This window comes from Phascolarctos cinereus, unplaced genomic scaffold (genome assembly GCF_003287225.1).
Source record: "Phascolarctos cinereus isolate Bilbo 61053 unplaced genomic scaffold, phaCin_HiC Scaffold_4;HRSCAF=312, whole genome shotgun sequence".
NCBI classification, from domain to species: Eukaryota; Metazoa; Chordata; class Mammalia; order Diprotodontia; family Phascolarctidae; genus Phascolarctos; species Phascolarctos cinereus.
In genome coordinates this window covers 154,348,186-154,420,274 of record NW_027555847.1, presented here as the reverse complement: position 1 = coordinate 154,420,274, position 72,089 = coordinate 154,348,186, and the positions used below count along the sequence as shown (strand labels likewise).

Below are 72,089 nucleotides of genomic sequence, written 5' to 3'. Positions count from 1 at the left end.
AGAACTTGTGTATCTATATGTAGTTTGGGCAAGAGATATCGTGAACACATAGATGTGCAATAGATTTCTAATATGCAATTTTTTTGCTCCCAATCTTGACTCTGTACAAAAGAGGATTCAGTGAAATATGCTATGTGGAGAACGAAACCCTCCTCTAAAAAACTCCATATGCTCTAGAAACTTATCACCATCTTTGGAACAGTTCTGTGAGACAGATCAATATTAATATTATAGAGAACAAAGGAAGCATGTCTGACAAAGAGAGACATTGACACAACAGAGAAGCTCAGTAGCTTTAGTTCACACAGCTTGTTGGGAATTGATCCACTGATTCCCAAGCAAAGAGACTGTCTATTACCAAACAAGTGGCTTGCATTGTTTCTATTGTTCTAGTTGATGCTGATAAACTTATCAGAAAGACTGTGATGGGTTTCCAGAAATAAGTCGGTTAGGGGTGATGAGTTCGATCTCCAGAGAATGCAATCTTTCCAAAAGACTTCATGTCGGCTTAGGGAGATCTCAGAGGTCTTAGACACAATATAGAGGCATATCTTGAAGATATTGCAGGTTCATTTCCAGACCACTGCAATAAAGTGAATATCACTATAAAGCAGGTCTCGTGAATGTTCTTGGTTTCCCAGCACATATGTTGTTGTTTGTCCCTCATTTTTGAAGGGGACCAATGACATCCTGGGTGATGTCTTGGCTTGTGTGTGAATTGGATTTAAGTGAGGCAAGGTCGCACAAAGTCATCAGCCTCACTTTCTCTTCCTGAGTCGTTGAAGTCTAGTGGCAGGAAAAAAGTCAAGACGACTGGCAATGGCCCAGGAGGTGGTGGATGACCTTGAGGTCTTTGATGCCTGACCAAGCTCTACGCACTTCATAGAACCAGCTTCAGCCACCTTTGCAGCCACTGAAACAAACTGTTCTCATCTGTCCATTCAACTACCCCATGCCTAGGGTAGACATCACTCTAAGTCACCAACAGGTTTGAGACCTGCTGGTTACCTTCAACCTGGTTCTGCCCATCTGCCTAGATGGTTTATCAGGGTGTGGCCACTGCACTTGTCACAGCTTCTTGGAGCCACAGGTGAGAGAATTTGGGGAAAGGTAGACATTAAATGTGGATGAGCAGCCCTGAAAAGGCTTGGCAAGCCCTCACAACAGAGGTGCTGGTCCTCCCTGAACAACCCATACACTCCAGTGTATCCCAGTGCATATAAAAGTTATGTTTACACTACACTATAGCTATTAAGTGTGCAATAGTATTGTGTCTAAAAAAAAGTACATACCTTAATTTAAAAAACACTTTACTGCTAAAACATGCTAACCATCATCTGAGCCTTCAGTGAGTTATAATTTTTTGCTAGTGGAGGGTCTTACCTCAGTGTTGATGGCTGCTGACTGATCAGTTGCTCAAAGTTGAGATCACTGTGGCAATTTCTTAAGATAAGACAACCATGACATTTGCCACATCAATTGACTCTTGCTTTCACTTGAACACCTACAGGCCATTGTAACGGTTTTAACTGGCATAATTTCGATATTGTTGTGTCTCAGGGAACAGGAAGGCCCAAGGAGAGGGAGAGAGATAGGAGAATGCCTGGTAGGTGGAGCAGTCAAAACACACACAATATGTATTGATTAAGTTTGCTGGGTGCGGTTTGTGGCACCCCAAAACAGTAGCAGTAGAAACATCAAAGATTACTAATTACAGATCATCAATAACAGATATGATAATAATGAGAAAGTTTGAAATATTGTAAGAATTGCCAAAATGTGAAAGAGAGATACAATGTAAACACATACTATTGCAAAAAATAGAGTTGGTAGACTTGCTTGATGCAGGGTTGCCACAAACCTTGAATTTGTAAAAAACGCAATATCTGCAAAGCACAATAAAGCAAAGTGCAATAAAATGAGATATGCCCATAGCCTCTCCATGATCCTCTAAACCAATGGTCTCCAACCTTTTTTGATCGCATACCCCATCAGTAAATATGTTGAGCACACTCCCTCAATGTATGTATATTTATTTATAAATTATACATATGTGCTAGTATACTAATTATACTAATGTATTATATATATTATAAAATATACATAAAACATAAACATAAAGAGATGAGATAAAGAATAAATAAGTACAATTTTAGAAATATGTCCTGGGGATAGGGCATACTTGTGAATAATAACTGACCATAATTAATTTCATGGTAATTACTGACAGTAATATTTATATTAATTTATAGTAATAGTAATTATTTAATAAATTTGATAGTAATAACTGATAGTAGTTAATTTGATAAGTGAAGCAAGCCAAGTAAGTGAATTTCTCTTCTTTAGATTTTTTTTAATTGAAAGGTATATAATACAACAATAAAATAATAGGCATAAGTCAATCACAACAGCTTTTCAGCAGGAATCATGTTTCTCTATTTAGAGATTCACCATACACAATACAAAAGCAGCAAGTTAATTGCCTTTGGTTTCATCTCAGCAGAAAGTTTTCAGTATAAATCTATTCCTCTTTCTTTGCATGGTTCTACTTAATGGACCTTTTGCATGGTTCTACTTAAAGGGTATGACACTTATTACATACTTAATCTCATATTCCTTTTTGGATATTTTAGGTGTGTTTTTATATGAATGCAAGGAACCTCAAGGAGGCCAGTTTGAATGGACCAAAGCATGTAGGCAGGGAAGGGATAAGACTGAAAGGTAGGTTTGGCCCAGGTTGTGAAAAGCTTTCACTGCCAAACAGCAATTTTTATATTTGATCCTAAAAGCAATAAGGAGTCATTGGAACTAATTGATTAGGGGGTGATATGTTTAGACTTGTGCTTGAAGAAAATCACTTTGGGCTGTGTGGAAGATGGATTGTACTAGGGAGAGACTTGAGGCAGGAGAACAATTAGGAGGCTGCTGCCATAGCCATGAGGTAATCTGGGGGATAGAAAGTGGAGGAGCATGGGGTAGAATTTTCCTATTAGCACTTGCTGCTGGGAGTCCCTTGGTGGCAATTAGGATACAATTGCCTTGAAGGTCTGACACCCAGCAGGGAAGAGGAGAGGTCAGGAAGTGACACAGCAGACAGAGGGGAATAGGAGAGTGTTGAAGAATAGCAGGTGAGGGGTCGGTGTGGCTGTGTTGGAGAAAAGCCCCATGATTAGCTATCACAGGGAGGGCAGGATAAAACTCATCTTCTCATCCTCAATTAGTTGATCTGAGATCAGCCCTTGGAGTCTATGCCACCTGAGCATTCCCAGGGGTGAGAGCCCCCCACTTCAGAGACTCAGAAACAGCCTGAGGCAAGTAAGGCTAGATCTGCCCTAATAGGTCCTCTAGAGTAGATTGCTTAAATGATATGATTTCAAGGAGTCTCTTAAAGGCTCAAGACTTCCCCGAAATCCTTCTCCATCCTTTAGCTACTAAGAAAAATTATTCTGAATTTCATCCTATTGAATAAATGTTTTGATTTCCATTAAAATGCAAATACCCCTGGTAATAAATATATTAGGCTATTAGCTGTTATTTACATTTATATCTTATGATGGATTCAGACTCTAATAAGTTTGGATTAGGGAGGAGAAGGAAGGGCAGAGGGAGGAAAGATTAGACTGGACACCCAAGGTGGGTATGGAGGGGAAGAAAAGAAGAGAACATCTGGGAGGTGAAGGAAAAGGTTCAGAAAAAGGAGGCTGCAACTTTGCAAGCTTCACAATTTGCCTAGAGCTATCCTTGTATTAAGATGCTGTGAAGTGGTACGGATAAACATACCCATGTGATTATCTTGATCCAACACAGACAACAGTAGCATTTGCCAGCTATGGTTAAGAGGGACAGTAAAGTTCTATGGAATAGTTTTGAACATATTTCCATTCATCTGTGGCAGTAACATCTGGTTCCTTTTATACTCTTCTAACTACAAGTTTAAGACGACCCAAAGACAAATGTGAAAGCACCCAGGTACAAAGGCTAGCAGCAGCAGCTTTTTAATCTCGGCTAAACTTCTCTTCCATGGATACAAATATGAATTCTGTACAGATGCATCCTTCTTGCCCCACCCCCATAAAAAATTATGAGATATATAAAAATGCATACAAACTAGAATATTATTTAAAGGAGATTATTCCTGCTTCTTTTTCCCACCAATTTTATTGGTGGTCTGATGTGTCAAACATTTCGGAGGTTCCAGTCAAGACTCTGGAGTTCAATACATACACAAATGAATTCGTTATTCTCCAAACCAACTCTTCTTCCAAGCTCCCCTGCAGGGCTGTCAAGGACGCTTTCAACTGTGATGTGTGGTTGTCTTGATATAACTTGCAGGAAGGCAAAAGCAGACATATCTAACATCTATCTCCTCCCCCTTCTCTTCTCCAAGGGAAAATTTAATTCGTGCCAAGAGAGGAAGTAGAAAGTTGGAGCCAAAAGTTGGCCACCCTGCTCTCTTCAGAGAGAGGGGCTACTGGGCTAGAATTATATCTTTCTGCCTTAAATATTATTAGTCTAGGGAATGTGATTTTCAGGTGCAAGCCTGAACCACCTGCTTGGTATTCATTAATGGGGAAGGGGGAGGCCTCAAGTTTTATATTCAAGCCTTGACTCCCTTCCCAACAAATACCAGTCCCACAATGAACATACATAGCAAATAGCAAAGAAATACATTTATTCAAATTTATAGCAAAACAGAAATCAGAGAAAGTATACATATAAGAATACATATGCATAGATATCTATATATGCATGTACCACATATGTATATATGTGTGTACATGTGTTGTGCATATATACATGTGCATATATATGTATATACTCGTGTTTGTCGTGTACATATGCATACATATATGACATATATGTTTATATGACAATACAGATTAAAGAAGCTCTCCCATTGATAGTGAGATATCTCAACTCAACCAAGAGAAAGAATCTCAGGGAAAATATCTAGTATAGGAAGTTGATAGAAATTGCTAGCTCCTCTCCTATTGCCTCCTTCCCAGTGTCTTTCTTTGCCTTCAGTGACCTGAAGAGAGTTTAGCATCTCACATCTCTTTCAAACCTGGAAGCTAGAAGAGCTGAAAGATGTCTCTTCCTCTCTTCCACCAACTCCACCTCACCCTTCAGACAGACATGGGGTATTGATCTCCACCAATGATGAGAGAATCCCATAGCAATGAGTTTTGAGAGACAGAGTTTCTGGGTAGTTAATCATCGATTTATTAGTTAGGCTAGCAAATAATCAAGAAATTGAGGGTCAGTTGTCCCTCTTGGCAACCAAAGACAAAAGACCATGGAGATCATCAAATGCTTCAGTGCCTTTGAAAAAGTGGGCGCCCCTGACAGGGAGAGATCAACTCTGATTGGTGAACAACCTATGATGGGGTGGACCTATTAATGAGGAGGTGGGCCAACAGTCTTCATCTCCTCCTGCTGAGAACTTGACTTGATCATGAGACTCAGACCATTCCAGCATTCTCTCTCAACACTCTCCAAACAAGATAAAGGGATCCATCTCTACTCACACCACTTAATTTGAACAAAGGGGGTGTGTGTGTGTGGCTCTAGCATCATACCCTAACCCTTTAGGGCTGGAATTCACCTAGAATAGATTCTATTTACACTTTATTCAGACATAAGTTCTCCCAGTTGGGTGGAGGTCTTGCCCAAGATTGAGGAAAATATTCCCAGAAGATTAGGCCAATCTCATAGGCTGACTGACCTACAAGGATTGGTCTTTGAATGAGGAAGTAAAAAGAGAAAAAAACCTGGATCCTAATATTAATCACTGGTTATTAATAATCATTTCCCTCAGCATTACAGATACAGTTATATATTTACATGCTATCTCCTCCATTAGAATGGAAGCTTCTTGTGGTTAGAGAGTTTTACTTTTGTCCCTGTTTCCCAGTACTTAGCACAGTGCCTGTCATGTGGTAGGCACTTACTGAATGTCCACTGACTGATGCCCAAATGGAGCAAAGGCTCCAGATACTATTGCATAATTTGTGCTCTACTCCTTGCCTGTCACACTTCCAGGGAGAGAGAATGGCATCTCCAACCTTTTGTTCTCTTGTTCAGCAGTTTTATTCTGCTCCATTTATAAAGTCCTACAAGTGAAGGCCTTTTCCATGAACTCTCAATGCTGCTGAAGATGGCTTCAACTGGATTTCAATTACTGTAGTTATTTTCTAGTGTCGTGTCACTAGATGTCCCTCTGTCAGAGAAACAGGGAATGTAGCATCAGATACAGCTGCAGGAGGAGCTCAATAAAGAGTCAGGGAAAGGGCCCATGATTGGAGAGGGAGGGTGAATTAGATTCTGCTGACCAGGTTTAGTGCAAACTTATGACATCTATTCTCAGCCGGGTTCTCATTGCTTCTTCACTCTCCTTTTATTTATCTCTTATTGATTCTTTATCACATTCCTCACAAGATCTGTTTCAAACTCTCTCTTCTCTCCCTGAGACTCCAACTCCATCCTTTCTACATTCTCAGCTGAAGAGCTCACCTTTCACTTGATTGAGAAAATCAAGGCCATTGGCCATGAACTCACCTAGACCATTGTAATCCCTTTCTAACCACATCTTTAGTCAATCTTGTCTTCTAACCTACCCTCCATACAGTTGCCCAAGTAACATTCCCAACATATTAATGTGGTTCCTTTACTCAAAAAATTTTAGTGGATCCCCACTGCTTACCAAATGAAATATACATTCCTGACTGGAATTCAAGGCCCATCACAATCTGGCTCCAATTTTTGAGCCATATTTCATCCTATTTTCTTTTATATTCTCTACATTTCAGTCAAACTGGACTACTCCTTGCTTCTCTATTCTTGACTTAAGACTTGCCAATCTCCATCAATCAATTAACAAGCATTTATTAAGCACATATTATGTACCAGACATGTGCTAGGCATTGGGAGTAGAAAGACAAAAAAATTAAATGGACTCTGCTCTCAAGAAACCTGCATTTTGTCAAGGGACAACATACATATATTCTAAGTGTACATAGAATAAATACAAAGTCGTTTGATGAGGGGGATCTGGAAATACTTCCTGTAGAATACAGTGCTTAAGTTGAGTCTTAAAGTAAATAATGGATTCTCTGAGGAGGAGGCAAGTACAGAAAGTGATCCAGATATAGGTGACAACCAATACAAAAGGAGGGAGACAGGGGATGGAGTATCACTTATGAAGAAGGACAAGAAAGTTGGTTTGGCTGGATTTAGAAGGTAGAAAGGGGACCAATAGATGAGACTAGAAAGGTAGGTTGGAGCCAGACCACAAAGGGCCTTAAAAGACAAAGAGAGTTGGGGCAGCTAGGTGGTGGATAATGCTCCAGCCTGGAGTCAGGAAGACCTGAGTTTTCAAATCTGGCCTCAGGCACATAACACTTACTAGCTGTGTGACTCTGGGCAAGTCATTTAACCCCAACTGCCTCCCCCCCCAAAAAAAAAGGCAAAGAGAGGCCAGTTTGCATGGAATATAAGATGCATAAGGGAGAATAAAATGAGGTCAGTATGGAAAGATAGGACAGTCAGACTGTGAAGGGTTTTAAATGCTAGATATATGAGTTGTATTTTTTCCTAGAGGTCATAGGAAGCAATGAAACTTCTAGAGCAAGGGGGTGAGATGGTTAAACTTGCTCTAGAGTCAGAGAATCTAGGTTCAAGTACCATCTTTGACACTGTTTATCTATGCAGTCTTGGGCAAATCACTTTACCTCCCTGGGCCTCAGTTTCCCCATCTGGAAAAAAAAGGATTGGAATGGATGGTCTCTGAGGTCCCTTCTCCCTCTAGATTTATGAGCCTATGACCTGTGCTCTAGGAATATCAATGTGTCAGCTTGGTGGAAAGGGAAGAGACTATAGGCAGGGAAGATGAAATTGGAAGCTATTTGAAATACCCTGGGCAAGAGATGATGAGAGCATGAACTAGGGGGCCATATGAGTCAAGAAATGAACCAATGCTTTTGTCAAATCCAATGCTTAGTTTTTCTTGTGTTTTTTTTTTGTTAACCTGTATAAAATAATTAAATTTCAATATGGTTGTTTAAAAAAAAAGTGAACCAATACAAGGGATATTGTAGAGAGAAAAACAAGATTTGGCAACTGATTGGACATTAAGGATAAGGGAGAGTGACAAGCCAAGGATCATTCCAAGGTTACAAGGTAGAGTGACTGGAAGGGTGGTAGTGACTTCCAACAAGTTCATTAAGCATCTGCTCATATAACTGGCTATGCTTGGCACCATTCAGGGTCACAGAATAGGTTTAACAACTACCTTCCGGGGGCAGCTAGGTGGCACAGTGGATAGAGCACCAGCCCCGAGTCAGGAGGACCTGGGTTCAAATCTGGCCTCAGATAACGTAACACTCAGTAGCTGTGTGACCCTGGACAAGTCACTTAATCACATTGCCTAGCAAAAAAAAAATAATAATAATAATTACCCTGCAGGTGTTTGCATTTTAAAACTGAGGCAGCATAGGAGGGACCTCCAACATTCCTGCCTCCCCACCCAACCAAAGACCAGGAGACAGTGTCTCTGTACTATGCAGATGCCTATGAAAAGAGCTCTATTTTCCTCTTCTTGTGGTAGGGAGACCAGTAAGGTTTTGGCTTTGATCTAATTATAGCTCCAGATCTTTTTTTTTTTCTCATGCACCAGCTACTTTTATACCCCTGCCCACATACCTGGTTTCAGCACTGGATGGGGGAAAGAAGTAAAGCACTGTCTCAGTAGACCCTCTGACATAACTCAGGTTAATTCAGCCATACACATAAAACAGTGCAGATTACCCATCTCCAGACGACACATTCATCTATATAGGTATATAGATATAGATAGATAGATAGATATAGATAGATAGATAGATAGATAGATAATATATAATTATATATGTAATATATATTATGTGTGTGTGTGTGTGTGTGTGTGTATGTGTGTGTGTATAGTACAGCAAGGATGCCAGTGCCATTGGATCCGAGAGTACATGGGGGGAGGAGGAAGCATATCAGGTTTAAGGAAACTGGAAAGATCAATGTAGGAGGCAGGTTATGAAGGGCTTTGAATGCCAACTTTAGATTCTTCATTTTATATATATATACACACACGCACACACATACACACACACACATATACATATACATATGTGTGTATATAAATATATATTATATATATATATATGTATATATTTATTTACCCAGTATAGCAAAACTCCACTGTGGCTGCCGCAAGAGGGTTTTCATTTGTAAACGGTGAGAGCTGGAAGGGAAAATTCTTCCATGATAGTGCTGCTGCTCACTCTCCTTCATGTTGGATGCTTTTTATGCTTCAGTGGCTTCCAAAGAGCCTCACAAACCAAATTCAGTGTGTCCTTGGTACACCTGTGGCTCTCTTCTTTACTTCCCTGATGGGATATATGGGACTACGCTGGCTCCTGGCACAGAAAGGGGGGCAGCGAGGATACAACCCATAGAATGAGATATACTCATTTGAAAAGAGACTTACAAGTTCCCAACTTATCTGCCAACCCAGATTCAGTAGGAGTAGACATCCCTTTTTCTTCCCTTCCACAGGTACACCCTATGTGGGAGATGAAGATGTTTCCCTCAGTAAATTCTCACCTACATGTTTTGGGAAGATAGACCACAAGCCCCCAAGCCAGTTAAATCATTCAGGACCGTGCCTGTGCCTGCAAATGTGTGAGTGAAGCAGCCCAGCAGGACACCCCCACTCAGGTATTTCTGCTGAATTACATCTGGTCCAGCCTTTCTCCCCTCCTGCTCACTCCCCTTGCTTTTCATGTGAAACAATAAGAAAACCTCATTAAAATGTTTGCTATAATTTTAAACCTTAATAAAGCCAGCCCTATTTAGAAAACATTTGATTCTTTGTCTTGCATATAATGTCCTGATTCATCTGTATGCAATTCCTCCTTGTTTGTTACCATGTTGTCATGGCAACATTTTCCCTTTCAAGTACCAAGTAAATTGTTGAGGAGTACATCTTATTTTGATTATACAAACAGCATGCTCCTATGGGTAAATACTTTATTATTATCACACAAACATTTAATTTATTTTACCTACACTCCCCTGCCTCAATACAGGCAGCTCCATTAAGACCCAATTTTTGAATTCTTTCCCCACAATGACATGTGGAAGATTTGCTTCTCTAGAAGAGCCCCTTAATCAAATGAGAATTTAGTAGCTTTTCTTTTACATTTTCCTTTATTCCCCATTTCTCTGGTGACATAGTGACATGATAGCAGTATTAAAATCGAGCAGGAGGCTCAATAACAAAAATTCTCTCCCAAGAATTCTTTCCTGGAATCTCTATATTAGTGGCATAGCTCTCTTTTCTCACCCAGACAAAACAGATATTTTGAAGGCATAGAAGGAAATAACAGCAAAGCATGAAAGAAAGATGGCTGCTGGGAGGTTGAGCTAGAAAGAGAGGAACAATCCAGTTGCTGGATTCCAGTTCATCTTACTGAGATTATTTTGAATTTAAATGGAATGAGGCAAAGGAGAGAAGACCAAGTGCCCAGAGATCCTCTTTAACAATGCCTACCACAAAAAAAAAAAAGTTTTCCACAACAGATATGTGCCAAGCCAATAGAAATACATGGAAAATTTATAAACATATATATGCATAAATATATACCAAATACATAGGTATACGTATATATATATATATATATGTGTGTGTGTGCATATATGTATACTTTATACATATATGTGTATACACATATATATTTTATACATATGTGTGTATGTGTGTGTACAAATACATGTTTCCAGGAAATTTAGTTATCACCTTGAAAAGTAAGCCTGATAGAACTAAAGCTCTCCTTCACCAATCAAACCAAACCCAATCTAGCATATCTCCATTAAGTAGAGAATATGGAGCCATTAATGCTAGACTAGAAGAGTATGGACCATGGGATAAGCATTGAAGAATAGTCAATAGCAAATGAACATTTATTAAGGGCCTTCTATATGCCAGGCACCATGCTAAGCACCAGGGATAAAAAGTAAGGCAAAAGACAGACACTGCTCTCAGAGAGCTCACAGTCTAATGGGTGGAGAAAACATGCAAACATTTATGTACAATTAAGCTATGTGAGAAATAAATTAGAAATAATCAACAGAAGGAAGGCACTCAAATTAAGCAGGATAGGGAAAGGCTTCCTATAGCAGGTAGGATTTGTGCTGGGACTTGAAGGAAGCCAGGGAAATCAAGAGGCAAGTAGAGATGAAAAGAGAGCCCTCCAGGATGGGGGACAGCCAATGAAAATGCTCAAGAGCGTGGAAATCCAGTTTCAAGGAAGAACAAGGATGCCAGTGTCATTGGATCCGAGAGTACGTGGGGGGAGGAGGAAGGATGTCAGGTTTAAGGAGACTGGAAAGATCAGTGCAGGAGGTAGGTTATGAAGGGCTTTGAATGCCAACTTAAGATCCTTCAAACCACTGACCCTGTAAAGGTTTTCCATCTGCTCTTGAAACTTAGTGATCATATTAAAAGACAAGTCTAATAAAACTAAAGGTCTCCCTCCCCATCTCACTGCAACCCGGCACGGTCTCCATTAAATGGAGAGTTGTAAAGTATAGTGCCACTAATGGGAGAACTAGGGTGAGCATAGGTGCATCGATATTTCAGATTCCTTATAAACAATAGCCTTGTAAAGGTTCCCATGTGCCTTTTCAAGAGCAATATTCAGTATTCACCACTAAAGTCCTACTCTACACCATCATGGCATGGTGATAAGCCTGGGTTCTCAAAGGCACCTGCTCTGGTAGGCCCTGCCAAGATGTAAAACCTTCAAGAATGAATCTGGAAACAGACTATATGCTCATCATCCAAAGACCAGACTATGGAGAAACTGATTTTCCACAAGATGATGAATTGTTTGGCCACAACAACTCATGGAAATGGTCCACTAAGGCTAGGAATTGGAATCTATGTTAGTATAGGAAATAGCCACACCAAAAATGTCCTAGATCCTTGAAGTATTCAGGTAATACAATATATGGGTTTGTCTTAGTTTGAATTGATATCTTTGGTTTTTATGTCACCTTCATTTCCAAATACACACTTCCTTCCCTGCCCTTCCCAGAGAGACATCCCTGTTGACAAAGATTAAAAAAGAAAAAAGCAGTTCAACAAAACCAACCAACATCTCTACCTTTGGATTTGGGCAAAAACTTTTATTTTTCACTGTTCTTTGCATGGGAGACCCCAAGAGATCCAGAGGATCCCTTGAGGGGGTCAAGTAGGTCTAGATGTTGTCAAAGATCAAATCCTTTTTCATGATCTCCCTAAAGAGAACTGTAACAGAACCCTCATCACTTTACTCCAAGTAGCTCAGGACTTCTAGATAACCTTGTAACTTGTCTATCTTCAAAGGGAGTTGGTACAGTCTCAGAATGAGCTGTTAGGCTAAAGGCCCTGTTTACCTTTCCTATTTATCTTTTTATGCTTCTCCTGAGTCTTGTATTTGAAAATCATATTTTCTATTCAACTCTGTTCTTTTCATCAGGAATGTTTGAAAGTCCTATTTCATTGAATGCCCATTTTCCCCCAAAAGATTATATTCTGTTTTGCTGGGTAGGTGATTCTTGGTTGTAATCCTACCTCTTTTCTCTTCTGCAATACTATATTCCAAGCCTCTGATACTTTAATGTAGAAGCTGCTAAATCTTCTATTATCCTGACTGTGGCTCCACAATATTTGAATTGTTTCTTTCTGGCTGCTTTCAACATTTTCTTGTTGATGTGGGAAGTCTGGGATTTGGTTATAATATTCCTGGGAGTTTTCATTTTGGGATCTCTTTCAGGAGGTGATCAGTGGATTCTTTCCATTTCTATTTTATCTTCTGGTTCTGGAATATCAGGGCAGTTTTCCTTGATAATTTCTTGAAGGGTTATGTCTAGGCTTTTTTTTTTATCATGGCTTTCAGGTAGTCCAATAATTCTTAAATTATTTCTCCTTGATCTATTTTACATGTCAGTTGTTTTTTCAATGAGATATTTCACAATTTCTTCTATTTTTTCATTCCTTTGACTTTGTTTTACTGTTTTTTGTTATCTCATGCCCAATTCTAATTTTTAAGGAATTATTTTCTTCAGTGAACTTTTGTACTTCCTTTTACATTTGGACAATTCTCCTTTTTTAAAGTTCTCTTAAGTAAATTTTTGTATGCCTTTTTTCATTTGGCCAATTCTGCTTCTTAAAAGTTCTATTAAGTGAATTTTTGTACATCTTTTTCCATTTGGCCAATTCTGTTTTTTAAGGTGTTATTTTCTTCAGTATTTTTGGGCCTCCTTTACCAAGCTTTTGACTCTTTTTTCATTATTTTCTTGCATCACTCTCAATTCTTTTCTCAATTGTTCCTCTACCTCTCTTACTTGATTTTTAAAATCCTTTTTGAGCTCTTCTAGGAATTCTTTTGGGCCAGAGACCAATTCACATTTTTCTTTGAGGCTTTGGATGTAGCAGTTTTGACTTAGTTATCTTTTTTCTGAATTTGTGTTTTGATCTTTCCTGTCTCCACAGTAACTTTCTGTAATCAGGTTCTTTGTTGTTGTTGTTGTTGTTTGCTCATTTTCCCAGACTATTTCTTGACTCTTAACTTTATGTTAAAGTTAGACTTTGCTTTTGGGGTAGAGGGGGCACTTTCCCAAGCTTCCGATTTTTTGTGCAGCTGTTTTCAGTGCTAGTTCTCAGCATCTGTAAGTTTTCAGTTCCCAAGATGATATAATATAAGGAGGGGTGTGTTTACTATTCATCTGGCCTGTGCTCTGGTCTATAAGTGACTACAAGTACTCTTTTCTGCCCTGGAGCTATGAGAGGGGTTCCCCCATCCACTGTGGCTGCAAGCTCTGGTGTTCTGGTACTCCCCTCACCCCAGAACTGCTATCCACCCAGGACTGCAACCCAGATCCACCTACAGGCAATGCAACAAAGTCTTGTTCCCAGGGCCTACAAAAAGACCCCTGTAATCTCCTTCTGACAAGTTTACTGCTGCCAATTCAATTGCCCCCATGCCTGCTGCTGTCTTGCCTGGCATTGCTTGCACCGGACTTTGCTCCACTCTCGTCCCAGTATGACAGGCCTTTCCTGCCAACCTAAATTGTAGATCTAGAAAATTGTTTCACCCTGTATTTTTGTGGGTTCTGACTCTCCAGAATTTGTTTTGAGGCATTATTTAAAGTTGTTTGGAGGGGGACTGGGAAGAGTTAAGGTGAGCCTCTGCCTTTTCTCCATCATCTTGGCTCTGCCCCTATAATTTTTCCTTTCATGTATAATTCTGCATTGGGTAATATACCACTCAGCTGCTCTTTAAATGGCTGCAGTTTGATAAAAAATTTTCTAAGGATTTTGCAGTGTCTATCTGTTCATGAATATTATCTTGAGTCTTTAATAGTTCTAGCAGTGATGTCTAGGTACCTTGGGAAGTTAGTGGTTATTTTTAACCCGAAACAGTCCAGAAAAACAGGTGAAGTAACCTGCCTAAAAGCCAATTCAAGTAACCCTGATTAACAGTAACAAGTAAAGAAACTTTAACTTGTTCCTAAATCCAATATTGCCTATTTCAGATGCCACAAACAGATCATACTAGAGGGCAAGGAAGATTTATTCCTGGTGACCTATAATGTCACATGCCCTTTTGGTGAGGAGGAATCAACAGAGATCTACTACTATGCCTGGTGGCTTGACATTATGGGAATTTGCCTGAGCTCTTTAGATGAGATTGTTCAACTCTGCCAGATGTCCATGACATCACTAAACCCCAGGGATGGCCTTAGGTAAAACTGTGCATAAGGCAAAGTTTGAATTAAAATGATAGATTTTGAATACTGGAAAAGACCTTAGAGATCATTTAGTCCATCAATCACCAATCAATCAATCAACAAGCATTGACTAAGTGCCTACTCTGTGTCTACCTGTCTTCTTTCCTTCCTTCCTTCCTTCCTTCCTCTCCCTCCTCTCTCTCCACTTCCTCCCCTACCTTCTCTCCATTCTCTCCCTTCTCTCCTTCTGTCCACACAGGGAATCATACCCTTACCTGTGTGTGCTCTGCCCAAAGGAATATAAATTTTAATAAGTGAAACCTTGTAAGACATCTTGGAGTTTACAGGCTAGATCTCTCTCTTTTTTTTCTCTTCCCTACTAATTTATCCTATCATTTAAAAAAAAAACTGGGACAATTAACTCTTTTGCCCCATGTAGTTTCATTTACAATTTCTTGAAATGCAGCATTGGAAACCCGGGCTTTGATAAAGACCATCGGGATTCAAATGGAACTATTTGACTATGCCTTAAACTGAAATCACTCAGGCTCTCACTGACTGGCCAACAATATGTCCCAGCCCAAGCCTCACTTGGTCATTGTTTGGAAGGCTCAGGGTGCGTGTGAATAGCAATTGTTTCTGTTTTGGCTAGAAACCCTGACTAGGTAAAAGAGGCCATTTTTTACCTCATTTCTTACCTAGCCTTGATCACTGAATGGGTGTTGCCTCAGACAAACTGAGACCTGAGAAAGATTTTAGCTTAAAAAGGCCAAGGTTTCCCACTGCATCCAGGGCCATCTCCAGTCATCCTGATCTATATCTTGCCACTGGACCCAGATGGCTCCAGAGGAGAAAGCGAGATTGGTGACTTTGCACAGCCCTTCCTCACTTAAATCCAATTCACTTGCATGTCAAGATGTCATTGGTCATTTTCAAGAATTAAGGACAAAACAACAACAACAACAGCTCTGTGCCACATAATCCCCTCCATTTTATTTTTTTTTTAAGGCAATTGCGGTTAAGTGACTTGCCCAGGGTCACACAGCTAGTAAGTGTCAAGTGTTTGATCTGAGGCCGGATTTGAACTCAGGTCCTCCTGACTTCAGGGCCAGTGCTCTATCCACTGCGCCACCTAGCTGCCCCAATCCCCTCCATTTTAAAGCAATCCATAACACTACTACCTTACCTGATAGATGCCACATTCTGAACTTCTTCATTCAGCGGTATCTCCTTTCCCTATCCCTCAGGGCCCCAGGAGTCACAAGTCCTACACCCAGTGCCAGCAAAGAGACTCCTATAATCTCTTTCTGAGCATTTGTCAGACCTCTTTACTACCTTGGGCTGAGAGCTCTTCCTCTTCCTCATTATTAAAACCTATTCTCATATCCTTAATTCATACTAAGATAGTGATTGCCAAGCTTTCAGAATATGAGGGCATTTTTCTAATGTCAAAAAATGTCAGTCCCATCCACCACCCCCCTTCACCCCCATAAGAACAGTTGCTGTATTAGCAACCCATAATATATATTGATTTTAAAAAAACCATGGTGAATTTGGAAAAAGTTTGAAATGAATTTACATTTTATTAATAAATACAACAGGGATATGCTGGTAAATGTTTAACAGTCAGCTCTCTACAAAGCAGGACACATTTAAATTTCATCTGCATTATTAACTTTTTCTCCATCACTTTCTTAAGTCTAGACAATTAACAAAATAAGAAATCAAGCTCTACTTTGTAGTATTTACTAATTTGGGGAGTGAATCTGTCTGAGCTGGCTCCAGTACACCTCTGAACAACTGCTAATTGAATTTCAGTTATAAGAAAGAAATCTAGAAAAGATGACTCTTTGTGTCTATGCAGGGATTAGGCCACAAGAGTCTAGGGAAGATGGATTACTAATATTTAGGTACATTGTTGTGAGTTTGAAGCTCCCTAAGGAAGCTGATCACGTCAACGGGAATATGGATGCAGAATCACAGAATTTGAGAACTAGAAGGGACATCAGCAGCCATCTAGCCCAACCCACACCCAGGATTCCCTACTGTAACCTACCCAACAAAGTGATCATCACCGCACATGCCCTCAAATAAACAAGTTGGCAAATATCTCTGGTACATCAGCATTGATTGATACCAGCTCCAGTCTGTTCAAAGTGTTAGAATACTAAGGCAACAATTTGGGACACAATATCTGAACGCTGACAATTCATGCTTCCTGTATGGATATCCACAGGAAGATAGCAGCTAATGCTGACAGAGAACACATCTGGAGCATTAACTCCTCCAACTCAACAAAATGTAGGAAATGTGGATTCTCCCCCAAGGACTGTTGTGTTCTCATTGCCTGAGTGGGATGTGGAGTTATGCCCATGAAATAACACACAGAATACAGATCAACTGCTCTGAGTCTTTTTCAGTAAAATCCTGGAGGCCCTCTCAGGAATGGAAGACAATTTGAAATAATGGCTTGTCAATGGCCTCATTGTAGAGGCAAGCAGTCCGGAGTCCACCTCAGAGTCCAATCTCATCTGTGGTGGTGATACTGAGGAAGACTAGGGAGATCTGGAGAGCACACTGCTATACATTAAACAAATGAGCCAAGGTGCACCATAACTCCACTCCACAAGTTCAGGAGGCCTGGAATGTTGATTGAGCAATCAGTAGTTTTCAGTATTGGATTTCTGTAGTGGATAATACCAAAACCCCAAGGCAGAAGGTAAAAAGAAGACAGACTTCATCTGCCCAAAAGAATTATGCCATTTTGAGCATGTGCTTCAAGGATTCTAGGAGACACACACTACCTGGAAGTTTTGGACGGGATGATTTCATTGTCTTTGGGAAAACCTTGGGAAAATATGAGGAAAGGGTAATCAAAGAATAAAGATAGGCTAGAAGTTGGGCTGAAATTGATGCCAGTTTTAGAGAGACTCTGTCAAGTATGACATCCCAGCAGAGATTGAATTCTGATCCAGAGAAGAGAAAGTAATTGTGAGCTGGCCACATTCAAAGAACCTCTGTGAACTAAGGAGATGTTGGCTTTGATAAGAATACAGAAGGCAAGAGTCATACCTTATTTACCACCCCTGGGAGACCCACAGCACAATCATTTCAGTTGTGTACTGCTCAAACTATTAGGCAACGTAAGGCCTGACCAGACCTTTCTTTGTATCTCTTGTGCTAAACAAAATGCCTGATACATCGTAGTACTTAATAAATGTTTGTTAACTAACTGACTAAAGTTAGTATGTGACCTTTAACGTGACCTTTACATGATGCTACCAAGAAAGATGCCACAGACTTTATTCCATACTTGCCAATGTTTGGGCAAGAGCTACATTTTCCTAATGATGTATACTTTAAAGTCTCAGAAGGTAAAGACAGAGACTGACAACAAATACATCTCTCAGCTGTGAATGAAAAAGAGGCTTATTCACCTAGTTACAGCTTCAACTCAGAAAAGCTTTGATAGAATAAATGTCATGCTGATGATCAAATTTATTGCCACCTTCAATAAGGTGATAGAATTATTAAGAAATCTTGGTGTTCCAGGGACAAACAAGACAGCAGACTGACCAAAAGCCCATCAAAAAGCCATCCTAGAACAAGTAGTTTACAAGATAATCCTGGAGGTTGGGACTTGCAAAGGCAGTATATCACAACCACTGATTTACCTACTGGAAGGCATGTTAGACTCCCTCATAAGCCAGAGGAAAGGCTTGATAGCGAATCAGCCAAGTGGACTTCTGGAAGAGGTGCCCTCTCATCAGCTGCAGAGAGACTTTTCAGAGCTGGATGATAGCTCAGAAAATGATGATTCAGATGAGAATGAAATTGGGTATTGGTTCTTGTTATAGCATTTGGGAAAACAACCACATCTATCCTGGTCTCCAGGGAGGGCTACTAATATGAGAGAGAATGGATTAAACTCAGAAGCGGCTCCATTCTTACCTAATACTCAAGTTGGGAAGACACCTAGGGAACAGGGGAAACCCATCGAACCAGGTGCCAGTGATAGTCTACCAGATCCATCTTTAAACTCAAGATTGGACCTCCATCCAGGTGACGTGGCAACGCTAACCAACAGCATGGACCAGAAACAATCTCTTGCCTAATACTATAGTTTTGTGAAGAAATATAGGGAACAAAGCCTAGAGAAAGCAGTAGTCAGTCTGAGACAGCTACAAACTAAGGATTAGTGTTGCAGGGTAGTAAGGCTGACAACACTGGTGGGTAGCCTGAATTAGGCATAAACTCAATGTGTCACACGGTGAAAGTATCTATTTGGCAGTGATCAAATACATACATGATAATTAGGGGAAATAGAAGTGATTACCCACATGAACATATGATGCTGATTGTTATAGAACAAGTAATGCATGCTTTGGGTGTGTAACATTCCTTCTGGATTACTGTGCCAACTTGTGCCTACACTCAGGTTCTGAGTCCTCACAGGGTGGCTGTCACCTTGGGTATGCTATTATATGTTGCAAATGCCTTAAGAGTTTGCTATGTATTGCTGTTATATATGCTTTTGTGCAAGGTTATTCATGCATTATTGCTATGGAGCATATTGGATGCATATGCATGCAACTTATGTACTATGTCACTTAATGCAGCTCCATCATGTGATGCTACATATTTTGTGTCTTTAGCTTAATAAGCCATGTTGTCACATACGTTGTTGTTTATGTGCTGTGTATTATATTCTTCGTATGCACTGTTAGCCACATGAACTTCTAGTATAAACACTATGTATTGCATACCTACCTGTGCATTGCACAATATAGTTAAATAAGATCTGTCAGTTTATGTTGCATGCTCACAGACGTTTATGTAGACCCAGGTAATTTGCTGGGACTTCAAATTCTTTACTGGGAGACATATAGGGGAAAAATATAATAAAACTGAGCTTTTTTTTTCATTGGTCAAAATATAGCACCAAAGCAGCAGAACTTTGCAACTGACAGATATGTGTAATGATGAAAAGAATTAATGCTAGCCGAGTAGAGAAAACTGACCTTGCCTCCCTAGCTTACCTTTACTTTTGGCTCAGATTCATTTGCAGTGAGCCAGAAAGGGTGTTGAAAGTGTCAAAGAACATCTAACCCTAAATTGAATAGTTATCTCTAACAAAAGGCTTTGATCTCTGCCCAGACAGAAGGGTAGAAATGGAAAGACCTAATCTTAGCCTAGGGGAGCTCTTCCTGACTTTTCAATGTAGTTTTAATGTATATTTCTAATGTCATATAAATGAACAATGAACTACCCTTAGCATTGAATAGGAGGAAGAGAGTAGGTTACCTTACATTTGGGAAATTGCAACGCTTTCAACAGCCCTAGCCTCAACCTGAAACAAAAGCATATCTTTTTGGCACTAATATTTTTCCAACATACGTCTGGAAATGAATGTGGGTCATTAATGTGGCAATAGTGGATAGCCTGTATATTCTATTATTGTCCACAAAATTTCAAGAGAACTACATACAAATCCCCAGAATTGAGTGGTCCCTCCACAAGGGATTTATAGGACAACATAAATGAGAGTTTCACAAGATGAGTTGACTTTGCTAAGTTGTGATTTTGCATTGTTGGAGAGAGTACCCACGTTACTGAGATCAAAGATGTACTGGAGTGTCAGTGGATTCTTTCAGTAACGTCATATGGCTGCAAATCTTGGAATACCACAATCTTGAAGGCATTTAAATTATGGGTAACTCAAAGAGCAATGGAGACATATATGGTGGGCACAAATAGGTTGCAATACATTACCAACAATGAGCACAAAAATCAATATAGAAGTTGTGCAGAACCCTTTGATTCAGCAATATCACTTTTAGATCTGTATCCCAAAGAGATCATACAAATGGGAAAAGGACCTACAGGCACAAAAATATTTATAGCAGCTCTTTTTGTGGTAGCAAAGCATTGGAAATTGAGGAGATGCCGATCAGTTGGGGAATGGCTGAACAAATTGTGGTATATGAAGGTAATGGAATACTATTGTGCTATAAGAAATGATGAGCTTCAGAAAAATATGGAAAGACTTACATGAACTGATGCTGAGTGAAGTGAGCAGAACCAGGAGAACACTGTACACAGTAACAGCCACATTATGTGATGACTAACTTTGACAGACTTACCTCTTCTTAGCAATGCAAGGATCTAAGACAACTCCAAAAGGCTCATGATGGAAAATGCTGTCCACATCCAGAAAAAGAACTATGGAGTCTGAATGCAGATGGAAGCATATTATTTACTCTCTCTCTCTTTTTGTTTCTTCTTTCTCTTAGTTTCTCCCATTGGTTCTAATTCTTCTTTACAGCATGACTAATGTGAAAATAGGTTTAATATGAATGTATATGTTGAGCCTGTATCAATTTACACACTGTTTTGGGGTGGGGGAAGGGAAGAAATAGGGGGGAAATTTGGAACTCAAAATCTTATGGAAGTGAATGTTGAAAACTAAAAATAAACAAATAATTTTATAAAAACAAAAAAGAATTTATATAAAGAAACAGTAAGTTTATTCCTGGACAAAATATAATATCAAAGCTAGAAGGTTTTGCTTCTTATAGGTATACATAATAAAGGCAGAAATTCAGGCAAGTTAGTAAAGATAAATAACCTTGCTTCCTTTAAGCACTTTTGGTTCTGGGTAAAATTCATTTCACATGCCAATCAAGAGAGGATTTTGGAAATTTCTAACCTTAAGCTGGATAGTTATCTGAAACAAAGGACTGTGATCTCATCTCTAGATGTAGGGGTTAAAAGAAAAGTGGTAAAATTAACCTGAGGATATTCTGTCTGGCTTTTGTTAGCTCACAATCTCTGGCTCTGGCTCTAATGGGATAGCAGTTTGCCCATATTAAGGAAATGTTTCCTAGTCACTACATCTTTGTAGACGTGAGCTAAGATAGCAAATGAGTGGCTCTGAAGAAACAAAGCCCAGAATCTGGTAGAAGGAAACAATGTCTGGCAATGACCAGGAGATCAGTAAAGTAACACACTCAATGGAAAGCAGAGAAAAGGAAGAGAGCAACAAGGATGGGAAGCAGCAAAGACACAAGAAGGTGCAATCCCCAGGTATGAGTCCAACCGAAATGGCAACCAGAGCGAGGATCACTATGATATTACCAATAAATAGATACTGTCAGCATTGCATCCTCAGAGGCATTAATTTCTCCTCCGTGAGTATGTCCTGGACACACATATTCTTTACTTACGTGCTCCTCTGCATGATCTCTATGCACGTCCCCTCTTCCCATTCGTGGGAAAGTATACCCCAAGAATGCCAGGGGAGTTTGCCTCAAACCTGCCTGTGAGTTAGGAGGATGTCTACTCCAAGCAAGTGAAGACCTCCCCTGGCATAATGGGGGAGAGGAGAACAATTTGTTCTATGGCTGAAGCAGGGGCTGCGGAACACTTAGAGCATCTGCACCCACATCTGCACCCACAGAATCCTCAGCCACTGCCGGTTATCTTGACTTTTGTCCTGCCACTGGATTTCGATGACACCAGAATTCTTGTACCTTTCTGATGCCAGGCTTTGTTTACTTTAAATATGTCCTAGTAGTGGGGCAACTAGGTGGCGCAGTGGACAGAGCACCGGCCCTGAAGTCAGGAGGACCTGAGTTCAAATCCGGCCTCAGACCAAACACTTGACACTTACTAGCTGTGTGACCTTGGGCAAGTCACTTAACCCCAACTGCCTAAGCAAAAAAAAAGAAATATGTCCTGGTAAAAATTCCTTCATAAACCTCCAATTTGCCAATGATTTTGTCCAGGGAAAAAGAATTTGTCCTTCATCATCATATAACCTTGTCAGTTAAAGATATGGGGGGGGGTAGAAGCAGCTAGATGGATAGAGCACAGGCCATGGAGTCAGGAGGATCTGAGTTCAAATCTGACCTCAGGCACTTACTATCTGTGTGCCCCTGAGCAACTCACTTAACCCTGATCACATACACACACACACACATGTATGTGAAGGTCAGTATCCTATTCACACTAATGAATGCTGGTGGCAATAAAGAACCAGCTGCCAGAGAATAAGAATCTCAGAGTAGAAACTATACTCACTCCTTAAAAATTCAGTAGGTTTTAAAAAAATATATTTTAGGGGGCAGCTAGGTGGTGCAGTGGATAGAGCACCAGCCCTGCAGTCAGGAGGACCTGAGTTCAAATGCAGCCTCAGACACTTGACACTTACTAGCTGTGTGACCCTAGGCAAGTCACTTAACCCCATTGGCTAATCCCCAAAAAATTATTTTAGAAAATGGAATAAAAACATGAAAAAATACTTTGATAGTATCACAATATGAGAATATATGAAATTATTGTTTCTCAATCAGAAGCATATTAATAATAAAAGAGCCTAGATGGAAAGAAAATAGAAAACTAGCCAAGGAAAATAAACCAAAGTCCTTGCAGCACTAACTAGTCAGTCAGTCAATAATTAAACTAATCAACCAACATCTGAGTCCTTCAACAAAACAGCACCTCTTTCTTCAGTGGTTCCGAGAATCAAGGATTTGGAGTTGGAAGGCATCTTAACTCCTTAACTTTACATCTGGTCTAACTCCTTTTTATAGATAAGGAAAACTGAGATCAACTCAGAGAGGTCAAACGACTTACACAAGGTCACACAGTTATTAAGTGACAGAAGCAGGATTTGAACCTAGGTCCTCTGACTTCAAATCCATTGCTCTTTGCACCATACCACGCTGCCTCTCCTCCTCTGGTCAGAACATCTGCAGGAGCTGCTCACAAAACAGCCCCTGATAATAGGGCATCCAGCTGTCACCTGAAGATCTCCAGTGATGAGATACAAGAACAATAGGTCCAAAGCCAGAGTGTCTGCACAGAATCAGGCAAACACAATGGAGGGTGACCTCATAAACATCTGTCTCATAAACCATCATTCTGAGTGAGGGGGTGTGCTTTTATGGGAAGGCTGAGAGAGGAAAAGCTTGAGGAAGCTGGGGAGAAAGAGATGGAGCTTGGGGGAAGGGGGGGAGAGACAGAGACAGAGAGAGAGAATCCCTCTGGGACTATGGACTTTGGTTTACAAAATGCTGCATGGAACATTCCCTCACACCAGCATGACTTTAAGGTAGCCATCTCAAAGCTATCATAATTATTATGAGCATATTTTCGAAAGGTGGCAATCAAGATTCTAACTTATGAGGCCCTAAAAAGAATAAGGGAAAAGACATTTCCAAAGGATTCATGATGGAAATGCTATCCACATCAGAGAAATAACTGATGGAATCAGAATACAGATCAAAGCATACTATTTTTCACTTTATTTTTTTCATGGGTTGTTTTTTTTTTCCTTTTGGTCTGTTTTTTCTTTTTTTTTAATTTTAATTTATTTTGATTTATCAACAATCACTTCCATATGCTTTTGAATTGAAAATTTTTCTCCCCCTTCCTCCCCCCCACCCTCCCCAAGATGGCGCACAATCTGATATAGGTTTTACATTTACATTCCTATTAAACATATTTTCACGTTAGTGAAGTTGTAAGTAAAAACTGAAACCAATAGGAGGAACCATCAGAAAGATGAAACAAAACTCAACAGAAGATAAAAATAAGTGATAGCGATTCAACTTCCATAGTTCTTTCTTTGGATGTGGACAGCATTTTCCATCCCGAGGCCTCTGCAGATGTCTTAGATCCTTGTAATGCTGAGAAGGGTATAGTTTAACAATATTAGTCATTGCACAAAGTGGCTCACTCAGCATCAGTTGGTCTGTTTTTTCTTTCACAACATGACTAATGTAGGAACATGTTTTACATGATTGCACATATATAACCTATATTAAATTGCTTACCACCTTAGGGAGGGGAGAGTGGAAGGAGGACCAGAGGGAGAAAAATTTGGAACTCAAAAAGTTTTCAAAATGAACATTAAAAATTGTTTTACATGTAATTGGAAAAAATAAAATATCATAGAAGAAGCAGGAGAAGAAGCAGAAGGAGGAGGAGGAGAAGAGGAGAAGAAGAAGAAGAAGAAGAAGAAGAGGAAGAAGAAGAAGAAGAGAAGAAGAAGAAGAAGAGGAAGAAGAAGAAGAAGAAGAAAAGGAAGAAGAAGAAGAAGAGGAAGAAGAAGAAGAGGAAGAAGAAGAAGAAGAAGAAGAAGAAGAAGAAGAAGAAGAAGAAGAAGAAGAAGAAGAAGAAGAAGAAGAAGAAGAAGAAGAAGAAGAAGAAGAAGAAGAAGAAGAAGAAGAAGAAGAAGAAGAAGATGGGAAAATCAGTTACATCCTGCACATAATCCAATTGCTGCTTAGGTCTTTTTTGTTTTTTGTTTTTGTTTTTTTGTTTCTTGTTGATGTTGAGGGGGGACAAAATGAAAGGGGAACTGGTTGAATATAAAATATTCATAGTCCCAGATTTCCCAGTCCTCCTTAGTCTTAGCGCCTTCCCCCAAAATTATTCCCAATTTATCCTGTACATACCTTGTCTGAACATAGTTGTTCACTTGTTATCACCCCCATTAGACTTTGAGCTCCTTGAGGGCAGGGACCTATTTATTGATTTATTTATTTAGCTTTTCTTTGTATGTTCAGCTCTTAGCAAAGTTCCTGGCATATAGCAGGCAGTTAATAAACGCTAGTTGATTGACAGATAAACATAGGACCCCAGGAATAAGAGATAGAAGGGATCTTTGAAGTGATAGAATGGATTATAGATCAAGAACTGGAAGGAAACTTAGAAGTCATTTAATCCAACCCCATCATTTTATAGATATGTAAACTGAGGCTTAGAGAAGTTAAGTGACTTGCCTAAGGTCATACTTGTGTTCGAGGTAAAATTTGAATCCAGGTCCTTAACTTCAAATCCTGCATCCTTTCCATTGTATCACAAGTCGTAGCTGCTCCATCCCCATTTTCATAGAGGAGGAAACTAATGCCCAGAGAAGTTAAGGGAATGGCCCAAGGTCTCACAAGAGAAAGCAGCAATGATAGAATTTGAATCCAGGCTCTCAACTCCAAATCCAATGCTTCCCCCCCCACACTCCCCAAGGACTAAGCATCTCCTTATGCCTATTATCTCTACCTCCCTAAGTCTACTTCTCTTTGCAGCTCAGAAACAGAGGACTAAAACAAGGAGACATTTTTAAATGTAAAAGAATACTAACAAGCTTCTTTAAAGGTGTGCATCTCTTCCTTACTACTTCCACTCTATAATTTTTTTAAAACTAATTTAAAAAATAGGATAAAAATATATGAATAAACACTTTGATAGCATCATAATATCAGAATTATGAGACCATTGTTTCTTAACCAGGAGCACATTAGTAAACAACAACAACAACAACAACAACAATAAAAGTGACTATACTAAAAGAAAAAAAAAACCTGGCAGAGGAGTAAACCAAGTTCCTTGAAGCTTTAACTGAGCTAATCAACATCTGAGCCCCTCAACAAAACTGGACCTAGTTCTTCAGAAATTTCCATCCTATCACCAGCCAAAGAATGAAAATGATTCTCCTCTTGAACTGAAGGATAGTGCGACAGTCTCTCTCTCTCTCTCTCTCTCTCTCTCTCTCTCTCTCTCTCTCTCTCTCTCTCAAATAAAAAATCCGATCATCAGGCCACAAAAAAAAAGAAGAAATTAAATTTACTGGTCTCAGAATTAAATTCCTGACCTGGGGAACTTGGGTCACAGTTTATTAAAATGATAGCTATGCCCAATTGATAAATGGTCAAAGGATATGAACAGGCAGTTTTCAGATGAAGAAATTAAAGCTATCTATAGTCATACAGAAAATGATCTAAATCACTATTGATTAGAGAAATGCAAATCAAAACAATTCTGAGGTACCAGATCTACCACATCTATTCAAATACAGGTACCAACCTATCAGATTGGCTAACATGACAAAACAGGAAAATGATAAATGCTGGAAAAGATGTGGGAAAATTGGAACACTAATGCATTGTTGGTAGAGTTGTGGAATGCTCCAACCATTCTGGAGAGCAGTTTAGAACTATTCACAAAGCACTATAAAACTACACATACCCTTTGACCCAGCAATAGCACTTCTAGGGCTATATAAAAGAGATCATACAGAGGCACAGACGCAAAAACATTCACAGCAGCTCTTTTTGTGGTGGCAAAGAATTGGGAATTGAGGAGATGCCCATCAGTTGGGAATGGCTGAACAAGTTGTGGTACATGAATGTAATGGAATACTATTGTGCTATAAGAAATGATGAGCAGGCAGACCAGAAAAATCTGTAAAGACTTATATGAACTGATGCTGAGTGAAGTGAGCAGAACCAAGAGAACATTGTACACAATAATAGTCACATTATGTGATGACTAATTTTGATAGACTTATCTCTTCTTAGCAATCTCTTCTAAGACAACTCCAAAAGACTCATGATGGAAAATGCTGTCCACATCCAGAAAAAGAACTATGGAGTCTGAATGCAGATGGAAGCATATTATTTACTCTCTCTCTCTTTTTTTGTTTCTTCTTTCTCATGGTTTCTCCCATTGGTTCTAATTCTTCTTTACAATATGACTAATGTAAAAATGGGTTTAATATGAATGTATATGTTCAGCCTGTCTCAATTTACACACTGTCTTGGGGTGGGGGGAGAGGAGAGATGGGGAGAAAATTTGGAACTAAAAATCTTATGGAAGTGAATGTTGAAAACTAAAAATAAATAAACAATTTTTTTAAAAAGTGATACCTATGAAATGGCAGGTATCATCTCTTCTCATCCTTGTGCTCCAATGAAGGTCATGGAAAACAAGGCTAAGTTCTACAATGGATGTCCTTTTCTTTCATTTAAGTCTATTCTGGACCACACAGCTCTGCACATAGTGGTGCTCAATAAATGTGTGCTACTGATCATGGAGAGTGAAAAAAAGCTAATATGTCCAGCCTACTTACAGAATGGCTAACATTTATATAATAAATTCTTGGACTATTGTCCTGTCAACACAGTTTAATGCCAAGAAAGAGAGAGGTCAGGTGTCAACAAATGGCAGCTCCTGTGATTTTAGCAGTGTACTAATATTTTGCCACTGCAAGGGGATTTTCCCATTTAGGCATAGAAAATTCCTCAGGAAGAATCCCAACAATAGCAGTTGTGAGTGTGTCTTTGTGTATAAATTGAAGCCCCAGGATTTTAAATAAAGAAAGTCTCATGGCAAAGGCTATAAACCCTGCCATGCCTAGAAGTAACAAAGCAAATCTTTCCTACCTGACACATTAGCCAGCTGTCCAAATGAAAAAATCTATATGTGTCATTTTTGTTAGTGCAACCACCTACCTTATGCTATCTTTTTTATTCTTTTTTCATTTTTTTAGATCCAGACCTATGATTTTATCAGCAAGAAGAACTCTGGGTATGAAAAGTTCATCTATCAATATGGATCAACAACTCCTCTAACTTAAGATCTCACAGTGTTCCCTGGGGAACAGTGAGTGATTAAGTCACTTTCTCATGATCACATAGCTGATATGTCAAAGGCCTCAGTTTCCTCATCAAATTAGGAGGTTGGGCTCAATACCCTCTCAGGTTCTTTCTAGCAGTGAAACTATGATCCTGTACAATCCCTATCTATGTCCTCTGACATAAATGCCCAACAAGGGGTCCAACTAACATACCCTTTCTAATATCATGAAGATACCCATGGAACACTGGGGCTACCAACAGATCCTTTACTTTCACATGGCCAGTCAGTTCTCTTTTCTAGTTGTACACTTCTCTGAGGACATCCTTTAGCCTAGGTCTCCACTGTAATTCCTACTTTGTAATTTTGTCATCTTTTGCAATGTTTATGATGTATTGAACTTACAGATCTGGTGAGGTTAAACACTCATGCATTTTAAGTAATTTTCTGTCCCAAACTTTGAGAAAATTATTTGCTCCCATAATTGAGGTATCCAACAACGAAAGGAAATCAGGGGTAAAAAACAAACAAACAAACAAACAAAGTGGATTTTCTTCTAACTACTCTCCTGAGACCAGTCTTCCAGAGCCTCAAGTGTCCAGAATGACTCCAGACTTGGAAGCAGGGATCTCCATACCACAATCCACACAAAATGAAGCTTTTCTTTGTGTATGAAGGAGTAACAACACAGGGAGAAGAGAGCAAATTATGACAGATGCACTATAATTGGCTCGTTGACCAACTATTAAAGCATAATTGTTTGGTGATGTCTATATAACTCAGAGTCCCTCAGTGTTCTGAGGTCACATAAATTAAATAAGATTTGAGGGAATGACCCCAAGGTGATTATTTTTTTTATGTTGGTCTACTGTGCTATACGCTGGTCTGTTTTCTAAACAAGGGAAGGCAAAAGACACCCAGAAAAAGAGAACCAATTCTTTTGTAGGCTTAGGAGAGTGCTGGCTCCTCTGAGTCTGCCCTACTGAGTCCCAACCAAGTAATCATCTTGGAAGCAATCCAGGCCACTGGTCACTGAGCAAGGAACCGGTGAGCATGCCCACACTTTCTCAGGTGATATGCCTCAGATGCCTCCAAATAAAGGCACATGCCTAATAATCTCCTCAAGCTGGCTGAGGAATTAAACAAATTGATCAGGAACTCTTTTGATCAGAGATTCCTTATGCCTGTAAAAGGTCATCTTTCTACACTGGAAGATCAAGAAACATAACAGAAGAAACAAGAGACAAGAAAGACAAAAAAAAAATACCTGGAAGATGAGAGAAGAGCGGTTAAGTAAAGTCAGTAGCAACACAGAATGAGACATACATTTTTGGACACGGCCAACATGGGAATTTGTTATGCTGGATTATGCATATTCATTATGAAGATTTTATTTTGTTGTTGTTTGTAAATTATTTAATGGGGGCGGGAACTGCAGGAGGAAGAAATAACTGTTTGTAAAAATAAATAAATAAAATTTCGAATCAGTGGCAACAGCAGGAGCAACGACAATTTTAAGCATCAATTGTACACCAAGAAACAGACATTGGCAGTAAAGAAAAAGAAACCAGGAGCAAAGAGAAAGACTAGCTTTTCAATCTGGGAGGCTCATCTGCCTGCTCTTGGACTAGCCAATGCTAATCTTTGAAGACAGAGGCATAGAACAACCCTACTGTGTGTGTCAGCTAACTAGAGACAGGGTAGTTGATTAGATGGAGTAAATAGACATTTCTTAGTTAGCTATAAGAGTAAGGAAGAGATGAGAAGAATGGGTGCAGTCCATTGTGCAAACATGACAGGTTATTAATAACAAATATTTATTAAACACCCCTGTGCTAGGCACTGAGCCAACAGTGACACATCCACCTCCTAGTTCCTGCCCTCAGGAAAGTTACATTCTCCTGGGGGGATAAAACATATACACATATTTAGCAAATACAAGACAAAATGTAAGCTCTTTAAGGGCAGAGACTTTCAATTCTTTTCTTCGTAGCCCTACTTCAAGAACATAGTAGGTATTTTGGAATTGCTGGGTTAAATTTATTATGTATTTTTAAAATGTGAGAATTATGGTTTCATGTACGATTAGCTCTAAAATCTATGATCTATGATCCTCTCTTTTTTGTTCTTTGTATATAGAAATTATCATATTGGTTGATGTTTGTGAAGTTCATAATTTTTAAAAGAAAAAAAAAAGCAAAGAGCAGAAAAAGGACCAGAGGACCCTGGCAAGCAGAGCAGTGCTGGAATCATCGTGTTCAATTTAATATATAGCTTCACTTTGAAAAGAATATGTACATAATGGAGATTCACAATGTAATGCAAATTCCTTTTTTTTATGTTCTTCTTTGTATGTGGAAATGTGGATGTTTGCTGATGTTCGCCAAATTCATAATAAAAGAAAAGAGAGAAAAAAAGAACATAGTGGGTATTTCATAAATGCTCGATTGATTGATCATGTAATTTGAGGATAGAAAGGACACAAACTTTGAGGATAAGAGAAGGCTTCTAAGATGGTGAGACCTAAGCTAAGATACCATTCCAGGCAAGATGTATATGAGCAAGGACATGCTGGAGCCAGCTCAAAGAGGATTCTGAAACTGTTAAATTTTCAGTGTGACCGTTTATACCTCAGAAATCAACAAACCTACAAATCATGGCTTAATTTTTTTTTTGTTGATTGTGTGGACTTAAGAAAGTGCTACAGGAAATGTCAATAAGGCAGATTAAATTTAAAAATGTGGCGCAGAGAGAACCAGTAGTTAAACATTTATCAGCACGTATGAGGAAAATATATCAGCAGAGGGGGAGTCATGAGGGGTCAAGCTATAACAAAGGAGCATAGCTAGACAGAACAGCTTTTAAAAAGTTAATATTCCTCATTTAAGATAGGGAGGGGAGGAATGAATATTTCTAGTTATCTTACCTTGGTTATTTTTAAACTTGTAAAATCTCTTTTCCCTTATAAAAAATAGAAAGAAAGAGAGAGAGAGAGAGAGAGAGAGAGAGAGAGAGAGAGAGAGAGAGAGAGAGAGAGAAAGAAAGAAAGAAAGAAAGAAAGAAAGAAAGAAAGAAAGAAAGAAAGAAAGAAAGAAAGAAAGAAAGAAGAGAGTACATTCCAGGCAAGAAGAGCAGGCGGTGGGGTGTCATAGGTGAAGAAGAGAGAAGGCCAATTTGACCAGATGGCAGTGTGCTATGAGGGGAATGATGTCCAATGAAGCTGGAAAGGTGGATCAGGGCCAGCTTGTGTAGGGCTTTAAAACTTAAACAAGAGATTACATTATGCCAGGCCTGGTTGAGCAGTGGAGTCATGAGGTCAGATACATATTTAAGGAAAATTACTTTGGCAGCGGTGTGTAGAATGGACTGGCACAGTGAAGGGCTTGAGTGAGAGACACCAATCAGGAGGCTGTGGAAATAATCTAGGTGAGAGGTGATGAGGGCCTGAACTAAGGTGGTAGTTCTGTGAATGTCACATCAGTCTTTGAAGCCAGGTCCTCTGACTCTGGTTCCAGTGTCCAATTCCACTGTACCAAGTTGGACTACATAACCTCTGAGGTCTTTTCCAGCTCAATGTATGAATTATATAGTCCCCTTTACCAAAGCTAATTGGTATAATTTATGATGTTGGAAGATTGCCTGGGACACTTAGAGGTCAAGTAACTAACTTGCTGGGAATCACATAGCCAAGATATATCAGAGGTAAGACTTGAACCCAGGTTTTTGTCTTTTTTTGTCTTTGAGACAGACTGTTGATCCACTCTGCTTCATCTCTCAGACATTCTATTCATTCATTCATTCAAAAAATACTTATTAATGGCTGCTGGGGCAGCTAGGGGCACAGTGGATAGAGCACCAGCCCCAGAATCAGGAGGACCCGATATGGACTTAGATGCTCACTAGCTGTGTGACCCTGGGCAAGTCACTTAACCCTGATCGCCTCCTCAAAAAAAGATTTTTAGTGGCCCCTAATAATTCAGATGAGATCAAATGAAATCATAGTTGTAAAGCACTTAGCATAGTGCCTGTCCCATGTTGTTTTTGTTCAGTCATTTTTCAGTTGTGTCTAACTCTTCATGACCCTATTTGGGGTTTTCTTGGCAGGGTTTGCCATTTCCTTCTCCAGCTCATTTTACAGATGAGGAAACTGGGGCAAAGAGGGTGAAGTGACTTGCCCAGGGTCATACAGCTAATACGCATCTGAGGTCAGATTTGAACTCAGGAAGATGAGTCTTCCTGACTCCAGGCTCGGCACTCCAACTGCTTAATAAACACTTGTTCCCTTACCTCGTTCCCTACTAAGTGCAAATTATGATAGGTATTTCTTTCTTTTCAGTGGGTGTGGAGGGAGGTGAAAGAGAAAAAAAATGCTTGCTAATTGAAAAATTAAATTAAATTTAAATTTAAAAAAGGTGAATATGACAGTACATTTGGGAGGCAGCATAACAGAATGGGTAATGAAATGATCTCAGAGCCAGAAAGACTTGGGTTCAAATCCAGCTTCTGCCATAGTAGCTGTATGACCCCGGGCGAGGCACCTAAGCTCTCAATGTTCTAAACCACTCTGTCAGTCTATAAGCTGCAGAGAAGATCCTGCCCTGTATCAGTAAGAGGAGTTTCCACATCTAGGAATTCCATGAAATCACAAGTCTAATCCCTAATCCTACATGCCTTTAAAAATATCTAATTTAATAGAAAACTTTTCTAAGCTTCAAGTAAGTTTATGCTTAAAGTGATCTGACTCTAAGAAAATGGATCTGTAATGGTTTTGTATAAAAGGAATTTAAAGTCTTAGAATTTAAGCAGTTCTTCTGAAGTAACTTTGGAGTGACATAATTATAAATAAATTGGAAAGAGATAGATTGAATATCTCAGAATATGAGTACAGATTTGAAAATTAAGCAATAAAAGCTTTTGGTTAAATTTGTTCTGAATTTTTCCAGACATAAAATAATTGAAATGCTCAAGCTACTGAAAAAGCCTAAAACAGCAAAATTTGATGTTTCCTGACTTTGCATGGAAAAGGTAGAGCAGCTAACAAGTCCTCTCCCTAAAAGTTGGGCCACTTGTTCAGGCTACTTCTGACTTCTCAGGTTACAGCAACACATCCTTTGAACACACAGAAGAGAGAAAGAAATTCTTTCATGTCATAGCGGGGAAACAAAAAGAATTCTTCCAGTCCCACATAAACCTGCTAGAGACTTGGACTGAACATAACCAGGCTGATTGTCACATCAAAAACATTCCTAAAAAGTGAAAGTGAAGGGAACATTTATGTACTACTAATAATTCACATTAGGTAACTGCTTTATGGTCATCAACTTCTTTACACACACATATAGGTATGTAGTCACACACTCCATATATTTATGCAGATATGCAGATATACATGAGAACAGTCTTGCAGAAAATGAAAATCTCAAAACAGACCAGGCCCAAAAGGCTAGAGACGCCAAGTAGGTTGTATAAAATTTGTAAAACTGCGTATTTCTGATGACTATATAATTTGAAATACCTATTTTACCAAGTTTTATAAAAATATAGAAATATCAGCTAGCGCTTGTGAACTATTTTAAGTTTTGTAAAGTATTTTGCAGGTATTATTTTATTTGAGCATCACAACAACTCTGTGAGATGGGTGCTGTTATTATCCCCTTTTAAACAGTTGAGGAAACTAAGGCAGATAGAAGTTAAGTGACTTGGCCAAGGTCACACAGCAAGTGTCTGAGGTCACATTTTAACTCAGGCCTTCCTGACTCCAAGTCCAGGACTCTGTTTACTATATCACCCACCTCCCTCATATATGTCATATGTAACATATATGGAATATATGTATGTATGCATGTTGTGTAAAGGAGTTTGGAGGACTGACCATTCAGGGCCTTTTCTAGTTCTCGTGCCAAAGAAAAGAAGATACAAACAGGGTGGGCCCATCCAAGGCACAGGCTTGCCTGGGAGGCCGTAAATTCACGGCAGCCAGGCAGGAAGAAGGGCATCCTACAGAGTGGAAAGGTAGATTAAGATCACGTTGTATAGGGCTTTAAAAGCTAAACTTATACCTCTGGTCACCAAGGAAGAAAAAAGGGGATTTGGCCTGGTGGCGTCTTCAGTATATACACTCAATTTTATCTCAGCTACTAATTAAAAGGCTTTATGTCATTATATAATAAGCCAACAGAAAACAGTCAGAAAATACCTTCTCACACTCTGAAGTAGAAAACAGGGCCCTCCATTCCAATTTTCTGGTAGCAAGTTTCCTAGCATTTATATGGGTTGCCACTAGGCAGAGAGTACCCATGTATACTTGAGGGTCTGGGCCCCTGTTGGCTAGTCTTTTATTATATATAACTGTCTGAGATAAGTTAGTGTATTACTTCCAATGATCTTTGATTAAGAAAGAAGAAAGAGACCTATATATAAATAAATATTTATAGCGGCTCTTTTCATGGAATATGAACTTGCATATGTAATATATAAATTTAAAGGAAAGTTATTGTGCCATAAGAAATGATGAAATGGACAGTTTCAGAGGAAACTGAAAAGTTTCCAAGGAACCAATGCAGAGAGAAGTGAGCAGAATGAGAACAATTTACAAATGATAATACCATTACAGAGAATAACTGAAAGACTTTAGAACTCTGGTCAACACAATGATGAACCTCAAGTCCAAAAGAATGAAGATGAAAAACATTACTCACCTCCCACCAGAAAGGTGATGATTTTAAGACAGAATTTTTGGACATGACCAATGTGGGGATTTACTTTGCCAGATATGTTGAGCTATGTGTTGAGGTTATTTTTCGGGGGGGGGGTTGTTTTTTTGTTTGTTCAATAGTTGGGGGAGGTGGGAGATAGTGGGAGCCAGAGATTAATAAAACATTTTTAAAAGGTATTTGATGTCATTAGTGTGGGTGTTCCCTCAAACAAAGCCAATCCCAACCCCTTCATACCTCTATATATCCACAATTATACAAAAGAATAAACTGCAGTAATTATCATGAAACAGTTCTTCATGGAATAATATGCCAAAAAAATTACGAGCTGCTGGACAAACTTCTGGTGATGAGGTGACTGACATTTAGCTGGATTGATCCTCGGGTAAAAGATATATGTGCAGTCCATTCCTGGTTCCATATTCAAAATCTTTCCCAAACGATGGACCTGCTAGAGCTTACTATCCATGGGCATAGCCTTTACGAATGTTGAGTCACTTCCATACCATGATGTAATACTTTTGTAGGACTCGAGTGGAGGTGGGTAAGTGCTTCCATTTTACAGATGAGGAGGAAGTGGCTTGGCCAAGATTACACTTCTAGTAAGCTAGAGAGAGCTCAAATCTTCCAATTCCAAGTCCAATGATCTCTATACTCTATCATGCTGCATCCTATATATTAAAAACAATTTTTTCATTAGTTTTTATTATCATTCTAGAGATATTTTCCCAACATCTAATATAAATCTCCCTTGAGGAACCTAATAATCACTTCAAGAAACATAAGTTTACTTATCTCACAGAACTCCAGCTTGTGTGTGTATGTGTGTGTGTGTGTGTGTGTGTGTAGACTCTGCACTCTAATCAACACAATGATGAACCACAAGTCCAAAAGAATGAAGTTGAAACACATCACTCACCTCCTGCCAGAGAGGCGATAATCTTACAAGGCAGAATTTTTGGACATAAGCAACGTGCAGATTTATTTTGCCACTAAAGATACAAAGGAAAAAGCAAAAACAGGCCCTGCCCTTGGAGAGCTTGCTTTCTAATGGGGGAGACAACATACATACACACACACACACACACACATATGGAGATCCAATAATATATTGCTTACAAGAAAAGCATACTTCATTCAGAAAGATTAAATAGATCCAAATTGAATGAACAGTCTAAAATTTACCATCCTATTATAAAATCACAAAAATAAGTGGCACTACTGACAGCAGACAACACTAAATTCAAACCAGAAACTACTCAAGTAAACAAGGACAAACCATGCATACCAAGGATATCCCAGCAATACCACTATAAGGTCTATACCCCAAAGAGATCAAAGGAAAAGGAAAGGGATTTATATGTATTCCTTCATATGGAGGGAGAGAATTTAAAACTGAAAATAAAATTGAATGGAAATTTTTTAATAAAATAAAATAAAGACATTATATTATGCCAAAAGGTTCTCAACAAAATGAGAGCATATCCATTTTAAACATATGTTTCTAATAATTCTGTGACAAGGTGTATAAAAGGTTAGAAGAACAAATGAGTAAAAAAAATAATAAAAGTAATTTTATCACACAATTATTAGAATATGATAAATTCAACAAAAAGATAAATAAGAAAGAAATTACAATGCTGAATAGAGGTTGGAACAAATTAGGTCAAATAGATGTGTGGAATGCAGATTTTCAAAAGCAAAGACAATACTTTCTTTCTAACATATGAAACACATGCAAAACTTGATCATATGTTGGGTCACAAAAAAATCCAGAAGTAACTGCAGAAAAGGGGAAATATTACACACTATAATTATGGATCATAATGCAATGAAGCTATCAGTAAGTAATAATACAATGAATAAAAACTGTAGCCTTATTTAGAAGCTAAAAACTGATTTACTAAATAGAGCCTGGAAGAAAAAAAATAATTACAAAATAATAGCAAATAACACTGGGTGTCACAATCTATGACACACAGTTATGACAGCAATCAGAAGCAAATTTATAACACTGACTGGCTATATCAATAACAGAATAACTTAAAGCACAGTTGGATCTGCTCTTTAAAGGGGGAAGAACAATAAACAAAGAGAGACCTAGAGACAAAGAGAATTAAATAAGATAATGAGGGGATGGTCCTGGATCTATTATTTAATCAGTTTAGGGAACTCCCAGATAAGGAACATCTACCCATCAATGCAAGTTGACACCTTCTCTGCCACTTAAAGTCTTAAAGAGTTACCTGAAGCATTGAGAGGTTTAGTGATTTTTACCCAGGGACTTGAATCTAGATCTTTTTGGATTCAAATGCAGGTCTCTATCCATTATACCACACTGCTTCTCAAATAAAATAATAGTCAAGAGTAATATACTTGAAAAATAATATACGGCAAGACTGAAGTTTTTACTGGCCAAAATACAGCACCAAAGCATTGAGGCTTTGCTGCTGATAGATACCCATAATAAAGACAGGAATTTGACTTTAAAAAAAAAAAAAGACTGGAATTTAGGCTAGGTAGGTACAGAAGGCTGATCATGTCTTCCTTAGTCTGCCTTTTATTGTGTCACAAATTAATTTGCAGCTAAGCCTGGGATCTTGGGAGTTTGTAAGAATGTTGGAACCCTAAATTAATTAGCTGGAACAAAAGGCTTTGATTTCTGAAAATACATTCGGGTTGAAAAGGAAAGACCTAATCTTAGCCTGGAGACACTCTGCCTGGCTTTTATTTATTTGCTGAGTATCAGACTATAACTAAGGAGCTATGAGCCTGCCCTCATGAAAGAGAGGTTCTAGCTATTATACTCTAACAACTAAGATGGCTTAGATGCCCCTAAAGAGATAAGCCCCTCCTCACATACTCCCTATATGTGAGCCTCTTATGTGTGACCCCTAGGCATCCTCATTCTCCCCACAGATGGTATATATATTTTGGGAGAGTGTGCCCTAATTTAATGGGGGGAATTTTCTATTACACTTCTTACTATGCTATTTCATTGAATGCCTTTTCTTAGAACTAATTATGTCCTCTGGCTGACAAGAGAAAAAGTAAACACACCAATGGAGGCTTTTGCCATATTGTTTTGAGTAGATATGGACCCACAAAGTACCTTGAACCTGGGGTAGCACCTCAGGACACTCCACCTATGAGAAGAGGTGCTACCAGTGCCACAAAGAATACCACTGAAGGGATAAATAAATCCAAGAGATTTTTAAGACCAATAAAATTAATAAACAATTAGCTCACATAATATTTTTTTAAAAAGAACAAGCTTGAATCACCAAAAATAGAAATGAGAAAAGAAAGATCATGAGGATAATATCAATTTTTTTAAAAATCAAAGATTACTGCACACAGTCCAGTACAACCTAACAAGATTTTATTAAACCTCTACTACATGCAAAGCATTTTGCTACGCACTGGACATACAAAGACAAAATGAACACTAGTCCCTGCCACATTCTGATCTCTGCTTTGATCCAGAACTCCAGCTTTCACTCTGGCACCCTATGCTCCTAACTGGTGAGAGAATTCACTATATCTAGTTGGTTCCAGATCCACCACCCTATATGTACTCTGGCCATCTTCCTGTTATGCTGCCCAACTTCTATCCCCTTGATTTTATCATTTTCTCCAGGAATAGTAATCAAATAAACACTCCCATTTCTGGAAAGAGTATGTCAGTCAACTGCGTTGTAACTCCACTCATCATCTTTGATTTCCCAGACCAAAACACCACTTCCCTATGTAAACTGCCTTCCCCTTTTAGAATGGAGGCTCCTTGAGGGTATAGACTGTTTTGCTTTTCATACACAGGACTTAGCACAGTACCTTAATAAGCATTTAATAAATGGCTTCATACGTATACGTATATATGTATACATGCTAACTAGGAAAATCAAGAAGGGTTTCCCATAAGAAGTGGCTCATGAGTTGAACTTTGAAGGAAACCAGAGGTTTTAAAAAGTGGAGGTAAGGAGGAAGTACATTCCAGACCTTGGAGGTGGGAGATAGAATGCTGAGTTTAAGGAACAGCAAGTAAGCTGGTTTCACTGGAACATAGTATTCTTGGGCCCAGTAGGAACAAGAGAGGAGAGCTGGGCTCTTCTCCCCTTCCCAAACAAATGGAAAATAGAACAAGGTCAGGAGACAGTCCCCAGAAGACCTGTATCTTGAGGCCCTGCCAATTCTTGTGTCAGGTTTGCTCCCAAACATTTTCACTCTGGTTAGGATCCAGGCCTGCTTAGCTCTTCCTTCTTGAAGGCTAAAAGTAATATTTAATCTTTCCAAGCTTTGACAAATCTAGCAGATCTCAAGATTAGAAATTGTTCTCAACCTTCCAAATGGACAAGTCAGTTTTGAATCAAGGAGGTGGGATCAAGATCAGATCTCTGACAGATCTGAAGATTAGAGACTGTTCCCAACCTTCCAAATGGATGAGTCCATTTTGAATCAAGGGGGTCCTAAAACATAACCCCTGGACAGCTAGATGGCACAGTGGATGGAGCACTAGGCCGGGAGTCAGGAAAACTCCTCTTCCTGAGTTAAAACCTAGCCTCAGATTCTTACTAGCTATGTGATCTTAAGCAAGTCACTTAATCCTGTTTGTCTCCATTTCCTCATCTGTAAAATGAGCTGGAGAAGGAAATGGCAAACTACTTCAGTATCTTTGCCAAAAAAAACCCCAAATGGGATCATGAAGAGTCAGACACGATTAAAACAACTGAACAACAAAAACATTTAGCAAAAAGACCACTGTCCTGGGATTTATGACATGACTGAAAAACAACTAAACAACAAAAAACATATCCCTGTGTGTATGTCCTGGCCACATGAGCTCCAGACATGTACCCCTTCACATATGTTCCTTGGCCACAAGTGTTTCTCTGTGTTTTCTTCCTCATTAGTGGTATGATAACCTATGTAAAACTACACTCCATGTACACATAGGATGAGAGGTTTTAGGGAGAGTAGGGAGACCTTTCCTTTGTCACTATATTTGCTACACTGCTTGACTAAATATCTTTTGAATTTAAAAAAATCAAAGAGGTTCTGCCCTGTTTATAATAGAAAGCCATCTCCTTAATCTGGTCAACATTTAGTTCCACTCCCTCAGCTTAAGTTGAATAAGTTGCAAGTCATTCTGTATCTCCCCCACATTTTGTTATTCAGTCATTTTTCAGTCCTGTCTGACTCTTTGTGACCCCTTTTGGGATTTTCTTGGCAGAGACACTGGAATGGTTTGCCATTTCCTCCTCCAGCTCGTCTTAGATGAGGAAACCGAGGCAAACAGGTGACTTGCCCAGGATCACACAGCTAGTAAATGTCTGAGTCCAGATTTGAACTCAGAAAGATGAATCTTCCTGACTCCAGGCCCAGCACTCTATCTACTTTGGCATCTAGCTGCCCATCTCCCACACACAAACATGCCAAAAAGCTAAAAGGAAGATCCTAACACTAGACTCATAATCTAAATAATCTAAAAGAATTGGATATTTATTTGCAAATATATATAAATTAACAAAACAAAGTATGGAACTTAAAAACAATTTCTAAAAGAAAACTAAGATGAGCCAGCAAAAAAAAAAAAATTCCCTGTAAAAGACTCCAGGCCCAGGAAGATTAATGAGCCAGTTCTACCAAACTTTTAAGTAACAAGAGCCATTCTGGTGAAGACCCTGTGCAGTAAAACCAAACCTAGGGGAGACTACACGTCCTGAGTGACCTCCATCAAAGATCAAATTAGTGAGGGGTGGGCCTGGAGGCAACAGTTTAATTAGAAGATATTAGTAACTTTCTAGAGTCGGAAGAGTGAGTCACCCCTCCACACATGCAACCAGCTGCATATGTGCCCTACATATGAATGCCACTATGTTACACATATACTACCACGTGGGCCTCTTCTCCTACGTACCCTTCATATGTCAACTCCTCATTAATGCTATGTGCTCTTGGAGAAAAAGTACCCTTGTTACATGAAGGAAATGTTTCCTTGCTGCATTTTTTTTACTATTTTTTTTTTATTCAATGTCTTTCCTTAGAGGTTAAAAACACTGGTAGGGGCTTATAAGCTACGATTTCTGAGTGGATGCAGACCCATAGAATACCCTGAACAAAGAATCATGGGCACTTAGGAGTTGGACCTAGGCATTACAAGTGAAAATGGGCTTTTCCCATTTAAAGTCAGGTTTAAAAATCACTTCCTCCATGAAGTCACAAAACAATAGTTATTGTATTATTTTAACCTAACATTTGAGAAATACAACAATGTGGCCTCTATTGAGCATTACCCAATTTTATAATTCAGGAGATCTAACAGTTTAAAGCAATAACTAATGAATACATATATGTATTTCAACATGTGCGATGTTTGGAGTTTTAAATTTTAAATCAAGAAAAAGATCAAAATTAAATATGGAATAACTTCTCACATTTATATAGCAATTTACAGATTACAAAGTGATTCAGTCACATTTTCACGTTTGAGCCTCACAGCAACCTGTGAGGGTTACCAGTATTATTTCCCTTTTACAGATTAGAAAACTATCTGGGAGTACCAGCTTTATTTCCATTTCACAGATTAGAAAACTGAGACCCTCAAAGATGAAGCGATTTGCCTAAAGACATATTGCTAGTAAACAGCAGAGGCAGAATTTCAGCCCATATCCTCTAGCTGACTTTGTATCAAGGACTATTTTCCTACTATATCACATTACCTTTCATATATATGAGTATTATGTATATGTATATGTTAATATCTGTATTAAAGATTAAAAATTTGGAAATGTCTATGAGAAGAAGGTACTTCAGCTCTCAAAATTTTTTTTAAAAATGTACTATAACCATAATCTTTCAGTTCTTTGTGTTTTGATTTAAAAGTGAGCTTTCTCTTTCTAACAGATTATGTGAAGCTGAGGGGTTTTTCAAGGTAGGAGTTTAATTTGTTGTAAGGAGGAGGGGAAAGGCCCTTCTTATCCTTAAATTAGCTTAAATGCCAAGGTATCACACTTTTCAAACTGTTCCACGATTCTTAGGGATTTTATTTCTTTCCTTGATTGCAGGCTTTTGCACTGCTAATAGAAAGGGGTGAGCTGAATGGATGGGTGCTGGAGGGCCCTGCTGTTTAGTCCCTTACACAGACAAAAGCAGTGGCCAACAGAGCAAAGTCTTCTACTTCCTGCTCTTCACATTCAATAACGTTGAAAAATGGCACACATGGAGCCTCGCATGGAAATGGAAATGCCGTCCAAGGAGCACTCTTCTTTCACAGGGAAAAACTATGTATAAAGAGATAGATAGATAGCACTATCTGGAGAGCACATGAGTCTTTTCAGATTGACCTAAATTCATGTTCTTGAAAGTATGAAGCAGAAAAATGAACATTTCAGAAAGGGAATTTAATTTAAAAAAAACCATTTAATTTTGTTAAGAAATCACAGGAAAACAGGAGCATCTTTGGGTTTTAACTAGGAGGAGAGAGGAGAGATGAAAAGCTCCTAAAAGTGAATGACAGTGCCTTCCTTCTCTGCTCCCTGTAACTTTCAACTAAAGGGCCCAATACACCATAGCTGTTCAATAATTAGTACCTGACCATGACAACACAGACTCATCATTTACCTCAAGGGTAATGGATTTTTTACAGTAATAATAATAATCATAATAATAATAGACATTCTATAATTAATACATTAAGGTTTACAAAGCACTTTACATATGTTATCTTAATTGATCCTCACAACAACTCTGCAAGGCAAATGTTATTACCATTTTACAGGTAAGGAAACTGAGGCAGGCAGAGGTTAAGGTCACAAGGTCACACTGCTAGCAACTGCCTGAAGCAGGATGTGAACTTTATTCCTGCCTCCAAGTCCAGTGCTCCATCCACTAAACTACACCATCACAGAAAGAGTTCATTAACTCCTGCAATATACAGTAATTTAATGCCCACAATGTGCAAGGCACTACAAGAGATTTTTGTTCAGTCAATTTAGTTGTGTCTGACTCTACATGACCCCATTTGGGGTTTTCTTGGCAAAGATACTGAAGTGGTTTGCCATTTCCTTCTCCACCTCATTTTACATATGAGGAAATTGAGGATAACAGGGTTAAATGAATTGTCCAGGGTCACACAGTTAGTAAGTGTCTGTGGCCAGATTTGAACTCACGAGTCTTTCTGACTCTAGACCTGGCATTCTATCTATTGTGCCAACTAACTGACCACTGCAGGAGAAACCCAGGCAAATAATAAGATATAGTGCCTGCCCTCAAGAAGCTTACAGTCTAATAAGTATAGAGTTCATTCTAGTAATTAGCTTACCATCAATTTGCCTTCATGAACTCTGACAAGATCATAGAGTTTGAAAGGATTTTAGAGGTCATCTAATCCAATCCCCCACGTTATAGGAGGAAATTGAGCCTCAGAGGAGTGAAGTACAGAGCCATAATTAAGAATTTTCACATCTGGGTAGGGGATGAGTCACGGGGATGAGTCACAGGGATGAGGTAAAATACAGCCACCTTGGTGGGGGGAGGGTCAAAGCTCACCTTGCAAGGTCTCTAAGATGCTGAAGGACTGACTGACTGCTGGGTAGGGGGTTGGTCAAGGAATAGGAATTCAGCCCCAAGGGAGAAAAAGAGAGTCCTAAAATGTGGCTGCCATCTCTCAGAGAAGAGCCAAATGGGAAGGAACTCACTTGAGGTGTGACTTCTGTGGGTAGGGAAAAGAAGTGGCCCCTACACAGGTATGCTCAGTATCCCACAGCAGACTCCTAGGTATGGCTCTAGCAAAGTGACTTCTCAAGGATAGAGCTGGGCAGAGCTGAAGTTCAAATCTAGGTTCTCTAAGTATAAAAAAAATGTTCTTTCTACTATATCCTTCTATTTCGTGGCAAATTTTTTTTAATCTCATGCTTAGCACCCTGCTGACCCCTTTCCCCTATGTCCCCTACCCTCACTCCCCAGTAGAGCTTCAAGAAATACAATTTTTTTTATTTATTAATAGCCCCAGAAAAATCATAATAAGGATGATAAATCTTCAAGGGGAAATACAATTCAAAAACAGATATAATTACTTTTAGATTATCTTTCGTTTGAATTATTATCCCCATTAATGCTGCATTCCATTGGCACAGATAATTGAGAGTTGCATGTCGTTTCAATAAAGCTAAGAACAACATACAATTGAACAAGACACTTGATTAGTCAGTATTTTCTCCATCCTTTTTAAATACTGTCTGACTAAACCTTATTTAGTCCATACCTGCAAGGGGAAATAAGCATTTCAGCAAAAGAACAAATAAACAAATTCAAGTTCAATTCAATTCGTCTCATTATGGAGTATCTACTGGTGCAAATCACTGTATCATGGATATGGATGGAAGTTTCTTAATATGGGAACTAGATCTGTCTGTATAATATTCCTTGTTTGTCCTACTGTAGGAGAGGCTTACATCCAAAACGCTTGACTAGATTTAATCAAGATGGTCCTAGTTCAGGGTATGCTGGGTCATTGGTGGTTGGCCAAATATATATGAAAAATAAAGTGGCTGAACAAAACCCTTCCATTGCACCAGGCCTACAATCACAAGCTAAAACAGTGTGTTACAAGTATAACACAAAATATGAAAGAGACTTATTATTTAGGAGAAAATAGGACATTCAGCAGTAACATCTATGTAATAAAGAGGGCAGTTAGGTGGCACAATTGTTGAAGTGCCAGGTATGGAGTCAGGAAGACTCACCTTCATGAATTCAAATCTGGCCTCAGACACTTTCTAGTTAGGTGACCCTGGGCAAGTCACCTAACTCCATTTGCCTCAGCTTCCTCAACTGTAAAATGAACCGGAGAAGGAAATGGCAAACCATTCCAGGAACTTTGCTAAGAAAACCCTAAATGGGGTCACAAAGAGTCTGACACAACTCAAACAACTGAACAACAGAAACATATAGCAAAGAGATCACTGTCCTGGGATTTAGGAGACTGAATTCTAGTCACAACTCTGCCCTTACCCATCTGGGTAACTTTGAACAAAACATTTAATCTCCAAGGGCCTCCATTTTCTAACCTGTAAAACGAACTTTTTTTGGAGCCTTAAAGTTCTAAGATCAAGGGCCAAGATCTCCTCTCATACCTTGTATTGTTTTTAACATCTCCATTACATAGTTATAGGAAGGAAAGAGCTTATATTAATGAACTTTAGAGCTAGGAAACCTTATAAATGACCTAGTTCAGTCCTCACACTTTATAGATGAGGAAACCGAATCCTGACAATGTTAAATGATTTGGGACCAAACCTGAAGTCTAGTTAATCAAAAGCCCCAGGAAGACTTGGAAACTCTGAAAGTCTTACCAGTAAACAGCTGTACTGCTGGAAGGATATCCTTCAAAGTAACCTCAATTCAACAGTAAGGTAACCAGAGGCCTCTAAGATAGGATAAAATATTGCTTTGCTTCCTTTCTCCTTCCTGAGGTCAGGGATACTGTCCCTTGCTTTTTCTAACAATAGCCCCTCAGGTAGGGGGTACCAACTAAAGCAGTATATTCCTGAAGCCCCCAAAGCCTCCAATCCATCATACCCACAATAGCCACTTATGCTAAACCATTTTAACTTGCAAAAGATATGAACCTTTTTGAGGGTTAATAACTCAAGAGGCCCTGGTATAAAAGCAGAAAATTGGAAAGGGTAATGGAGAACAAGCTAGAATGAAAGCAAAAGAGGTAGCCGTAGCCAGCTGCCTCCTTTTTCACTCCCCACAGGCACAGAATATCACTTTAAACAGCCCCTACATTAGAGATGGGGAGAGAGAAGACAAGAGGAGGTGCCCAGTCTGATGGATATCCATTTATTTGGCAATTAACAAAGAGTAAGAGGGCTTTCTGTAATTTTCCCCCCTAGAGTCCAAAATTTAAAGGTATAGACTCAACGATGCAGCACAAAGAGAGATGTTTGCCTTTTGTAGGCATGGTCTAAGTCCCTGGGCTTTGCTAATTTGGGGAACAATTATAGAAAAATAGTGGTTTTCCTTTGTAAAACTTTTACTTTAAGTGAAAAAAGTACATGCTCCCTGGTGTATTCAACATGAAGAATTAGAACCAGTCAAAATTAATTAACTTTTTGGGTAATTCCTCAAGTTTAACTTTCCTGCTAATTTTCTATGCAGAAAGTACATACTGAGGTAACTGAGTACTTTATACTGTCTTCCAAGCTATTAAAAAAAAAAAACCCGAAACCCTAAAAATATTTAAAAAAAAAAAAGATCCATGCAGCTCACTGCAGAAGACCTGTCTTCATGTTTTAAAACAAAGGTCAAAAAGCAAATAATACTTCCGTTTAGCTGATTCAGAATTTGGAATAAAATTCCTTACCCTCAAATTAGGCTAAGATTTCTTTGCTGACAGTTCTTATACCATACCCATCCTCTGCCCACACCATTCAACTTTCAACACACTACTCTTTCTGTCTATCCATAATTCTCAAACTACTACTTCAAATAGACCTCTGGTCTTTCCTTTCTTTTTTTTTTTTTTATTCTCCTTTGCTACTCTAGATTTTTCTAATAATACTAGTGAGGATAGGGGGCAGGGCACAGATTAAAACCACATGCACTTAGAGTTCTTTTGAAAGTATATACTCTATTATTACTAAATCTTTAGCTCTTACATCTTTATTGCAAATTGTAACCAGACAGTCTCATTCACTTGAAAAGTGTTGGGCAGAGTGAAAAAATTGCAAGTTCTGCTATTAGGGATGTTTACATCCCATTTATTCTCTGAACCACCAGAGGATACCAAGAGGTATAGCTAGCAATGTTTCACATCAACACCTCCAAACATCATTGCCCTGAGAAGTTACAAAGGACAGTGAGTTAAGTGCTGCCAAGTTCCATTAATTACTCGTGGCTAAAAAAAAAAAGTTCAAAACAAATTAAATTCTATTTTGATGGAGAAAACACAGCCTATTTTAGTGAGATGGTCATGAAGTGATGCATCTGTGCTTTAATTAAGAAAAGAGGACCATTACATCTGAAATGTGGATTAATTACTCTAAAAGCATTAATAAATTTGGTAAGAACCCTTCAATAATAATGTGGTCTTTTCATTCCTACCCCCAGTAAGATTTATCCCACAGAACCATAATCTGCTTATTGATACAAATACCTCCTCCCTTCAGTTAATTTAAGGCAAACATTTCATGAGTGCTCCAGGCTGAAAGGGATGGCAAATAATTTTTAGACTGAAAGTTGAAGTGGATTGATTAGGAGCAATTTTTTCTGTTTTACACAATAAAAAGATGAACTCAGTGGTTTGCTGAGCCAATTTGCAGAGCAACCTCTCCTCTCTAATTGCTGCTAGACTAATGTAGAAGCACACTCCTCGGAAGTAGAGAAATCCATTTACCCAACCATGACATTTAAGTAGTGAGAACAAGTAGTGGATTTTTCCATTACCCTTCATATAAGCCTTTGCTACATTCCACCTGTGACCCTTATGTTATGATGGCAATGTTCTTTTATACAATTTGGTAACTATAATAAAGGTCCACTTTAAAATTTTGCAGAGCACACTAAGAACATTTTTTTTAAAAAACATAATTAGGGACATAACCAATCTCACTAATTCTTGCTAATGTATTGTAAAACCGAATTATTTGATAAAAGGTCTAATAAATCCACATCTTCCAGGATGAGAAAATAACATGTTTCCTCTCTGACAATCACAAAGTGCTTGTCACCAACAGCTCCAGCAATGCAGAGTGCTCTTGTTTTATATTAAATTTTCTTTCTAAAACACTTTCAACAACAACAAAAAAATGCTAGGTCATTGAAAACAACATAGGTCCACTTAGGTGGCTTTGCATTTTTAGAAAAATAACAGGAAAAATGCCTTCATATGGTATTGATTTTGCAACATGAGCCAAAAGCAAAAGAATACAAAATCATGCACTTCCATTTTCCTCCTCTCTAATTCCTTTGTCATTTGAGTTGATTTCTAGAGTTTTGAGACTATGAAGTTTCTCCAGTTGGGCACACTGGGAAGGAAGTCCTAGTGATGTCCCTTCGAAAAAGAAGGTGATGCTTTCTTTGGACAAGTGGGAGATCACAGATGCAGAATTGAGGTATATGCTGTCAGACACAATTGCTTTGTCAGTTCTTTGTTATAAGGGAATGCTCACTGAATTGGAAGTATAGTATATGTGGAAATGACTAATCTCAAAACAAAAGGCATAAATGAAGCTTTTTTTTTTAAAGTGAGGCAAAATCTAGACCAAACTGGTTCAGTGGAATGATGGATTTGGACATCGATGACCTGAATTTAAATCACACCTCTGACCCTTACTTACCACCTGTATTTTCTTGGATAAGTCACTCAACTTCCCCAGGCTCAACGTCCTCATGTGCAACATGAAGGGGTTGGATCAGATGGTCCTGAAGACCCTTCTAGCTCTAGATCTATGATGCTAAAATAATGAGGAGATTGGAAAGAAAAGGCAACTGGACACTGTTATTATTGACCACATCTCTGATTAATTCAAAAGTTTTAACCCAGTTGACTCTCTTGTTGCTAAGAGTGTTTGTAACCTTGGGCAGGATGAAAATAAGAGTAAAAAAAATAGATCAGAAATGAGACAAAGACAGTTTGTCCCCCAAAAAATTAGTTTATCATGGCCACAAAAAAAGTAACAAAATACATGAAAATGTGGTACTTAGCTCTCACATACTGAAATTATATGAGCACTCTCTTGGAATTAGGGTTTCAGACCACAGGTACTTAAAACTGGGTTGAATTAAGAAAGTGGTGCCCCCAAAGAGTCAGCTTTAGATATTATACCTCTTTCTTTGGTATCACTAAACCCCACTCAGGATTTTGAAAACAAAGGACAATCTTCTGACGTTTTATTAACTGGAAGTAAAATGGTTTAAACTCTTTTATTCCCTCCCTTTCCCCAGCTTTTTTCCCCCTAAAATTGCCTTGGGGAGTAACGATTTATCTATCAGATTTCAACCTTATGCAAATCTCACAATCAAGATATTAAAGCAAGCAAATTGGAGGTTACAAAGAAAATGCCAACTCTGCTTTTTAATGCCGCAGCCTCCAAGTGCCACATAGTCAACATAGTCAACAACATTTCTCGGCTTTAATAAGCATACTTTAAAATGCAATTAGGTATGCTAGTCTTTTCCTGAAAGCAATTTGAAAATACAGTAACTCTGCACAAGCGTTAAATACCTGTTTCTTGGCAAAGTAGTGATTTGAACTGACTTGATTTAGATTGGCTACATTGTTTCTCTAAAGCTACTTTCACAAGGCAAGGGAATGGTATATTTAGGAAAGACATGCTTTACTGGGTTTTTTTTCTTTGTTCCCCCTGAACTGCACTTTAATTGAATCCAAGAATTTCAAGTACCTATGATGAAACCTCACAGTTAGAAGCTCTGTAATTTACAGCCATGAACTGAAATTTAATGTTGATTAACCTTTGCCACTGATCGTAACCACCCAGTTATATGTTTTAGATTCCCATTTACTTCTGGTTTATTAGGAACTTTTCACGTAGAAGGCTTCTTAGTGAATACTTATTGAATGAAAATTAATTTTCTCAAACGAAACCCTTGATCAGCTTAACCTAGTCAATGCAGCTCCTACATTTGACTTAGATAGTGCTTCCAAAATTAGGCTCTGCTTGGAAATCATTTGAATGCTTTATCCGTTAAAGAATTCAGCAGCCCTAGTCAGCTCTTGACAAGAGAATTCTTCAATAAGCAAAATAATTATATGTAGAATGTGTAAAGATGAAGAAAGCATTATGTAGGAAAAATACATTGAACTCGTAGTCAGAAGACTTGGGTTTTAATTCTGGCTCTGATACTTGCTTATGACTATGCACATAAGTTATATACAATCTTTCTGGGCATCACAGGGGAAAAAAGTGAGTTGATCCTCTTTCTCATTGACAGTATGATGAACTTGAATGTTAACACAATCTCCACAAACTTCATTTCATTTTCTTCTAAAACCATAGCTCATGAATCCTCCCTGATATGATAACACTAAGGCAGCTAGGCCAGAAGGCACAATTATTTCAAAGTAAATTATTTCAGGAAATAAGTTTTTAAAAAACAGAAATAAAACATTTCCCCCATAGACCTATGGCACTCTCTTCCATAAATTCACATGGGCCTCTTCTCTGTTGGTCCCTGGCAAATGCATAGTCCCTGATGGCTATTGCTCAGCTAGACAGCTAGTATTCACCAGATGATGTTCTGCTGAATATTCATTTTCTGCTTCTAGCTCATAACTTTAAATGAAGTCTTTGGTTATACCTCTAGCCTTTTCTCATGAAACAATGGCCCTAGAAGAAATACCCTTATTGGCTTATTTTCTTTAGCCTGTCCTTTTCCAGAGTCTTGTGTGGACAGTATCTCATTTCCAATAGGAGATCCTTGACTCAGATGCCTTTCTCGTGAGGATACAGAGCAGAGCCTTCTTGAGGAGCTTTATAGATTATGGTTTTCTTTGGACTAGACTTCCCGATCCATCTTTTCATCAGAGATCTCACTCTAGCTTACGGTAAATTCCCTATGCTTCCCAGTTCTAACCTCTGAACCTACCTACTCATTAACCATATAGGGGTAACTCACCAAACAACTACCAAAAAGCTCTAGGGTTTGGGGTTCCCCAATTTCTTTAACTCCAAACCCCTTCTGCTCTCCTCTGTAGATGAGCAACCGGGGGAAAGGCAAAGAGACAAAGTAATCGCCTTGGAGCAAATTCATTATCTTTCTTACCTACCTGATCACGTTCCTGGACTCACATACATAAATACTCCCTACCAAAGCCCAAAGGGACCTTGAGCTCATCTTTACACAGAGAATGCAGTTATTTTAATATTAACCTAAACCAAACACAATTAGGAAGAAAAGTCTTCTGGGGGGAAAAAATCACGTAATCATTCTAAAGCAAAAGGACTTTTTTTCTGCTGCTCTCAAACCAGGATACTAGTTCTTCTCATTTTTGTGGATAATCGAGTTAAACATGTATGTTCACATGTAGCAATGTGCATTTGGTACCTGTGGCACACACCTCTCACACATGAGGGTCTCTAGAAAAGCCATTCCAGGTTGAATGCACTCTCTGGGCTCACAAACACTCAAAACAATAGCTTATGAGTTGAGGTGACTCTATGATGTTTCCCACTAATGTACAGTTTTTACTTTAGTCAGCCAGAGGAAAAAAAATAGTTCAAAACTTTCCCAGTTAAAATGCTATCTTCTACATGAAGCTTCTCCCAATCTCTCATAATTCTAGTGTCATCCCTCTGTTATTTCCTATTTAACCTCTGTGTGTGTGTGTATGTGTGTGTGTGTGTATGTGTGTGTGTGTGTGTGTATTTGTTTGTGTTCCTCATTACATTGTGAGTTCCTTGAGGGCAGGGATCATCTTTTGCCTCTTTTTGTATTCCCAGAGCATAGTATAGTGCTTGGCATAGTAAGCACTTAATAAACATTTATTGATTAATTGATTAAAAACAAAATCATTTAATGAAATCATGATTAGAAAATCCGCCATAAAACATTTCCCATAAAACTAGGCCATACTTTTTCCACAAATACAAACACCATCAAATGAGTAGAGTGAACAAGCATAGAAATAGTATATGAGGGGCCCACACATGGGGAATATAGTTGTATAAGAACATAGGAACAATTTCTGCTTCCAATGCTACAGAAGCCCTCACTGCTCTGGTCAGACCCACTTCCCACTGGACTCCATGGTCTTGCTCCTATCTGAGCTTAAATCTCCACTCTGCCTCATCTGCTCAGGGCTGGGAACTGAAATCAGGTGAATGAATAATTAGGGTCCAAGCACTGCACTAAGCTGGGTCTATAAACACAAAAGCAAAGATAGTCTGTGTCCTCACGGAGCTTGCTTTCTAATAGAGGAAACAGCATACAGGTAGAGTAGTGTCAAGAGAGAGATATTTTGTTTTGGAAAGTTATAGAAGTGATAAGTAGAGCCACAGGGCAATAGACTGAAACAAATTTCTAGTAGCAACGACAAGAGTTGATTTGATTATACTTCCAGAACTGGAAAATCAAGTGTTGAGCCCAGGGAAAGGGTGAACAGGGCAGCATGACAGCTGTTGGGATGGACATGGAGTGAAGTGTGGCCATATTTTTATTCAGTTCTGCTGACTTTAGGGAATTTTTTTTCCTGAACTACTGTGAGGCACATACTGTCTCCCTTCCTTCCAGAACTGCTGCAGAAAAGTAATCTGGGCTTTCAATTACTCTTTTGATCCCAAGCTGAGAAGCAATGTATAAGAAAAACAGAACATATTCATCCACTTTACTTCTCTTCATTAAAATTGGAAAGGAAATCATTCTCACTTTTATTGGTGCATTTACTTTTGAAATTCCAAAATCCAGCAGAGACTTGGTGGTTTTTAGTTTAAGATAATCAGTATTTATTTTCTGATATACTATAAGTGCTACTAGTCTTTAACTATAGTATAAGGAAGGATTTTTATTCTTTTTTTGTTTGTTTTCAAAAAAGTAGTTAAAATCAACTACATAAATCAGCTAGAAGCCTAGGTCCTGATCCTGGGACCTGAAAAAAATAAGACAGGATTGCAAATAATTTGAGGGAAATAGAGTAAGATTTTACATTTTGCATAATTACAATGTGACCCATAATACTCTTCAGACCATCCATGTTCATTGCCATCAGATACACCACTGTATGAAGATGACAACAAGCATAAATGACTATGGCCAAATTTGGATGAGATTTTTTTTAAATGAAACTAAATGAAAAGCCATTATGTTTATTAAAATTAATCTCTCCTATCTTTTCTTAGAATATTATATGATGATTCCTATTTACTGTCTGCCTTATTTATATCTTTAGATTGCTATATATTTATCATAAAGTCATAGATATAGTCTTTCACAGTTGAAAAGGACCTGCGTGGTCATCAAATCCAGCAAATACCTGAACAAGAATCCTCTCTACAACATCTTTGAAAAGTGGTCAGCTATGTAAATGGCTATGTAAAAGGCACATGTAAGGCATGATTTTCACTTCTGTAATTATTCTTAATTTAGAGCAATCTGATATGCACTTGTTAATAGTTGCAATTATTCTTTAGAGAACTGTTTGTTCATATCCTTTGACTACTTAACTACTGAGGAAATGGCTCTTGGTCTTATGTGATTGTCTTAGCTTCCTATATGTCTCATATATTATTAGACTCATACTCATAGACTCATTAAAGGGAAAAAAAAACCCAAACCAATATTTTTCCAACTGACAGCTTTCTTTTTTCTTGTGTTAGCTGCACTGATTTTGTCCATGCAAAAGCTTTTGAATTTCATGTAATCAAAATTACTTTCTATATTTTTTTGTGATCACATTTACCTCTTGTTTGTTTAAGAATGCACACTCCAACCATGGTTCTAAAAAGTACCTAGTCTAATTTCCTTCTAATTTTTTTTATGGTGTGATCAACAAAATTCAGGTCATAGATTCCTTTTGATCTTACAGTTGTATTTGGTATAAGATGATGTTCCAACTCTAATATCTATAAAGACTGTGGAATATTTTCAATACCAGGCTTACTAAAGAATTGAAAATGTCTTGGGAGGGAAATATTTAATAATTTAGGGAGACATAACAGTGATTTTACTTTTTATTAACAAATCATTCTTGTAATTATTATTTAGATTGCTAGATGAGTAAGTGATTTCGTTGATGTGGGATGAAATTACAGAATTTGTGTTTATACTTGTGCAAATCAAAACTTTATTTTTTTTCAAATTAACAAGAAATTCTCTCCCTTCCAACTACTCCTCCACCCCAGGTGGGAAGAAAGAAATATATATAAAACTCTTGTAGCAAATATGAATAGTCAAGCAAAACCAATTCCCACATTGATAACGTCCAAAAATGTATGTCTTACACTAAATATGAGTTCATCCCCTCTCTGTCAAGAAGTAGGCAACATTCTTCATCACTGGAACTCTGAAATTAAGATTGCTGATGGTAGGAATCAGGGTTAAGCCTTTCATAGTTGTTCTGGTTCTGCTCACTTCACTCTGAAGTAGCCACATACAAGTCTCCTCAGTTTCAGAGAAACCATCCCTTTCATTGGTGCAGTGGACAGACTTACAGAGTCTGGAGTCAGGAAGACCTAAGTTCAAATCTGACTTGATACACTTACTGGCTAGCTATGTGACCTTGCAAGCCACTAAATCTCTAGCTGCCTTAGTTTCATCAAGTGGAAAATGGGAATAATACTAGCACCTACCTCTCAGGGTTGTTGTAAGATTCAAGTGAAATAATAATTGTAAAGCACTTAGTACAGTGTCTGGCACATAGTAGACATAATATAAATTTTAGCTATTATTATTATCATTATTATTAGGGCAGCTAGGTGGCACAGTGGATAGAGTACTGGGCCTGGGGTCAGGAAGACCTGAGTTCAAACCCCGCCTCAGATACTTACTAGCTTTATGACCCTGTACAAGTCACTTAACCCTGTTTGCCTCATTTTCCTCACCTGCAAAAAGAGCTGGAGAAGAAAATGGCAAACCACTCCAACAGCTTTGCCAAGAAAACCCCAAATGGGGTCACGGAGAGTCAGACTCTCTCTGAAATGACTAAACAACAAAAAAACAACAAAATTTTTTATTACATTACATTCACGTACCATAATTTGTTCAGCCATTCCCAATTCAGGAGCACCCTTAATTTCTAGGTCTTTGCCACCACAAAAATAGTTGTTTTAAATATTTTTGCCCATAGGACTTTTTCTTCTGTCTTGCAGTTAGGGATGTTGATCTATATTTTTCTTTCTCTGTTCTGACTAATATCACAGTATCAAGATTACATTTGTATCATAGAAAGAATTTAGTAGAATCCTATCTTTTCCTATTTTCACAAATACTTCATGTAATAGTAGAATTAAAATTTGACAGAATTCTCCTTCTTGCTCTTTTTTTTTTGGGGGGGGGTTGTGAGGCAATGGGGTTAAGTGACTTGCCCAGGGTCACACAGCTAGTAAGTGTCAAGTGTTTGAGGTTGGATTTGAACTCTTGACTCCAAGGCCAGAGCTCTATCTACTGTGCCACCAATCTACCCCTCAGAATTCTCTTTTAAAGCCTTGTCTATCAGGGTTTTTAATTTGGAAGTTTATTTTTCTTACTTGATCAATTTCTTTCTTTCTTTTTTCTTTTTCTGAGTAGCTCAGTGGATAAAGCACTGGCCCTGGAGTCAGGAGGACCTGAGTTCAAATCTGTCCTCAGACACATTAACACTCACTAGCTGTATGACTCTGGGCAAGCCACTTAACCCCAACTGCCTCACCAAAAAAAAATCAAATTAGCTAAACATTTATTTTGTTGGGTTTTTTTTCTTTCAAAAACTACCTCCTAGCTTTATTCATTAATTAAATGGAGTTTTATGTTCAATTTTTTTTCATGTATTTTCATGATTTTCATTTGGGTATTTAATTGTTTTTTTTTAAATGTTGTTTTTCTAGTTTGAATGCCCAATTCAATTAAATAAATATTAAATGCCTACTCTGTGCCAGGCACTGGGCTGTGTTTTGGGGATACAAATAAGAAAAGAAAACAGTCCCTGCACTCAAGGATATTATGCTCTAATAGGGAAAGGCATGTAAAAGAAGCTGGAAAAGAGTAGAGGGACACCAGAAAGCACCTTATTCCATGGAGTTGAGACAGGCAGAGCTGCAGATGGAGAGTGGAAAATTCAGTGAGCTATTCCCTCTGTTTTGTTGATGAAAGATTTTAAAGATATAAATTTTACCCTAAGGACTGTTTTGACTGCATCCCACAAATGTTGGTATGTTGTTTCAATGCTGTCATTATCTTTCATGAAATTAGCAATTGTTTCTATGATTTATTCTCTGATCAACCAATTCCTTAAGATTAAAAATTATTTTAGTCTGCCACTAATTTTTAATCCTTTCTTCTATAGCCCTTTATTGAATATAACATTTTATTGTGCTATTATGAGTAAACAATATGTTCATGTTTCTTTTCTGCATTTGTAACATTTTAATGCCTACATGATCAATTTTTAAAAGGTGTCATGAACAGCTGATATGTACATAAACACACATATATGTTTATATATGTATGTGTATATGTACACACACACACACACATATATTCCTTTCTATTCCTATTTCATAATCACTAGAGAGCTATCATTGTTAACTCTCCTAAAATTTAATTCAAATCCTTCTTTCTTGTGTGGTGGGTTTTTTTTTTTGTTAGATCTGTCTAGCTCTGAAAGCTATACACTGGAATCCTTTACTATCCTAGTTTACCTCCATATATCTCTTTGTAACTTGTTTAGCTTTTCATTCAAGTATATAGGTGCTATGCCTATTCAGTACATATATATTAAGTATTGATATTAATTCACTGCCTATGGTACCTTTCAATATAGTTTCCCTGTTTATTTATTTTAATTGTTTATTTTTGCTATTACCTAGTCTCAGATCATGATTGCTACCCCCTGATTTTTTTCAGTTCATCTAAAACATAGTAGATTTTGTTCCAGCCCCTCTGTATGCATCTTTATGCTTCAAATGGGTTTCTTGTAAGCCACATATTGTCAGATTCTGCTTTCTGTTTTGTTATTCTTTTCCATTTTATAGATGAGTTTATCCCATTTATGCTTATAATTATTAATTATTAGTTTCCCTCCATCCTGCTCTCTCACACCTTTTGCCCTCTTTGCTCCTTGTCCCCTCTTTTCAAAGAAGAGGAAGTATTGAGAGAAGAGTGTGCTTAGCATTGGTCCTCTTAGTAATTAGTTTCCACTCTTCTTTAACCAGATCCCCATTATAAGTTTTTATCGTTTCTTTCTTTTTTCCTTTTAACACCTTAGAGTTTGTTTTGCTTATATTCTCAGAATATGCCCTTCTCCTTATTCCTTTGTGTTTCCTTGTTAAATTGAATATATTTCTTCTTCAGATTATTTATGTTTATATTCTACCCCTCTCTGACCAGTTCAAATGAAAGTGTGATTTATTTGACATCCATTTCCCCCACCCCTTCTTCATTTGGATAGAGTTCCACTGGTATACTCCAATTATGTTAAATAAATTCTCTCAATCTTCCTCTTCCTTTCTTCTTTAGTGTATCCCCTTTCCCCTGGGGTGTACAGGGGATTCAAGGAAGGACTAGTACTTCTGATGTGAGGGCTGCCAAGCCCTTTTCAAGGCTGCTCATCCACCTTTGGTGTCTCCTGCCAACCAGTTCTCACCTGTGGCTCCAAGAAGCTGTAGCAAGCACAACAGTCACATCCCAGTAAACTATCTCAGCAGACAGGCTAAACCAGGTTGAGGCTGAACCAATGGGCTTCAAACCCATCAGTGAGTTAGGGAGGTGTCTACCCCAATCATGTGAAGACTTCCCCAGTGGAATAGGCAGATAAGAACATTTCGTTTCAATGGGCCTTGAAGAAGGTAGAAGCAGGTGCTGTGGGAGTGCTGTGTGGAGCTTGGTCAGACACCAAAGACTCCAAGGTCATCCACTGTATCCAAAGCCATCACCAGTCATCTTGACTTTTGTCTTGCCACTAGACTTCAATGACTGTAGGAGAGAGAGTAAAGCTGACAATTTCATACAACTCTGCCTCCAATTTATATGAGAGTCAAAAGGCATAATACATATCATTCTACCATTTCATCATTTTATTATTTTAACATTCAATAATTTTACAATTTTATCATTTATTATTTTACCATTCAACTATTCTACTATTTTATTACTTAATAAAATAGTAACACAGTAAAATAAGTAATCTTATTATTTTACCTATCTTGAAGTCCTGTGGCAACAGGCTAGTGATGAAGCAGCAGGTGCAGGTACACTGAGAGCTGTAGTAACTACCCTGTACATAAGTGGCCCAGGCCATAGGACTGTCTTCTCACTGGACTGAAAAAGCAGTGGGATTTGGCAGCCCCCTGGGTATCTGAGCAGCCTTTTAATGACCACACTGCTTACCTGCTGGCATGAGGAAGGAGCTAGCAAAGATACCCTAAAAATTGTCTGCTTCACCTAATTTTGACCTGCTTACTGAATCAGGTGGGGATCTCACCCTGCACTTGAAACACAAAAACATGTGCAAAAACTTTTGTGAAGATGATTTCACTCACCATTGATAAGTGGAATTTGCACACATTTGTGGACAAGAAATCTAGTAAACCTGAAAGACAAATAGCTCTTGCTGCAAGAGAATTCAGCAGGTATCACATCCAAATAGCAGCCCAGAATTAAATAAGGTTGGCAAATGAAGGGCAGCTTACCAAAGCTGGGGCTAGATGGTTTTTCTGGAGTGGTGGCAGTGATAGGAAGAGCCATGAAACTGGCATAGGTATCATAATCAAAACTAATCTAGTCAACAAGCTTGTATGCCTCCGAAAAGGAGTGAACCACCGTCTCATGACAATGAAGTTGCTACTTGCAGGAAAGCACCATGCCACCATCATCAATGCATATGCTCCCACCATGACAAACCCTGAGGAGGTAAAAAAAAAAAACTGATGAAGATCTGGAGACCCTCATCATCAATGTGTCAAAAGAGGACAAGCTTGTAATTCTGGGTGACTTTAACACCAAAGCAGGCACTGACTTATCAGACATGGCAGGGAATCCTTGGGACAAATGGAGTTGGTAACAGCAATGGCTCAGTTACTATTGAAGACTTGTGCATCTCATGACCTCAGCACTAACACTGTCTTCCATTTACTTAAATGCAACAAAACTTCATAGATACACCCTTGCAGCAAACATTGCATTTAATAGATTATGTCAGGGCAGCTAGGTGGCACAGTGCATAGAGCTTTGGCCTTGGAGTCAGGAGGAACTGAGTTCAAATCCGGCCTCAGACATTTGACACTTACTATGTGACCCTGGGCAAGTCACCTTACCATGATTGTCTCACCAAAAAAAAAAATAGATTATGTCATTGTAAGCAGAAGAGACAGACAGGATTTGAGAGTGACAAAGGCAATGTATGGTACAGAGTGCTGGACCAATCATAGACTTATCCTCTCCAAGCTAAACATTCACATTCAATAAAAGCATCATTCCCAAGGCATGATAACTATCAAAAGACTCAATGTCTCCATGTGTGGACAGTTTGTTACTGACTTGGAGAGAAAGGTGAACCAATATGCTGTTAGTAACCGTGGAGCATAAAAAGAGTGGACAGGTTTCAGAAAACTGGTATATAGAACCACATTTACTCATCTTGGCCAGAACACTCACAAACATCAAGATTGGTTTGATGAAAATGATGTGGAAATTCAGAAGCCACTAAATGAAAAAAGAGGGTCTACTAACAGGATAGTTCATCCATCTCTAAAAAGGCAGTTTAGTTTCTCAAAAGTAAAGTGCAAGCAAAACTTAAAGAGATTCAGTTTTCTTGGCTCAGTAAGAAAGCAGATGAAATTCAGTTTTATGCTGATAGTAACAATCCAAAGCATTTTCACAATGCCTTGAAGGCTATTTATGGGCCAAAGACTTTTGGTGCATCTCATCTACTCAGCAGTGATGGCGCCACACTGATCAGTGATGGGGACATGATCCTGGAGAGATGGGCTGAACACTTCCATAGCATTCTCAACAAACAGTCGTCAACCAATGCTAAAGCCATTGACCATATACCTCAGGTTGAAGTCAATCCCTCTCTAGCCAAACTTCCAACTGAAGAAGAGGTTTTGAATCTTATTAGGCTCCATTCCAGCGAAGGAGGTCCACTGCTCATACAAAAGTTGATAGAAATCTTCCAGATTATATGTCAAGAGGAGGTTGTCCCCTAGGAGACCAAGGATGCCTCCATTGTCTCTCTCTATAAAGGAAAAGGAAATGTGCCCAGCTTTCCTGTACTTTTCTATAAAAAAAATTAATATGGAGTTGCTTGCCCCTGGAAATTTCCATTATCTTTATTTCAGATATTGGTCCTTCCTCCTCAATTAGAATTAAGTTCAAAATAGCCCAAATTCTTCTACTTCTTCCTCTACAATTTTAATAATGAAATTATCATTTATAAAAGTCAAAACCAGTATTACTTGCTCTGCTTCTGAAAGAGAACTCCAGCAGATATTTGGATAGTTGAAGTTCCTCATGTTTCCAAACTCCTCATATAATTTCTCCTTTGGTCCAAGTGGTCTGTAATAAACTCCCATGATACCACTGCTTCTTTTTTCTCAGTGTTTATTCTTACCCATATAGTCTCCACCATTTTTCCCACTTCATATTCCTAAATGTATCTTCTTAATGTAGTGCCCCCTCTGGACAATCTTCGATTTGTAATCGTAGGTTGAGTTCCTAGGACATAACCATCAAGTTCATGGTAGCCTGTGAGTCTATACTCCTAAAATTATAGTTCATGAGACCTCCACCAGTATTTTACCTTAAATAGCAAGAAGATATACTTAACTCAACAAAAAGGCATTTACTGAACTGGCATTCTAATAATAATAGCTACAAAACATTCTCCCCAATAAATTTAGGGTGAATTCTCCCACAAATATGCACAATGTCACATGGAAGAGTAGGCACAAAGAGTATACTAGCAGAAAGAGACATTCTTAGGGGGAAAAAAAATACACACATGCACACACACACACATAGATAGATAGATAGATAGATAGATAGATAGATAGATAGATAGATAGATAGATAGATATAGCTACACACAAACATATTCGCAAATAACTATGTATTTATATTTACTTATCTGTATGCCTATTTGTTTCCTCCCAGTAAAATGTAAGCTCCTTGAGGCCAGGTATTGTTTTGCTGTTGTTCTTGAATCCACAGTACCAGGCATACAGTATGTATTTGATAAATGCTTGTTGCATTCCCTTCTCTCTTATATAGTCCTTTTTTTTTTTTTGGTTCAAATATTGGGACGGAAAGAGACTATAAACACCAACGAATAATCAGTTTCTACCCAGTTTACAAGAGATAATCCTGAAAGAGATTACACCTACAGAGCCAAATGAGCAAGAATATACTTTTATCAGCACTTTGCTCCATAAAATTGCCACTTGTTGAACTTACACCTTTCAGCCCACCAGTGGTAATGACTATAGCACTACCATACCTCACTCCCTTAATATACTGCTTTAGTTATCACCAGGAACAGAAAACAATTTCATTTTGCAGCTATTCCAGGATTACCTCCCTGTTAAGAAAACAAAAACAAAACTACTAAGCAGATAAAGTTCATTAGAATGGACAAAGTAAAGAAAGAGAAGGGAAGGGGGTGGGGAGCTTTAGTGACCAATAGGAGGAGATGACCAGGAAAAACAGGGGTGTCATGCTCCAGTTTACATATAAAATTTTCACCTTTTGCCCTACAAAATGGAAGCACGACTCCCCAGCACTTTGTTTTTGCAAACCAATCTCTTACTTAAGCTTTTCAGCCAAAAGACTTAATTGTTTCTCTCTCTAAGAGCCTGCAGAGACAAACCGTACAGGGGCCAGGTCAGCCCAGCCTAGTCCAATCCAGTTAAATCTCATCCAACCAAGCTCTGGCTTTTGCATCCTTGCTGACCCAGCTACCTACCCCAGGGTACTACACTGGGAAGGCAGGAGTGGGAATGGGAATGAGAAGAGAGAAGATACTAAGAATGGGATCCAAGGCAGGGGCTGCTCAAAGGTGGGCAGATAAAATCTCCTCTCCTGCTGGGGAGAGGCTAAAATAACAGGGATCACTTTCCTGAGTCATTCAAAGTAGCTGTCTGCCCAGGTGGGTAATGTGTTCACATAACACAAAAGGTTCTCCCTTACAAGTCAAACCCACCCTCGCTTCTGAGCGTGCTCAGTTTTGTTAAAAACTGAGGAATTACAACGTTTAACTCTACACCTCTCAGTTCCATAACCCTAAGGAAGCAGGGGTGAGCTAATATAACATGTGACATATGGACCAAACAAGAACACCAATGTCAATCTGTATATTATTAGTAAAGCTTACTTTTTCACACTTTTTAGCTAAAAAATAAATATAAACAGAAGTACTAATATAATAATAATTGAATTATGATGGATTTAAATTGAAAATTCATTATAGAATATAAAACTGATATGCAATCTAAATATTTTTGGGAAGCCTTACTCCTACAGATAGGGAAAAAAAACTCTGGGTAACAACACCCCAATCTTTTAGGGCAAGAGACATATATAGTATCCAGTTAGTAAATTCTTTAGTCTTTTTGAATGAAAAAATGTATAACTTTTTACCATTTGTAAAAAATTGAAGTTGAAAACAAAATACAGAATAATAATCTTGTGCACACTTCATTTTTAGAGAGCACCATTTAATTAGATTCACAAGATTCCAGGTAAATATACTTTTATTGGCCCTTCATTTGGCACATTCCAATATTTTAAGCCATGATACAGAAATCTAAATCCTACATTTAGACTCCATCTTTTGAGCCAGCTGTTCCCTTCCTAAATCTGCTTCTCTCCTCTTAAGTCCCGACCTTCAACTAACATTAGTGAAAATACCCCTGAGCCTTTAAATTATTTATTTTCTTGTACAGGACTTCATAACTCTTAAATTTTTACATTTCTCCTAGTGTTATTATTTATCCCTACATGAATCACATCAGAGAATTGTTACTGAGATTTGACTTTCACATGTCCCCATTTCCTAAGAGGATATATGCGGTGTTCAAGGGGGTATATGGGGTGTTCAAGGAGCCCTCTGGTGTAAGGACCTGCTGATATTTATGCTCCTCAAACCAGCGAGTTAGGGAGTCGTCTACCCCAAGCATGTCCTTCCCCCAGGAGAAAGGGCAGATGGGAACAGTTTGTTCCAATGGTCATGAAGGCAACTCGATCAGACGTCAAAGATGCCAAGGTCACCCATTACATCCCAGGCCATCACCAGTCATCTTGACTTTTGTGTTGGACTTCAATGATTCTGAAAGAGACAGTGAGCCTGATGACTATGTGCAACTCTTCCTCACTTACATCTAATTTTCATGCATGAGTCAAGGCATCACCCTGTCCTCTGAAAACAAAGCACAAATAACAACAGTATCCACAGATGAACTGCGAGTTGTTGCCAATCTTCTAAATATCTGAGTTTGGATACTGCCAGAAGCAACTGATGGACTACACCTTGAGACTTGTTGGACAGAATATAGTGAAAGCATGAGGATTCACCCTGAAACTACAGAATCAATGAACCTGAAGGATGCTTGGAACTACTGAGGTAGGGCACCCCCTATAAGTCATACCAAGGGAAAAGAGTTATCAACCCTGTGTGTATGTTTATTTACGTGTCTGTTTATATGGGTACATACCACATACTACATATAAACAGGCTATCCCACTAAGAGACAGACCAAGAATTCCATATCAGATGACTTGATTGAGTTGGAGTCCCAGAAATTTAAAATGGAGCCAATTATAGGCCATGAATGATAACTTAGGTGGAGGGTGTGGTCTAGCTAATGAGGTTATGGACAGGTACTTAAAATTAGCACCAGCACCACATACAGATTCAGCTCATAGCAACACTAGAATGTGTATGTTTAAACTGAAAAAGCAGAGAACTATTAAACTACAAGGTAAATTCAATTTAATTTAAGTGCTGTGTGGGCAGACCTGGAATTTGGCTCCAATAGCTTTTAAGACTTGGGTACTTTTAGTTTCACATCTCAGTTGAACGAGCATCATTTCCCCAAACACCAACAGAAGGATTTGGCTGAGTAATAAGGCATGGAGAATACTGTCTGTCTCTGTAACCTTCACCTCCCCTTAGGATTTTTTCAGGAGCCTCTCCTGTCCAAGTTCCAACAAAATAAAGCTTGGGCCTCTTTATGAAATATCTGCAGGTCACTACACAAAGGGACAGTGTAGAGATGAGATGACTCAGCAAATATCTGAGACAGAGCGTTGAACTTGTAAAAAGCAGAGTTTTTCCTTGTACATTCATTGAGATAATATGCTGATGTAAACCTTTGTTAAACCACTCATTGATCAATTTTTTCGTTACCAAAAATTTTTTTTAAAGTTATTTCTTTTGTTTGTTTCTGCCCTACTTTGGCAAGACTATTTGCAGACTGGGTGTAAAAAGTCAACAGTTTATTCCACATTTCTTAACTATGAACTCTGGGAGCTATACATTTTGCTAAAAAGAAGAAATCAATTTTTAGTTTTTATGAGAGAAAGAATGCCTATTTAAAAAGAAATATTAAGAATGCCTATTTAAATGTAAATTAAATTACTATGTTTACATGTGTCAAGTAAAACTCCCTGAAATATTAGTATTTGCTTATCTGCAGTCATTTTTTAAAACAGAAAACCTTTGGGGATTAAAAGTTCTTCTGTAGCCCATGACAGTTGCTAAATGTAGCCTGTCACTAGATACAGGGTGATTTGATATAAGGGTCTGATTCCATTTTAGTGGTGAAAAGATTTTGCCTCCTTGCCAGCTGTATTTTTTCAACTCATTCAATTCAGGGAAAGATCTAGAATCCTATGAGACCTTCAGTGCTATAAATCCATCTCTACTCCTCCAGAGCAAACAGGACTTGAATCAGTTGAGAACAAATGCTTTGACGCTGGGCACACAAAGGCAGAACCTTATGTGTTACCCAATAGTCAGGGGACATTTCTGCAAATCACGGGAGGTAGCCACTTCCTGGCCCTTCCCTCCCACCAACCTTAGTGTGTGACTGGACTTATCTGCCTAATGGCCTTGTGATAGCACAGATTTTGCAGTCTTTGAGGGAGAAAAAAACTGAAGTGGCCACTCACTTCTGGAACTTTGCCCAATGGCCTGGCATTGTAAGAACACACTTGAACTGCCAGGTGGAGACTCAAAATTTACCTTTGCATTAGAGAAGGTCTTTGTTTAACTGGGACAGCTGACTACACCATATGATTTTAGGAGCAATGGGAAGCCTCCTTTGCTTTCTCAAAATCTCCTTCACAAGCTCATTAGGGCCTGACATCCCATTAGCCAAGAATACCTGTTTTAAGACTTCCAAAGACCTTTGATTTTGTTGTTATGGGTATTCCCCTCACTAATGACTATAATGTTAGCTTTTCTTCTTCTCCCTTCCTCCTATTTAAATATAAAGTTTAATGAGTTGTTGTTGCCAAAACAATTTAGCACCTAGCAGCCAATCTGGTAATGAGCCTCTTTGTACATATATATGCTGGTCCACTGATGACAGAGCAAGCTATCACCAGGTTACCATAATTTGTATTCTACTGGCATAGCCTGCAGGATGTCGTCACCTCTACAACAGGGTGAAATGTTGGCTTAGAACTTTAATGGAGATTAAGTAGGGTGTGAGCATTTCATTCTATTTTTTAAAAACCTGGAGAGCTCTTTTTCCCTTCTCTTAAGATGGTGGACCAAAAAACCCCCAAAGGAACCAAAGGAAAAGAAGGTCCGAAAGGAAAAAAAAGGAGAAAAACAAGAAGGAAAATGTGGCTGAAAAGGTAGCGAAAAAGCCTCGAAACCACTGCAGTCGGAACCCAGTCCAGGCCCAAGGGATTGGTAGATACTCTAGGTCTGCAATGTATTCCTGGAGAGCCATGTACAAGCAGAAATATGCTGCACTAAAAACCCAAATTGAAAGGAAAAAGAAAGAGAAGGTGCCTGCTGCTATCTCAAAGCCAGTTGGTAGTGATAAGAATGAAGGAACTTGTGTGGTTAAGATTCACAAGGTGACGAGGTATTACCCTACTGAGGATGTGCCTAGAAAGCTGCTAAATCATGGCAAAAAGCCCTTCAGCCAACATGCAAAGAGACTTCGATCCAGCATCACCCTGGGCAGAGTTCTGATCATGCTCACTGGCCGCCATAGGGACAAGAGAGTGGTTTTCCTGAAGCAGCTGGCTAGTGGCTTGCTACTGGTGACTGGACCTCAGACCATCAACCGTGTTCCTTTGAGAAGGACCCATCAGAAATTTGTCATTGCCAATGATGGGGTGCTTGGGTGCTTGTGCTTGTACTTCAACCCCAAATTCTCCCTAGTGTCAGAAACACTGTCTCTGACAACCACTCCCCAGCCCAAAGACACTGTGCCTAGCAATTACTCATGTGTGGGCCCCAACAAGACCCCTATCTCTCTTCCTGGTGCAGCTACACAAAGCTGGGTGAGAGAGTGCTGGGCTGCTCAGTTCCCAGCCCTCAGATGATGTCTCTGGAAGCCTCGCAATTCCTTAGTAAGTTCCTGTCTTGTGAGAAAGCTTTCCCTTGTTGCAGAGCATTCTCTCATCAAGATAGGGAGAGAGGGGTGTCTTGCCCAGCCCAAGGAGTTTTGTCCTTGGCTGGCCCAAGGACTCTTCCTCTTGCCAGACTCCCAAGATCCATACCTCTGTCATCTCCCTCCCTATCTGGTATACTCCCTGTACCTTCCCATCTATCGCTCCCAAAGACACCTGGACCTTTGGATTACCTAATCAGTACCCCTGGCATTCCTTTCCCATGCCCTTTTCCATATAAACCCTAGCTCCATCCTCAGTGTCTCTCAAGTTCCTTAAGAAACCTTGCCTGCTGAAAAGCATAACAATAAATCTTTGCCACCTTGACTTAAAGAATGGTTGAGTCTGTGAATTCATTCCAGACAACCCCATCCTGTACTCCAGTCTTTGAGGGGTCTCAGCCTCTCAGACCGCAACACCACCTCTACTAGCAAGGTTAACCTTTTGGGTGTAAAAATTCCAAATCATCTTACTGATGTTTAGTTCAAGAAGAAGAAGCTTCATGAACCTAGACACCAAGAAGGAGAGATTTTTGACACAGAAAAAGAGAAATATGAGATTATGGAGCAACACAAGGCTGATCAGAAAACAGTGAATTTTCTGATCCTGCCACAAATCAAGAAAATTCCTCAGATCGGTGGCTACCTGCGTTCTGTATTTTCTTTCTCCAATGGAGTTTATCCTCCCAAACTGGTGTTTTAAATGCCTTGCACAGAGCTCTCATTAAAATATTTTGAATTTAAAAAAAAACTGGAGAATTGAGGGGTGAAAGAGGTACAAATTGGGTCGATAGGTTTCTAAAAAGAAAAAAATCTTCAAAGGCTAGAATAGTCAGAATCTAATAAAATGAAACTTAGTAAAGCTCTACTGAAAGATTCAAAGAATCTCTTGTACACATACAGAGTAGGGAAAATCATAGCCAGAAAGCCATTTATGTGAAAAAACATCTGGAGTTTTTAGTGGACTATATGTATACTCAATAGGAGTAAACAGGCTAGCCAAAAAAAAAAAAGTAAAGAAATGGTAGGCTATCCTAAAAGATATATAGTTTCTAGAAGTCATGCTCAGGCTATCTTCTGCCCTGGTCTTACCATATTAAGCACACTGTGTTCAGATCAGGCAGCTTAATTTTTTTTTTTTTGGTGAGGCAATTAGGATTAAGTGACTTGCTCAGAGTCACATGGGTAGTGAGTGCTATGCATCTGAGGCCAGATTTGAACTCAGGTCCTCCTGACTCCTGGGCCAGTGCTCTATCCACTGTGCCACCTAGCTGCCCCATGGGCACCTCATTTTAAGGGGTTTGACACAGTCCACGAGAAGGACCAAAAAAAAAATGGAGAGAAAACTAAGGAATATAGATTTGGTTAAAGGAATTAGGGATATTTAGCCTGAAGAAGAAACTTAACGTAGGCATCTGAAAGCTTTCATTGTGGAAAAATGATTAGAATTTTTCTTCTCTTATTCTTGCTTCATAAGGCAGACTTAGAATCAATAAGTGGAAGAAGAGCCAGAATGAATTCTCCATTAGGGATAATAATAATGAATAACATTTATAAAGCTCTTTAAAGCTTTCAAAGCACTTTACAAACATGATCTCATTTTATCTTCCCAACAGCACTGGGAGATGAGAAAGCTGAAGCAGACAGAGGTTAAGTGACTTCCTCAGGGTCACATAGCTGGTGTCTGTGGCAGGATGTGAACTCCAAGCTTCCTAACTCCAGGTCTAGTACAGTCCTACCTAGGAGAAAGGCTGCCTCAAGAAGAGGTCTTCAAGCAAAGAGTGGCTAATCAGGTATCTGAGCTGCTATAGAGTGGATTCCTGCTCAGGTATGAGTTGGACTAGATAACCTCTAAGATCTCTTCCATCTCTGAGATTCAATTAAATTAAATTCAAACGGCAGGTGTGGATCCTTTCTAGGAGGAAGATTTCATAGGATCAAAGGGTTTGGAGCTAGAAGAATCTCACAGATTATTTAGTACAAAACCTTCATTCTATAGATAAGGACATTGAAGTTCAGCCAGGTTTTAAACAAATGACTTGCCTAAGGTCCACAGTCAAGTTAAAAAACTCAGCTTTAAAATGTTCCCACCCCACCCCTTGAGAGAGATGAGAGGTCCACAAGAGTTGTACACTGTACGTTTTCAAACTTTTTTCATGTATTGATCAATTATGCTGATTTTTTTCCTCTCTTTTTTTGTCCCTAAAAATACTATTTGTTATATGGTATTTCTGGAAGGTTGCAAGGAAGGGAAATTATGGTGATGTTAAAAAAAAAAAAAAGATGTCAATAAAAACTTACTTTAAAAAAAAGAACTCTTGGATTCTTGAGGGGCGGAGCCAAGATGGCAGAGTAAAAGCAGTGACTTGCTTGAGCTCTCCCCCAAACCTTTCAAATACCAGTAAAAAAATGGGCTCTAAACAAATTCTAAAGCAGCAGAACTCACAAAAACACAGAGGAAAGCAAATTTCCAGCCCAAGACAGCCTGGATGGTTGATCGGAAAAGTATATCGCGCCGGGCTGGTAGAAGAGCCCAGCACAGCGTGGGCCAGCTGGCCACAGCAAACCTGCAGCAGGCCTCAGAGGACTGAATCACAGGCAGCTGTGGCAGATTCCAGACTTCTCAACCCAGGAATGACAAAGACAACTTAGAAGGTCGGTGGGAAAAGTCTATTTCTGTGGTGAGAGAGGAGCTAGGTCTCAGAGCCATCTGCAGAGCGCAGAGCTAGGGCCCCTGGGTGGTGGCTGCATCCTGAACTTCTGGTCCACATTCTGAGGGGGAATCCAGTGGCTGATCAGAGGGGGATTGCAGGGATCTCTTTGCCAGTGCTGAGTCAGGAATCTCTTGCTTTGCTTGGATCTGGGTCACAGTTCTGGGTGGCGGTCCTCGGACAAGGAGGAACACTGGTGTGGTGGAGCTTGTAGTGGCTGTGGAGAGGAAATCTTCCTCACAGTTCCAAGATAGAAAAGACTGCTTGTGGGCACTCATAGACCAGGAAAGGAGTAAACACCTTGCCCTTATCATACCACCTTGGAAGAACTGAAAATTTACAGGTCCCTACAGTATCTCTGAAAACAGCTGTACAAACCCCCCGAAGCTTGGGACAGTACATTCTCCACATTGGAAGCAGACTCTTACCTTAACAAAGAGTTCAAAACTCAAATAACTGGCTGGGATCATGAGCAAATCTCGCAAAAAGTCAGACTATATTATCTTGTTTTGGTGACAAGGAAGATCAAAACATACAACCAGAAGAAGACAACAAAGTCAAAGCTCCTACATCCAAAACCTCCAAGAAAAATATGAATCAGTCTCAGGACCTGGAAAAGCTCAAAAGGGATTTTGAGGAGCAAGAGAAGTAGAGGAAAAACTGGGAAGAGAAATGAGAATGATGCAAGAAAATCATGAAAAATAAGTCAACAGCTTGCTAAAGGAGACCCAAAAAAATACTGAAGAAAATAACACCTTAAAAAATAGCCTAACCCAAATGGCAAAAGAGGTCCAAAAAGCCAGTGAGGAGAAAAATGCCCTAAAAAGCCAAAATTGGCCAAATGGAAAAGGAAGTCCAAAAGATTACTGAAGAAATACTTCCTTAAAAATTGGAATGGAGCAATTGGAAGCTAGTGACTTTATGAGAAATCATGACACTATTAAACAAATCCAAAAGAATAAAAAATTAGAAAACAATGTGAAACATCTCATTGGAAAAACAACTGACCTGGAAAATAGATCCAGGAGAAAAAACGTGAAAATTATTGGATTATCTGAAAGCCATGATCAAAAAAAGAGCCTAGACATCATCTTTCAAGAAATTATCAAGGAAAACTGCCCTGATATATTAGAACCAGAGGGCAAAATAGAAATTGAAAGAATCCACAGCTCTCCTCCTGAAAGAGATCCCCAAAGGAAAACTCCTAGGAATATTGTAGCCAAATTCCAGAGTTCCAGGTCAAGGAGAAAATATTACAAGCTGCCAGAAAGAAACAATTCAAGTATGTGGAAACACAATCAGGATAACACAAGATTTAGCAGCTTCTACATTAAAGGAACAGGGCATGGAATATAATATTCCAGAGGAAAGGAGATAGGATTACAAAGAATCACCTACCCAGCAAAACTAAGTATAATCCTTCAGGGGAAAAAGTGTCATTCAGTGAAATAGAGGACTTTCAAGCATTTTTGATGAAAAGACCAGAGCTGAATAGAAAATTTGACTTTCAAATACAAGACTCAAGTGGAACATGAAGAGGTAAACAGGAAAGAGAAATCATAAGAGACTTATTAAGGTTGAACTGTTTACATTCCTGCATGAAAAGATGATATTTATAACTCATGAGACCATTGTTACTATTAGGGTAGTTGGAGGGAAAAAATTATATGTATGTATGTATGTATGGAGAGAGAGAGAGAGAGAGAGAGAGAGAGAGAGAGAGAGAGAGAGAGAGAGAGATGGCACAGGGTGAGTTGAAGATGAAGGGGTCATATCTGGAGAATAAAATTAAGGGATGAGAGAGGATTATACTAGGAGAAGGAGAAAGGGAGAGGTAGAACAGAGTAAATTATCTCACAAAAAACAGAAAAGAAAAGTGGAGGGGAAATGGAAGAAGGTAAGAGGGAATGAGTGAGTCTTATCCTCATAGGATTTGGCTTAAGGAGAGAATAACATACACACTCAATGGGGTATGGAAATCTGTCTTACTCTACAGAAAAATAGGGGGGGAGGGGACAAGAGAGCAGGGGGATGACAGCGAGGAGGGCAGATTGGGAAAGGGGGTAATCATAAGCAAATACTTCTGAGGAGGGACAGGGTCAAAAGAAAGAATAGAATAAATGGGAGGGGGGCAGGATAGGATTAAGGGAAATAGAGTTAGCATTTCACAACATGTCTACTATGGAAGTATTTTACATAACTGCACATGTTTAACCTATATTGAGTTGCCTGCCTTTTCAATGAGGGTGGGTGGGGAGGGCGGAAGGGAGAAAATTTGGAACGCAAAGTTTTAAAAACATATGTTAAAAATTGTTTTCACATGCAACTGGGAAATAAGAAATACAGGAAATGAGGTACAGAAATCTATCCTGCCCCACAGGAAAATAGAAGGGGAAGAGGATAAGAGAAGGGGGGAGAGATAGAAGAGAGGGCAGACTAGGGGAAGGGATATTCAGAATGTATGCCATCTTGGGGTACAGGGAGGGGCGAGATGGGGTAAAAATTTGGAACTCAAAATCTTGTGGAAGTAAATGTTGAAAACTAAAAATAAATAAATTTATTTAAAATAAAAGAACTCTTGCAAAAATCCAGGATCCTTTCTACTTCACTGTGCTGGAGAATACTGGAAACATGACAGGGGGAAAAAAAGGTCATCATTAACAGGGCAATGGTCATGAAAAAGGGAACCTTGGAGCTTTGCAATTTTGCCTACAACTAGCTTTATCCAAGAATCCCAGGACAGCAAACAAAAGACCCTCTATTATAAGTACTAGGTAAGTAAGCATACTTGCCATAGACTATAGAACTACATTCCAAAAGAATTGGTGTTTTCACTTTTCTCCTTGTATCCCACAGTTTACCATAGTGCTGGGCACACAGTGGGTGCTTAATAAATGTTTGGTGAGCTGAATTGAATGGGAAAAAATTATTTCCCTTCAGCTGACTATTCACATTCACCACCTATTTATTATAAAGCCTGGGGACCTTCCCCAATGAACCAACAGTTTAAATTCAAGAGTTACATATAGCAAAGGTCTTCAAGCACTCTTGGACTCCAAAGCCTTGAAATGAGTTAATTCCTTCTATAGCTGGCAAGATAATCAGAGGTAAGGCAGACCTGCCCACTCACCAATTCCCTACCACTATCATTGACTGAC

General features: G+C 38.8%; 1 pseudogene; it reads left to right on the top strand.

The window, feature by feature from the left end:
- The first annotated feature begins 18,491 nt into the window (after window positions 1-18,491).
- Window positions 18,492-66,923, top strand: LOC110194573 (large ribosomal subunit protein eL6 pseudogene; annotated as a pseudogene).
- Window positions 66,924-72,089: the final 5,166 nt, after the last annotated feature.